The sequence below is a fragment of the Canis lupus genome, chromosome 11, assembly GCF_048164855.1.
Source record: "Canis lupus baileyi chromosome 11, mCanLup2.hap1, whole genome shotgun sequence".
Classification (NCBI taxonomy): Eukaryota; Metazoa; Chordata; class Mammalia; order Carnivora; family Canidae; genus Canis; species Canis lupus.
Genome location: NC_132848.1, coordinates 20,988,437 through 21,059,364, shown reverse-complemented (window position 1 = coordinate 21,059,364; position 70,928 = coordinate 20,988,437). Strand labels below are relative to the sequence as shown.

General features: G+C 54.0%; 2 long non-coding RNA genes across 6 annotated transcripts; one reads left to right on the top strand and one right to left on the bottom strand.

The window, feature by feature from the left end:
• Positions 1-34,868: 34,868 nt before the first annotated feature.
• On the bottom strand, positions 34,869-70,094 carry LOC140642637 (uncharacterized). 5 transcript variants are annotated; one of them, XR_012039057.1, is made up of 7 exons: positions 69,864-70,094; positions 58,028-58,086; positions 56,091-56,795; positions 53,014-55,470; positions 52,395-52,616; positions 50,087-50,162; positions 34,869-36,720 (listed from the first exon to the last, which is right to left on the bottom strand). It is a non-coding gene; the product is annotated as an uncharacterized lncRNA (long non-coding RNA). The 5 variants fall into 5 exon arrangements; XR_012039055.1 differs by having other exon boundaries at positions 52,395-54,805; positions 55,241-55,470; XR_012039054.1 differs by having other exon boundaries at positions 52,395-55,470.
• On the top strand, positions 54,696-60,104 carry LOC140642638 (uncharacterized). Its single transcript, XR_012039059.1, has 3 exons — positions 54,696-55,522; positions 57,026-57,170; positions 58,095-60,104. It is a non-coding gene; the product is annotated as an uncharacterized lncRNA (long non-coding RNA).
• Positions 70,095-70,928: the final 834 nt, after the last annotated feature.

Below are 70,928 nucleotides of genomic sequence, written 5' to 3'. Positions count from 1 at the left end.
AAACACCCAGCATGCCTGGAACATGCTGATTCCTATCTGTTATCCAGTCTTGATCCACAGTGTCTCTTTCAATCTTAAACACATTTAGATTTGAAGGATAAATATTTTCATCACCATTTATCTTGTTACCCTGTGACTTTCTTTTTTTTAAGATTTTATTTATTTATTCAGGAGAGATACACACAGAGAGAGAGAGAGAGAGAGAGAGAGAGAGAGAGGCAGAGACACAGGCAGAGGGAGAAGCAGGCTCCATGCAGGGAGCCCGACATGGGACTCAATCCCAGGACCAGGATCATGCCCTAAGCTGAAGGCAGACACTCAACCGCTGAGCCACCCAGACGTCCCGTGTCTCTGTGACTTTCTCATGATGGTCCTCCTACGGGGCTTCTCTTCCCTCTGTTTTTGTCCTGCTTACTCGTGTCCATCCTCATGACTTAATTAATGATAATATTTCATTTAATAAGTCTATCTTAGTATTCTTCTGTATTCCCATACCTTCCTAAAATATGTAGGTCACAATGAATATTGGGTCAAGTGGCCTGCTTGTGTATCCTCCCCCGAACTGGAGTCCTAGACTCCTGGGCCTGTCCTTGTGCCATCTGAGAGTGTGGCATGACGCCAACTCCTCCCTGGGTGCCCTGAAGAGTTTTGTTGAAATTATAGGAACAAAGCACTCTGTAGAAACAAACCTTAAAAGCAAGGTGTCTCTAGGATCCAAATGAATTCCAAGGAGGTATAAATCAAAGTAACAGGACTTCAGGTGCATGAGGAACCTCAAAGGACTTAAGAGCGATAATAGCTTTTTATCTAAATTAAACATAGCTGGTTTGAGGAGACTTTGCTTCCAGAGAGGAGACGGGGGACAAATTTGTCTCTAATTTTGGTTCCCGAAAAATAAATTAAGGCAATTACTACCTCAGGATTGCTATTCAGTATCCACCCATCTTCTTTAAATTCCACACTAATACTGCCTGCACTGAAGACAATTAAAAAGTCAGTACAGTCATCATGCTTGTTTTTTTCTTCATTAGGATGATATTTGATGCACATAACCTGAGATCAGAGTTCAAACCTCCCTGAAGGAACAGGTAGTCTACACCCACCTTATTGAGATGACACGCCCTGGGGATAAATGAGGACTCTTGTTACCAGAAGCCCAGCATCGTCCCAGCCCAGGGACCCCCTGACCACCTACCTGTGCCTGGACAGCAGGAGGAAGAAGAATAAGGCAGGCAAGTGGGTGGTAAATGGTGCATCTCATCAGCTGGGAGTCTGCGTCTTCAGCAAAGCACAGGAGCCACTTTTGTCTGGTGACTCCCCTCATGCATACACTGCATCAACAGACATTTATTGAGTGCCTATTAGTCACTCAGCTTAATTCAGCAAATTACCCTGCATTCTTGTAAACAGCAGACCTCTAAACAGCAACAGTGGAAGCTAGAAAAATTGGGTAATAATATCTTCAAAGTGCTAAGAAAAAATCACGGTTAGCCTATAATTCTGTGACCAGGAAAAGTACAAGGGGGAAATAAAAAGCTTTCAGGAGAAAAACATCAACCAATCCTCACCAAAAGAACTCCCAAAAGATGTGCTTTATATGGAAGGAAAATGGTCCCAGAATAAAAATACGAGACACAAAAAGAAATGTTGATCACACTGATGCAATAGGGATGAACCGGAACAAATAACAATATGAGATCTGTGAGATTTAATAATAATACATCACTTATGAGATTTTAAAATATTAATACATGACCTACACAACTGGAAAAAAACAACTTTCAGATTGAGTTGTGGTTAGAGCTAGCAAATGTCTTCATTATTCAGAAAGGATCAAGTTATTGATTATCTTAAACATTTACAATGATTGTTAGACCCATTAGAATTTTTAGTGTAAATTCCAACAATGTAAATGGGAAATTATGGAAGGGGGAAAACTAAGCCCATCTAAGAGAAAATAAGACAAGAGAGAAACTAAGAAACAGAAAATTTGGTAAATAGGAAACACAAAATAAAATGGTAGCAATGGATCTCAGTTATCCCAACAAATGTAAATGGAGAAAATTAAATGTGTAAAATATGAACATTGCTAAAATTGTATAACAAATGAGATGATTACACACTTTAAACTAGATACACGATGGAAACAAAAGGAAACAGAACTGGCGGAGGTGAACAAGCAGGAAAAACACATTCCCAACAAACACCTGCTGAAGGAAATCAGGCAGCTAAACACAAAACACATACTGGGATGGCAACATAAGGTACACGGGAAGAAAATCAGCAAAATACGTACAGGACCTCGCGTGAGAAAAATCACACATCTTTATTGAAAAACAGAAACCTTTTGAAAGGTATTCCATGTTTATGAAGAGGAAGCTTCAACATCTAAAACTGTCAAATCTCACACCAAGTAAGGGATGCAGTGGAAATCCCAGTGCTGATTCTGTGGAAAATGCTAACATTCATGGAAAAACAGATGACCAGAAGCAGCAGAGATGCCCCCGAAGCCAACGTCCGGAGTCCTGAGTCCACGGTTACGGTCCATGCGGCTCGCTGACAGGGCATAAGGAAGACTGACAGAGCAGAACTCAGCATGTGGATAAAAATGAAAGGGGGAGCAGGGGGAAAAAAAGAAACTGCAACCCTAATTCATAATATTGAAAGCATCCATTATGGATTGTTTAAATAATTGAAAATAAGAAGCAAAACTATCCATATTTTAAAAGAAAATATTGGAGGAATCTGTGGATTGCTCAAACAAGACAAGAAAACACTAACAATAAAGCATCTTAGAAGTAAAAACTTGTTTATGAAATACCACCATTTAAAAAGCCACATAATGTGATAAAATCTTTATAATTTGTCTAATCTAGGGAAAATGAGTATCTGGAATAGCAAACTCCTATAAACATATAGGCACAGTCATGGCAACCAATGAAACAAGGAGATGGTAATAAAAACATGTGTCAGGAGTGGGTGCCTCAGTCGGTTAACCCTCTGCCTTGGCTCAGGTCGTGACCCTGGGGCGTCAGGATCAAGCTCTGTACCAGGCTCCCAGCTCAGCGGAGAGCCTGCTTCTTCCTCTCCTCAGCCCCTCCCCCAGCTCGTGTTCTCTGTCTCCCAAATAAATAAATAAAATCTTTAAAAAAACATGTTTCACAAAAAAGGATATATTAATAGCTAATAAACATTTTAAATAGTGATCAAACTCACTATGAATGAAGGAATTCAGATTAACATTATGTCAAGGTTGGTTTCATCCACCAGATTGATAAAAACTAAGAAGACAGACAAGAACAAGTGTTGGTGAGAATGGGGATAAAGAACACGGCTGCCCAATGCTGGCAGGAAGCACAACTTGACAAAAATCACAGTGGGAAACAGAATAAACAGTCTCTAAAAGTTGTGCTGCAGATGCATGTTCCCCATGATCCTGGAAGTGCCCCCCCGCAGTGTGACCCCAAGAGAAGTGCTCATCTATGAACACAGGTCCAGGGGGTGGGCAGGATGCGGGCCTACCATTCATCGTTACCTGACATGTGATGCCAAGAAGGGGATGCCGCCCAGCTAACCGTCAACAACACTGCTGTTGTTGCAGGGTGGTGGGCACATCCGTGGAAAGGAAGGCAAACGCGTGGATGAATCTCAAAACCAGCCCTGGATAAAAGGGAAACAACAGGGGAATATGGAGAAAAATGCTCCCCATGTAAATAAGCCCCAAATTGAAAACCTTACAACATATCCTTTAGGGATAACCACAAGTAGAGTAAAATAGAATGAAAACAGCTTCACCGTGGCATTTACTTTGGCAGATGTCCAGAGGGACACAATGCAGGAAGGTCCCATGGTGATGTTCAGTTTTTTCAATGGCAGACACATAGGTGTTTGCTTTATTACACTCTTACCAAGTATACTCTGTACGCACGTGCAGCAATCTTCCAATGTGGTGGATGCAATATTTTGTAATATTTTATATTTTGTTCTTACCCTCATAATGGAGGGAAGGAGTATTCTATTCCCATTTCACAGGTGAGGAAAGACCATGGAGGCTACAGGCCTTGACCTCTACATGGCCGTGTCCATCTAGAATGGAACAGGATGGTGCTAAAACCAGCAGGGCCAATGGACCCACTCCCGGAGGCAGTGACACTAGCCAGCCCTGTGCAAGGTGTCCCACACCCCTTCCTGCAGAAGCCGGAGGTGCCTTGGGGAAAAGCCGGGCGGGTGGCAACCCCGGTTCTGCCCTCAGACATCTGACGTGGTCTCACGGGGCGCAGTCGAGGTGTTTGGACAGCGCAGTGCTCCTCCTGCAGGCTCCAGGGCGGTGTCTGCCCCTTCGCCTTCTCCAGCTTCTGAGGCACCTTCGCCCCCGGCTGGCAGGCTCTCCCACTGTTTCCCAAGCCCACAAAGATGAAACCCTCGCCCCGGGACACTCTGCATCCTTCGTCTCCGCCTCCCACTTCTACTTTGGTGGAGCCTCGTGACTGCATGGGGCTCAGGAGACTCATCCAGGATAACCACCTTGTCTTAAGACAGCGGATTAGCAATCCTCAACATTTTAAATAGTGATCAAACCTCTGCTTCTTCAGCTTCCCTTTTGCTTATAAAGTCACCTGTTCATAGGTTCTGGGACTTGGACATGGACACGTGGGGGGGCACGAGGACTGGTCGTCACTCTGCCTACCTCCGGGTAAGCTGCATCCCCCTGCAGCTCTCTTGCCCATTTCCGAATTCCAGGATGTACCTCTTAGCCTAACTGTCCCTTCTGAGGGGCCTCTGGGTGGTGGCAGAGTGGGGACCTCTTGGGGAGAGCAGGGCTCAGCTATCACCACAAAGTGAGCCCACATGGCCTGTCAGGGATGCTTGGAAGTGTGGTAGGGGCACGTGTATGAGACCTCCTTCAACCCTGGGACGATGCCTCCTTCCATTCCTTGTTCTGGGGCTCGTGGAAGGGTGAGGTGTGGGGAGATGAGGGTCCCCGCCCCAAGGGACAGCAGGAGCAGGCCCTGCCCAGCCAGAGAGGGCACATCCAGGGAGGGGCATGAGTGTGAAGAGAAGGTGGTCCCACACCAGGGCCAGGTGCGTGGGTGCTGTGAGGCACGTGTGTAGGGCAAACAAGACCCTTCTTCTAAACACACTGCATTCAAGGGATCCCTGGGTGGCTCAGCGGTTTAGCACCTGCCTTTGGCCCAGGGTTCGATCCCGGAGTCCCGGGATCAAGTCCCACGTCAGGCTCCCTGCATGGAGCCTGCTTCTCCCTCCTCCTGTGTCTCTGCCTCTCTCTCTCTCTCTTTCTCTCTCTCTCTCTATCACAAATAAATAAATCTTTAAAAAAATAAAAAAATAAACACACTGTGTTCAGGAGCCCCAAGCCTCACTCCTCACATCCTGGTGTGGGTCACCTGAGACCTTCATCCTACAAACTGCCACCTCCCACCTCGCTATATAACCTCCTCATGATGAGGTATCAGTCTTGTGCCAGATGCCTCCCAGTGCCTCCCTCCCGGACGATGGCCCAGTGGCTATGTGATGGGTCATCCATGGGGAGTCGAGGGTATCTGGGCCAGCCCTGGGAAGGCCAATCAAGTCAACAACCTCCACGATACTTGAGTTCCATTCAGTGCTAATTGTCTCTATCATGCATTTCTCCGTAGGGGGTTCGTGAGTCTTCCAAACGGAATCATGATTCTTCAGGGGAGAATTGTGCTTCTTCCTTTGATTCCTGTACCCTCAGCCCAGAGGTACCATAGATGCGCCTGAAGATAACAGAACCTGAAGTGAAAAGAAAACTCTTCTGATCACAGGCCTCTCACTAGCTGGGGGTGTGATTATAGGACGGCCCGGGGCTTCTCTGTGTCTTATCTTCACAGTCTGCAAAGTGGGGCAGCTGGGCATGGCATCCTGCAGGACCTCCTGGCTCCAAAAGGCAGACCACGCATTTGGGTTGAGAGGCACCACGCCTGTGGGTGGACCAGGCGCTCGGTGAACCGCACATTTGTTGGACTGGTCGCCAACAAACAGCACTGCCTTGCTACCCAAGGTGAGATCTGAGGACCAGCAGTATCGGCATCATGTGGAAGCACGTAGTCATGCGAGATCTCAATCGCCAGATCTGCTGAATCAGGATCCACATGGTAACAACATCCCCAGGTGATCCATCTACACCGGGAGCTCTGCATCCCGTCCCTGAGATTGTGCCCCAAAGTCCATAAGCATCACACTAGGGCTTGTTGAACAAACGAGTCTGCCACGATGCTTCTGATTCGGAGAAGGGGCCTGTGTCAGTGTCCTGTGGCCACTAGCAGGGTGCCACGGTCGCTGTGGCTAAAACAACAAGACTGTACTGTCTCACAGTCCGGAGTCTGGAAGTCTGCGATCAAGGTGCCGGCAGATTGTTTCCTGTTGGGAGCTAGGCGGGAGAGTCTGCTCCGGGCCGGCCTGTCTCCTTGGCTTGCAGATGGCAGCCTGGACCTGTGTCTCTTCACATGACCTTCTTTCTAGGCATCTCTGTGTCCAAATCCTTCCTGTGTATAAAGACGACAGTCTATGGGGTTAACATGACTTCATCTTAATTCATTACATCGGCAAGGACTCTCTTTCCAAATAAAGTCCTCTTTTGAGGTCCTGGAGATGAGGGCATGGATTTGGGGAGCACGCGAGTCAGCCTGTAACCGGACCTATGAACGTGTCCCCCGAGGGTCTGAGGCCCAGGCAGGTCTGGGCCCTGCTGGCCGGGACCGTGAGGCCAAGAACACTGGACAGGGGAGGGCCGTGTGGGCGGAGAGGGCTGGTGTGCAAGGCTCGGATGTGCAGCTCCTTCCTCGGGGAGGGCAAGCGTGGGTGGCTGTTCAGTGCTGGCGGCCGTGACACATCATTTACATGGACAGCCCCGCTGGGGGCTGCTAAGTGCTTTTCTTCCCTTTCCTTCTCTACTGTTCTGTTCCTAGAATATAAAACGAGTTCCCCAGAGGGGTCCCGGGGGGCCTTTGTGTTTGTCGGTGCCTGTGTGGAAAGGCCCAGCACTGCACCCTGGATCCAGCTGGCAGCTAGCCAAAGGGTTACGTGGCCTCCTCCGGGAAGCGGCGGGCGGTGGCCGGGGCTCTGTATGTCCCAATGTGGGTCCTCACCCGGCGCTGCCCCTCGCCTGCCTTCTTATTCGGATCCTATCACGTGTGTGAAGCCATGAAACGCCTGGAAGCTCAGCTGACCCTCTACGTGGGAAGATCTCTGCTGCACCGAGAACCAGGCTCCGTGTGTCGCAGAAACAGCTGGCGCAGCGGGTGGGAGCCCTGTACCTGCTGTCCTGAGGCATCGGGCGCGCCCGGGTCAACCGATGCTGGTGAGAGGAGACGGGAGCTTGAAGGGCCCACAAGCCACCCAGAAGTCCCCGTGCACCAGCCGACATTCGCAGGAAATAAACGTGTTCCCCTCCCCCACCCCAAGTGAGCTCCCCCTGCCCCATCTCTCAGGCTCAATACTCAAATCTTGGATTGAGGGATCCCTGGGTGGCGCAGCGGTTTAGCGCCTGCCTTTGGCCCAGGGCGCGATCCTGGAGACGCAGGATCGAATCCCACGTCGGGCTCCCTGCATGGAGCCTGCTTCTCCCTCTGCCTGTGTCTCTGCCTCTCTCTCTCTCTCTCTCTTTCTCTCTCTGTGACTATCATAAATAAAAAAAATAAAAAAAAATCTTGGATTGATTTGCCTCCTGGACTCCTAACGTCATTGGTAGCCAAACCCAATCTCCTCTAAAACCAGAATATTCGGTCAGCCCTAGGGCGATCTTTATAGTTTCAAGATTCCAGAGCTGCGTGCACAGCACATCTGCAACCAAGCCCCGGGCCTCCGGGGTGAACAAGCCACGGCTCTGAGCCCCGTTTGTGCGAGCCTGTGGGGCTGCAGGCTGGTGCTGGACGGGGGCCGTGGCGGGCGAGCTGGGCGGAAGGAAGCTTTCAGGGCAGCCAATCGGCCGTGGGAAGAGGGCCTCCAGGAGAAGAGCTCCCTGACTGCGAAACAAGGCTTGAAAGTCGTTTTCCAGAACAAAGCATGTCAGGCCGCATCACAAGCACTCTCCTCCAGCAGGCAGCGGCTCTGCAGGCCTCCTGGTAACCGCCGGCCTCCCAGCGGTGGGCTCCGAGGGGGCCAGCCCTCGTTCCCGGAGTAACGGTCCCTCCCGTCGAGGCGTACGGACTGTCTGCACCTGGCTCCCTGCAGGACAGGGGTGTCCCGCACTGTGCTTCTGCAGGGGGGCAGGGGGTCGGGGCCCTGACCGGTGGGTGGGGGCCGGGGCCTCAGATCCACCCAAACCTCTCCTGACGCATCCTAAGCAGCTTCAGACGGCGAGGGCCTATTTCCCGGGCCTCCTCTGTGTCCACGGGGGAATATCTGGAGCAGCTGGCGGTCAGCTCGGGGCCTCGGGGCATGGGAAGGGGGACAGCCCTCTGCCCAGTGGCTGACGGTTTTCCTTAAGGACACAGCGTGTTTTCCAAGGAGGCTTCCATAGCTCAGGGGCAAGATGCAAACCGGGCTCTTCCCACAGCGTCCGGGCCCGTGATCCTCAGTTTCTCCACCTGCACTGTGCTGGCCAAGGAGCCACTAAGTGCGGGGTGATTTAGTGGCTGAATTAAGACCATAGTTCTTCTGCCCAGGAAATTCTGGAGCTCTCTCACAGTGACCCCCTGAGCTGGTGAAGGCCAGCCAGTGGGAGGAGGAGGGGTGCATGAACATGGAGGCCACGTGGCAGGATTGGCCCCCTTGGGCCACAGCCAAAGTAACGACAATCACCCAGTGGCAGGATTTCATTAGCATGTGACATGTATGTTATGGCCCCTGTGGTGAGACCTGCCCCTTTCCAGAGACGTGTGTCACGTGGGGAAGGGTCCATGGAGGGTGACCGAGAAGCGGACACTTCTGTGGGCATTTGGGACCACGGACGCCGTCAGCACAGCGTCACCAGGCCAGGTGGAAGCAAAGTCTAGGGCCCTGAGCCGCGTGGCTCCCGTTCTGAGCCTGCAAAGCAAGGTGTCGGTTCCTCTGCCAAAATCTATAGGGTGGGCCCATCTGTGTGCCAACTGACCGTCCTCCTGGGCCCTGGAGCCCCACTCCCCTGTGGAAGAAGGATTCACGTGTACCTGCACACTTTCAGAGCACAGTTGAAGGAGGGTCCACAAGAGGGAAGCAATATAAAAATGTGCGAGTAATCCTCCCTCACACCGTATACCAGGAAATAGGATAAATTGATCAGAAAGTTAATAAATTCTCCCACCGCAAATATGTGTCTATGTCAACTATTCTATATAAATTTTAAATTGTACATTCAACTGTCTCAGGCTTTAGAAACCAATGTGTGGCCATGATCCGTGGGAGAAGGAAAATGCAGTCATCCTTGGTTTACAAGACCAAAATCATTATTCTACTACAAAGACTCTTCATTTTGTGAGGTTGTTTTCGATAGGTGAGCTCCAATCAGCAGACTTTACCTAAGGGGGATTGTCCTGGAGAACCTGGGGGGAGCCTGGTCCAATCAGTGGAAAGGCCTCCAGAGCACAGTGGAGGGTTCTCTGAGGAAGAAGAAGAAATTCAGCTGGCCCCCAGGAGCTCCAGCCCGCCCTCCCCAAAGCCTGCCCTGTGGGTCTAGGACTTGCGGGGCCATGTAAGCCTACTGCGTGTCTAGAGCACATGCCTCACATGGCTGTTCCTCTGATTGGCCCTAAATGGATGTAAGAGCAAGACTCTGATCCTTTCTCCCCGCATCTACAGCCCCCCACCTCCGTACATGCTCGGGGCCCCAGACTTCACCCGGACGGATGGACAGATGCCTCCCCGCCCAGCCTGGCTGCCTCACTGATGACTGAACCCCTCTCCGTCAGGTTGTCCACCAGAAATGAGGGAGCTAAATGGCAGCAGCCCTCCCTGTGGACCAGATACTCCCAACCCCAGCCCCTCTGCAGCCCTGCTGCTCATTCTGATGCACACACCCTGGGTGATGCCCTCGTAGCCATGCAACCCTTCCAGGCTGGATCTGATCTAGCAGCTCTCCCCGTGGGGTCAGATCACGTGGGCAGAAACGAGAGGCTTCAAGGTGGCTGTGCCACACAGCCATGGCTTTGTTAGGCCGTGGGAACAATCTGAAACATCAGCACCTCCAAAAGTTGTGTGTTTCCCACTCCTGGCACTCGTCTTGCACAGAGTGGCATGGACTGTTTCTCTCAGGCCTGATGAGGTCTCCACGTGAACATTGCTCCCACAGTCTGAGAGGAAGAACAGGGAACCTAGAGAGTGGCTCCTACAGCGTCTGTGCAGAAGGACACGTGTCAGTGGCCGAAGCTGGATGCCACCATGTCAGGGACGTCTGCCTTCTCGGGGAGGGGCAGTGCCAATGTGCTGTCACTGGATGGGGCCTGCCCCTGAACACAGGGGAGCACAGCAGGGTCAGCTCGGCACTGTGAACCCCTGCGGAATCCCTGTGTAGGTCCACCCGGGTGACCTCTGCAGTGGATGAGCCAGGAGCGCTGGGTGGTGGAAGCCGAGTGTGGAAACAGTCATCCCAGGCCAGGCCACAACCACTCTGACCAGCTCGGCCTGGCCAAGGCCTTGGGAGGTTCAGGGTCAAAGGATGGGACCTAGAGAGGCATCTGGGTTCTGAGAAATGGTGATGTTTTTGAACCCGTAGACTTGAAAACACACAGGTTCCTTAAGAACCGTCCCATCCATCACAGACGTCACGTTCAGAGCAAACCAACCTCCCCTGCCACTGACCATGTAGATCCCATAGTTGAACAAGTAGGGCCCACTGTTCCTTGTAGAGCCCACTGTAGGGGCCACAGGGCCTCCATCAGTGGGCGCTCACGGGGACTTCCAGAGCAGGTGCCTTGGGAGAGGGTTGCAGGAAGCAGTTGTTACTCTAAATGACGCTTCGTCAGGAAGGAAGGGTAATCCTAGGATTGATATCTTTGCTCTAATTGAGATAGAAATCCCGGAAAAGTCCCCCGTTTCACTATTCTAAGAACCATTCTGTGGTTTTTAGTGAATTCCTAAGATCACGTGACCATCACCGCTGATTGCAAACGTTTTCACTGCCCCATCGCCATTAACAGCCCTTCCCAGCCACCCCCCCGCCCCCAAGACCCTGGCAACCACTTATCTACTTTCTGCCCCTGCCTTTTGCCTGTTCGGGACATTTCATATAAATGTCGTCACCCAATGTGTGGTCTTCCCGTCTAGCGCCTTTCCCTGAGCTTACTGTTCTCGAAGCTCATCTGGACTGTGGCGTGTGCCAGCACTTCATCCCCTAGTGGGCCGGGAGACGGTCTGCTGTTGGATGGGCCGTATCGTGCTGACTCACCCATACAACGAGGGACAGTTGGGTTGTTTCCACTCTTCGGCTGTTGTGAGCTTGTGGATGAGTTTTTGTGCAAATGTATGTGTCCACCTCTCCTGCTGCATCCCTGGGAGTGAACTGTGTGCTCACGTGGTCAGTCTACATCCAGGACGGAGCATCTCATCACACCGTGTCTCAGGAGGGCTGGCTAGACTGGAGCCTGGTGCTCTGGGACCGGTGTCAAGGGGCGCCTGTGCCCTGGGCTGCCCTAGCTGCCTTGTGTCTGCTTCGACATAACTTTGGCTTCTCTCCTTTTTGGTCTCACTCCTTTGTGGCCACTGTTTTTCCGGGAGGCTGTTTTGTGTCCAACAGGGAAATGTCACGTCCTTGCCATGAGCACCAGACCAGGACCTGGATGTCAGGCTGCTTCCCTCCTCCTCCTCTTCCATGCATGCTGTTGTCCTCCTCCCCCAGGTGACATCTCACATGTGAGATGCGTGTGAGCTGTGGTCTGGCTGCTGGACTCAGCCCACCCCTCCAGCCTGCTCTGCTTGAAGGATCTCCAGAGCTGCCTGGTGCTCCTGGATGTGCAGAGTCAGCGTCTGCCGCACAGACCCGCAACTCCTCCAGCAGCCCATCCCCTCTCACTGGGAAGCCTCTCCAGGGCCTGCATGCACTCACCTAATCTGCACTCTGAAATGCAAACACAAGCCAAGTCCAGTCTGGTCAGCGAACTCAAAGGTGCCCCTTTGTCCACAGAATAAATCCCAACTTAATCAGCAGATCTCCCCATTTTCTAGTCCTCGGAGGGGTAGCCTCAGATCCCAGGCCTCCCTCTTCATGTGCAGGGGTTTACAGCCTCATATGTGGTTGGCAGTCAGACCACTGGTGTAGACAACACCTGACAGCATCTGCGTGGACGAGGAAGGAGATGCAGTCTTGTCCATCTCAGGGTGGTTTCTGACTCACGAGTGTGGCTTATAGTCACTGAGTTTGCACAAGATGCTCTTTGGTGTCTGCAGAACATCCTTTGTTTCCCAAACTCCCTCCCTCCTAAGGGCACCTGGTTTGACCTCCCTCCTGTGGCCACAGGGTGCACTGAGGGAAGGGAACACCTCCCTCCTCTGAGCCAGGTTGTGCTACACCCTAAAGATGGTCCAGGCCAGTGTTGGGTGAGGTCTGGATCCATGAAGAAACAGCCCCACATGCCCAGAAGATGCTCACTGATGAGACAGGACACAGAAAAGCAGGAGATACAGAGGGCTGGAGACAGGAGGCCCCTGAGGCAGGCACCCACGGAGGGAGAGGGATCCAGGTGCCCACTGCTGTGCTTCCCTGCTCATGAGTGAAATTCCCAGTGGTACTTTGGCATAGGGGAGAGCGCCAGACTTCAGGGAACCTTATTGCCTCTGGAACCCCCTGTCCCCCCAGTGCTGGGCAGTCCTAGACCCGGGAATGCTCTAGCCTGGAGCTGCCATCCTCTGCGAAGGCTTCTGGGCCCCTGAGTGGGGACTGGATGTGAGGACTGGACATCACCCTAATAAACCAGGAGGAAGTATGGTCACTGAGCCAGGGTTGGAGCTTGGGAACACCTGATGGCCCACCTCAAGCTCTTCTGCTAACAGGGCATCTACGTCCTCTCTACACTTTGACCATGACTCTCATCCCACTGATGGGCCAGGAAAGGCAGCAACGTGGTCCGTGCAGGGACCATATCCAGGACTGCTCTGCAGGCTTCCCACATCTATGGGCTTTTTTGTTCTTGGAAAATTCACCCAAATGCAAATGTGGTGTATTAAACAGCTGAACAATCCTAAGTAAACAAGACCCATCCCCAAATGCTTAGCCAGGGCCAACTCTCCCTGCACAAGATCAAAGACCTGCAGATTTCTCACATGTCAAGAATGACATTTCAGGTGAGTTGTAAGAAGATAATAATAATAAAAAAAATACTAGGGAAATAAAACTCCCCCCTCAGCATGTTTACCTCTTCTAAACTAGGTAGAAACCATATGCAAACACAACAAACTATCACCTTCGGTTTCCTGTAAGACGGCTATCGAGCCTCACGTGGTGCTCACGCAGTGCAATCCCACACACTCTGTGCACCCACTATGAGCCCCCAGCAGCTTTGGGCCTTGAGGAAGATGATTTGTAAAAAGACAAAAATGCCCTGGGAATTCATGAAATGACAACAGCAGCCAGGACGGGCACGTTCAAATGAGCGTTGCCTTTCAAAGTCCTCCCTTGAGGAAGGCAGGATCCCTCCTTGCTTGTGGGTCAAGCCAGCATCTGCAGCTAATTCTGTTCAGTGCTCTTCGCCTTCCACATGGAGTCCAGAGCCACTGACCTGTGGGCTGATGCTGAAGGTCTTTCCAAAGAGAAGATCCTGGAGCCCCTTGGCCAACTCCTTCCCTCAGCCCTGGGGCAAGTGCGATAACACTCACCAATGCCTTGCGCAGATCCAGGAGAGCCTGCACTCCCCAGCCCCTGCAGCAAAGGGTACAAAGGGTCTGCCTTTGACTGATGGGCTGTACCTGGAGGTAACAGGTGCACTTACTGCAAATATGCTATTGTCTAAACTCACCCCCACCTCGTTCTGGTAGGGGAGACGACACTCTGCTTGGCCCAGCCCCAGAAAGATGGATTTTCCATCAGCCTGGGGCCCTGAGAGATGTTGTGGAGCAGAGTCCCTCCAAATCATGAGGAAAAACAGTCACCTGTGTGTGTGTGTGTGTGTGTGTTGTGTGTGTGAGAGAGACACTGGTTATTCCATGGTTAATTTGTTATTGCAAATAATAAATTTAACACATCCTAGCTGATCCATCCCCCAATACTCTCTACCTACATTTACTAAATGGAAATCCACCCTTCAGCTCTTGCCACATGCAGGGAGAGCTGAAACGTACCTGTAGGGGAATTGGGGCTGGTGGTCTAGTGAGGCTGGCTTGTTTTTAATTGAGTTTGTAGACGTTGTCCTAAGAAAGATGTGGAATAGGGCTAAGCCAGCTGTAGAAACATCCCTGTGTAGGGAGTCTGTGCCGCCTTGAGAGTACATGAAACACCATTGCCTCACACGGTCTGAACCGGACACACTCCCATGACATGGGAGACAAGGAGCAGTGGAGGACCATTCCAGATCCAAGGAGGGTAAAGGGTGTGACAGCTGCTGGATCCTGGGCTGAATTCTGAGCCAGAGAAAAATATCATAAAAGGCACGATCGAGACACGGGGTGAATTAGAATCTGGGCTGTCGTAGATTATTTAATCTGGACAAATTTCTGACTGTGATGTCAGCACTGTGATTATTTAAGGGAATATCCTCAATCTTGAGAAACACGCTGAAGTATAAAGGATGAGGGGCCCGGTGTGCATGGCGCGTGGAGTGCTCACCAGGTGTTCAGGCAACAACCGTGGGAATAGTAACGTATAGAGAGAGTGCAAAGCAGACCACACAAAATCCTCCAAGTGGGCGAGCCTGAGTAATGGAGGACCCGTCAGGGCTCATTACACTACCCTTTCCATGTTTCTAAGTGACATTATTTCCAAATAAATAAATAAATAAATAAATAATGTATAATATATAAACGAAATAAATAATTAAAAATAATAAAATAAATCATTTTTCTAAAAAAAGAGACACTGAAGGTAAGGACCCACCTGCTGCAGTCACTGTGGACTGGAGGTGTCTGGGATCGGGAGCCCTCAGCGTGCCCCAGGGTGACATCAGCCCCCAAGGGGGCCACGCTGGGTACGGGGAGGCTGGGCAGTGGGGACCTTGCATCGGAGCGTCGGAGCATCCGAGGGCAGGGCAAGTAGAGCTGGATGGGATTTTAGGAGCCCTTCACATGCAGGTGATGAAGTCCCAGGGATCCTGAAGAAGATGACAGATGGGTAGCACAGAAGGTGTGGTCTAGGTGCCCAGCAGAATCTTCCAACACCATCAGAAAAGACAAATACCTACATTTACATCGACGTGGAGGGACCTGGAGGGTATGATGCTGAGTGAAGTAAGTCCATCGGAGAAAGACAATCATGTGGTTTCACTCGTACGTGGACTATAAGGAACAGTGCAAGAGACCACAGGGAAGGGGGGGAAGGTAATGGGAAAAAAAACGAGAGAGGAAGATAAACTGTGAGAGACTCCCAATCACAGGAAACAAACTGAGGGTCCCTTCCCTGGAGAGGAGGGAGGGGGGCCGGGGCCCCTGGGTGACGGGCCCCGAGGAGGGCACGAGGTGGGATGAGCCCTGGGTGGGATACTGTATGTTGGCAAATTGAATTTAAATAAAAATTAATAAATAAATAAAAATGAAAAATAATTTTAAAAGAAACAAACTTTAAAAATTCCTGAAGAAGACGAACCCCGGGTCTGTCCTCGCTTCCGTTTTCTTTCTCAAGTGAGAAGCCGCGTGGTGGGGCGGCGGGGGGGGGACAAGGCGTGGATGGCAGAGCCGGTCTGAGGCTGGCTCTGGGCTCTCCCGTCTGCGCCTCCGTGACACGAGGGCGCTGACACCCCCCGGCCGCCGTGCTGGCTGGGGGACCCGCGGTGGCGCACCCGTGACCCCGACCGGCCCGTGTCACTCCCCCGCAGCCCCCGCGCAGGTCGGGGCCATGTCCTGAGAGGGTCGCGGTGACCTTGGCAGACGGAGAGCGGGTGGGTGCGGGACGGAAGCCTCCGTGGGGCAGGGAGGCCGCTGGCTTCTCCCAAGACCGAGCCTCTCATCATCGCAAGCTCTCCCAGGAAATGTGCTCATATTCACAAAATGCATCAAATAGAATAAAACTATCTAAACAAGCGTGACTCAAAAGCTCGCTCCTGACTTAGGCAAATGGATTTCGGTTTGCAGCCTGCAAATTCTTCCCTGGAGTTATATTTTGGAGTCACTTTGCACAGTCTTGCTCTTAGAATAGTTTTCAAAGAGAGAAAATGCCTAAAGCAAAAATTCTCAGTTCAACATCCTCTTCCCTTGCTCACCCTCAGCCTGGCTCCCACGGCGGGGAGGTGCTGCTCGGTGCTCTGCTCCCGTCTCCAGCCGGCTCTGCACGCGGAGGGACTGAGGGGCTCCCGCGGGGCAGCAGGACGCTCAAGCGACGGCCACCCAGGGGGCCCCGGCTGTGCACGCGGCCTGCACATATGGATGCCAGGGGCGCACGCGGCACGCGGCACACGGGATGCGGGATGCGGGACGCTGGCTGAGGACACGTGTTTGCTCCTTGTTTTAGGCACAGGTGCTTGACTGGTCCTGGCAGGGTCAGAGCGGCGGGGTGGCAGCGCCGAGTGCCTTACAAGCGCGGCCAGCGCCTCTGCCCACACCCGGCCTGCCCGTCCGGCCCCTTGTGGACTCTCGTGCTCTCAGAGTGAGGACCACCCCCGACACCACGGGCTTGGGGTTTTTGCACGAGTTTTGCACTGTCACCACCCCTGGTCCCGTGTGTTCGCATTCCCTGTTTGAGTTGACAGGTGCTTGCTGCAGGTTCAGGGCATGCACGTTACCCCCACGCTGGAGTGAGGCGGGAGGCATCGAGTGGGGTGCAGAGGGGGGTCTCCCACCAGCACGTGGTCCCACCACTATCCTGCCCCACTCCCAGCCGACACTGGACTCCATCCAGCTCCATCTCAAAATGCTCCTTCCTCTGCCTCCTGCGAGCTGTCCCTTTGTCCCTTCCATCCTCCCCTGGCCCCCCGAAGCGCGACCTCAAGCACGACCTCTGCTGACCCTCACCTGGACATCTCACCCCCTCCCCGGGTTCCCATCCCGGGCTCCCGTCTGCATCGGCGTCTTCCCTCCATCCCCTCCCTCCTTCCCGTCGCCCCGTATTCACAACCAACACCCCACATCTCCAAGGCTCCCTACGACCCTCACTCTCTACTTCTCAAAACCCACTTCTCCGCCATCCTCCCTCTTCTGCAAATGGGAGCTTCTTCTTTCAGCCTCCCGGCCCAAGTCCTGGGGACCCCACCCTTGACTGAATCACCTCCCGAGGGCCCGCTGCCTGAGACCGTCATGTCCGGAACATTCCACATGGATGGGGGGACGGGTGATGCAGCCACGCAGACCAGGGCTGGGACCCTTCAGGGATCTGCCCGGAATATCAGTTCTCATTTATAACAAGAGCTGCCTCTCCCCCAGGGACCCGAGCCCCCCCACCCCCCGCATTTGCACCCCGTGCTCGGAGGTACTCCCCGGAGGGATGCTGAACAGGTGCGAGGATGCCACGAGCAACTCCACGCCCCCTAACACCCAGACCTTGCCTCCCGCCCCCGCCACTCATGAGACGTTTGTTGAATGAATGCGTGAGGGCATGTGAGACGTGTGTCCCGAATGTTTCACGGAGACCCGTCGTGCACATGCGTTCTGAAGGGAGGGACGGGGGAGGATCAACGCAGGGGTCCCCCAGGGTGTTAGAATTTGGGGAAGGAAGCAAGAAAGGAGGGAGGGGGGATTTGCTCCCAAGAGACTGTCAACTCCACGGGAGCAAGGATGCGACCATCCCCTTCCTGCCGTGTTGGGCTGGCAGGCGGGACCGTATTCCCGGGGTGAGGGCCTAGCTGGGGGGAGGCTGCAGGGAGGATCCCCCTTCCCTGCTGCTCCTCCCCTGCCTCCCCCCATCATATGGAATCAGAGTCTGAGGACCCCAGCGATGGAAGGGACTTTCCTGAGTCCACGTTTGGCTTCAACCCCAGAACCATCTAAGTATTAACCTTCCCGAAGACGCCTCGGCCTCTCTCCGGGAGACATTGCCTCGGGCACATGGGTCCCTTGGGAATTACAGCCCTGGGTGCATGAATGTGTCTCCCCTTGGGAAATAGGCCAACACGGTGGTGGGGGAGGGTTGCTGCGGGGTGTCAGAGCTCAGCCCTGAAATATTCTCATTTAAAGCCCCCTGGCCACCGGCCATTGGAAGGTGTACCTCTTACCCCGGGGACGGTGAGCGCTTACCGTCCCCGCCATCAGGAGGGCGCATCAGGCAGGGCGAGCGGCGGGGACGGGGAGGGGGGGTCACAGTTTTCGGGTTGGCGGTTCAGGAATCGTGGATTTCACGCTGCTGCTGGGAGGGGTGCAACCAAAACCCCTGGAGCAAGGCGGTGAGGGGGCCCGTGCCCAGGTCCCCACCGGCCACCAACCCACAAAGCTGCCTCTGAGCCCACAGGGGTGAGCGGGGGGGCGGGGGGGGCAAGGCACCTTCCTGCATAACCAGCGAGTTCATTTGAAGTTGCATTAGATATGCAATAAATACGTGTATAAATAACCAAATAAAAAAAGAATAGATGATAGTATAAATGCAACCTACAGACACCAGCCCCGGCCCTTACTAGCCGTAGGATCGGGCAACTCTCTCCCTTCTGCAAGCCTCGGTGGGCCTCGCAGAATAATCTGGATTGGCTCCTGATGTTGCCCGGGGAATTCAGTGTTTGTCCTGTGAATACAGTTGTCCCTGCAAGCGACGGCAGACGTCTGCTCTGGAAGCACAGGCAGCGCAGGTAAGGGTGGGTTTGGGGAGATTGCCGGGGTTCACCCCAGAGCACACCCTCTGACTTGCCCAGAGCTGAGTGCAATGTGCGTCTGCGCCTCGATGCACCTGCTGCCGGGAAGGGAGGCTGGTGTTCCCTGAACGGAGGCTGGTGTCCCCTGATCAGAGGCTGGTGTCCTCTGAATGGAGGCTGGTGAGCCCTGATTGGAGGCTGGTGTCCCCTGATCGGAGGCTGAAGTCCTACGCCTTCGGGTCGAGGACGCCCTGCCGCAGCGCTGCCGGCCGGCCCCGCGCCACGACTTCCGCAATCAGGAGCTGGAAGTGTCTGGGCTTCGCATGGGCTATGACAGGGACGGACACCCAGCACCGGCGATCCTCGGCGCTCTGCCCGGGTTGCTTCACTGAAGGCAAACCTCTTACAATAAACAAGCCAGCTGAATCTACGAAGACGCTTTCCCACAGACCCCACTCCGTGGGTTTGCCGCTTTTCCCCCAGCAGCGAACCTTCCGGATTCTGCTCGGCCTGCGGGCCTGCGGCATCTTCCCATGACTGCGGCCGAGTCAGCACGGCGTCCGCCCGGGGCCCGCACATGGCCTGTGCCCACGACGGAGGCCGGGCCTCCCCTGGCTTCCTCCTCTTCGCTGCCCCACAGCAGCTGCCGGGGGACACCTGGACCCAGAAGCCCCCAGGCCCCTTGGGCCCAGCTTCTTGCTTCTGGCACCAGCTTGTCTTAACCCTGACGAGGCAGGGCCTCCCTGGAGCAGCTGGCCTTCTGGGGGGCGCCAGACAACACCAGGCTCCCTCTCCGGGGAGCCCAGGACACTGCTAAACTCAAGGGAGGGAGAAAAGAGAGATCTTATCCAACCTCAAGGGGCCTGGGCTGGCAGGCCGCAGCTCACTCTGTCTTAGGAACTGCAAATGTGGGGCCATATGTGAAATAACCCTGCCGGCCTGGCCCGAGGTCCACGTGGCACAAGGACCCCGGGATGACAGCTCGGCGGCTGCTCCTGCTGCTGCTAGAACGACGGACGGGCGTCAGCGACCTCAGCCAATACCCCTTTCCTTCGGGGCAGGGCCTGGGACAAGCGGGGACCACACGCAGACCGAGGGGCCAGCCGGGGTGAGGAGGGCGAAGGGAGCCCCGGAGCAAGGGCAAGCCTCACCGTCCAGCCTCCCCCAAGGCCGTCCGTGCAGACTGACCCTGGACAGGAAGGTCTTGGGTGATGGGATTAAAGAACACAGAAGCCTCGGGACCGTGGATGCTGGAATCTGACGCTGGGGAGCACAGCGAGGCAAATGTATGGTGTTAAGCTTTAAACCCTGAGCTGCTTCCCCGGGGGAGACAGGGTCCTGTGGCCAGCGAGGGGCAAGGCAGGTGTCGCCAATGCCCTCGCCTGGAGGATGAGCCGTGAGGTCCCAGAAGCACCAAGGACAAGCACCCCAGCCGGGTCCCCTCTGTGACTCTCCTTCTTCTCGGGGGGGTGGGGAGCAGATCTTAGGAGCTGCACCTCCTCCTGGCCTGTCCGGTGCCGCCACTGCTCCCGTGCAAATCACGGCCTCTCGGACCCTCTTGCTCCTTCTTTAGACCTGACCTGGATGAGGTGACCGCCGACGGCACCCAGCGCCCCACGCTTCTCCCCTCACCGAACGCGGGGATCCTCTCACGTATCGTTACATTAAACATCTGAGTAACCAGCTCGGGTCTGCGTGCGGTTGGTTAGGGTTCTCCCAGAACCACGGACGCCCACGTGTTCCAAACCCAACGTTTGCACAAATCTGACTCGTATGGGAGATGTTGTGTGCGCTGTTTCCATGGCAACCTCCTCCCCCACCCTACCGTCACCCGCCACTCCCTTGGTTTTAAGCTTAATTCTGTAAAAACATGCAATTCAGCTGGCAGGAGCTTTCAGATTTAAATATAGAGATTGGATTAAATGCGAGTTGAAGCTGTGTTTGAATCCATAGCGCACGGAAGGAATAAAATCCGATAATGTTATGGAATGTGGGGGGGAAAACTGAGATGGGGAGGTAGGGCCCCGTCAGACGTTTCTTCAATGTCAAATTATGCTTGATTTAGCTTTCCTTCTCGGTATCTCGTTAACATGTGTGCGAAGACATCTTTAAGGGGGAAATTTAGTTTGGGTTTTTTTTTTTCTTCTTTTAAGTGAGACTGCATCCTGTTTGCATAACTCGTTTTTTTCCGTTTCGGTGTGTGGTGGGACGCCCGAGTGAAGGCTGCAGCTCCCGCCGTCCTCGGCCCTGAAAGGTGAGTGAGTCGGCCTCGGGACACGCTGGCCGGGGGCAGAGCGGGACAGACGTGCAAACCTCGGCCTAGTGTCCTGAAGCCATGCAGGCTTCGGTTCTTACTTTGGGAAACCCGCGAGCACCCCCCGCATGTGAGTGAGCGCCCGCTCACCTCGGGCCAGGAGGGGACTGAGGCCCAGCTGGGCCGCAGTCCTGTGAGGAGACCCTCAACCGTCAGCCCACTGCAGATGCCTACATTAACCGGGAAGGCCCACGAGATGTGCCGAGCGGAGCCCAGCCCCCAAGCCCATGAGCTGCCCAAACGATTGATCTTCTGACATTGAGTTCTGCGACGTTTTGTGCAACAAAAGCTAGCCGCTACTCTGTCCAACAATAAAGCATTCGACTGTCTTGGTTGCATGGGAATAGATTTTTTTTTTAATCCCTGCTATTCCTGCTTTTTAATGTGGCGTGTTGAGTGGCTTCTTGGTGAAGAGGGAGCCTTGATCCTCACGCAACCCTGCGGCGTGCTGATCCTCTGATCCTCCACGCGCCGGCTTGCTCCATCCCAGCAGACATGTGGGGCCTCGAGCCAAGGCCTCCAGGGCCAAGCTACTCAGGGCTCCAGCTGCCGCCCAGCCCTTTTGCTGATCTCAACCTGAAGTGGAAATGGACCACAGGTCACATTTAGGAACATTTCTCCAGATCCTTTTGTACAGGCTGCTACAGTCATGGACCTGCTTGCACGGGGCTTTGGAAGCCACAAAATAGCAGCAAAATGACAATTGCAGGCACACGTGGCACTTCGTAGAGACCCGGCTGTGGGCACATGCTGGGCACAAGCAGAAGGAAGCTGGGGATCAGAAAGCATTCCAGGTCCCGGTCCTACTGCCCGTGACCGCCGGGGTGTGGGTCGGCCTCGGTGTCCGGGCACGTGCGTGATGGCCGACAGTCCCTGCACCGCCTGGGCACGTGGGGTCGTCATAAGCACTTTGCAAAAGTCACTCAGTGTGGGAGAGGCAGTTTTAAACACTAAAGACAGTTAGGATCCCTTCAGGAGTTTGACTTTTGCGAGCAGCCCCGGCATCTGCGCAGGATTACAAACGTTCCCATGGTGCGGTGTTCCCATCACACACTCGAGTTACACACGGCTCATCCACACCTCCGCTCCGCATCATATTTTATATTTTATGTCTTTCCCATGGAAATGAGCCACTCTGTGGGCAAGAAAGCAGGCAAACAGCCAGGACCTGCTCCTGCGGGCTGCTGCCTTTTAGAGACGCTCGGATGGACAATTTGGCTCCGGTATTAACCGTTTTTACTGTTCTGAGTACGGAGGGCATCAGACATTTCATATTTGTATGGATCCGCCCAACAACCCTGCGAGGCAGATGGCATTATCCTATTGTAAAGATTAAGACACGGAGGCTCAGAAAGGATGACGCCCTGCCAAGGTCACAAGGCAGGAGGGGGAGGAGGCGAGATGGGAACCCGGCAGGGGGAGCCCAGCCGCGTACCAGCAGTGCCCGGTCTGTGGGTCGGTTTGCTGCCGAGCCTGCCTCCTTTCCAGAGGAGCCTGACCCTCTGTGACATCCTTTCCAAAGTACCGAGGAGCCTCCAGCTCAGAGAGGACACATCCCGTTTGCATGTGTCTTGAAAAGCAGCCATTTGCGGTTGTGCAAAGAATTTAGGATCCAAACAGGCGTCTCAACATGATTTGGTAAAGCACATTCGTGACAATCCAAACTGCTTCCTCAGGATGGATGCGTTGGGCGAGTGTTCAGGGGCGACCATAGACCATCTGCCACGGGGGCGCCTGTGCCAGCTCGTATCCTTGACAGGCCCGTGAACGCCGCGGCAGGGAAATGTCCCAGCACAGTCCCGCAGCGTCTCCTTCCTGTACGTTGCACGTTCCTGCGCCGGCCACCAAAACGTCGAAATGTTTCTCTCACCAAATTCCAGGAAGGGATCCAGACTCACCAAAGCACGTTGGATTCACGTGGGCAACTCCCACATTCCGGTTATTTTTATAAGGCTAAGATATTATTACCAAGCGGCGGAACAGCCAGCGCTAATTATCCCCCGGCTGACTTGCCTGCCTTTGTCATTAAGGCAGGAGCGACATCTTGCTAATTCTATGTTTAATTCCAAGAAGCATCCCCATTGCACCTGCTCCCTCTCAGGAAGCCCGGCTCCGCGAAGAGGCGGGACGTCCTCCAACCTCACGTGGGCAACGGCAACGAGCCTACTGTGCGTGTGTCGCTGTGGGGCCGCCCGAAACCCTCGCCGCTTCCTCACCCTCTCGTGCGCGCACCCCAGGGAGGGCTGTCCTACCAGGTGACACGGAGACAAGCAACCCGAGGCGGGTGAGACTCCTTCAAGGGAGCATTCGGCGCAGCATGATGTCATAACCTCGTGGTGCATCATCGAGGCCTCGCACTAAGGGCAGGCGTGTGGGAGCTCGTGGTGATGATGCCCTGCACCCCGAACGAGGGACGGGGTAAACCAAGTGGAGGCACCCAGTCAGGCCTCCAGGTCACGGATGGGTCGTCCTCCCCCTCGGCCTCCCTCCCCCTCCTCCCTGCCTCTCCCACTCCTCACCAGGAGTGGCAGGCAGGCTGCAGAGCTGGCTGCCCCGGTTCCTCCCCTGCTGACACGCTCCTGGGCCCGTCAAGACATAGACCCTTCCTTGATTCCGGGCTGGCCTTCGTGACTTCGTCGCCCTCCCCGTCTGCCGCCGTCCGCAATGCCAGCAGGAGTCCCCTCCCCGGCTGCTGGTGTAGAGGCCCTGGGCCGTCCTGATGGAGGGCTGTCCTCAGGGGCTCCGTGTGCAGACGGGCAGGCGGTGGCCGGGCCCAGTGCTGGCCCCGTCACCCCCTGCTCTGACCCTTTGACCTCCCAGGACTCAGTTTCCCCCCTTACAGAACGGAGGCACTCATGGCTCAGGCTGAGGCAGCTCTGGTGGGGACTCCATGAGGGAAGTGAGGGTGGAAGACACGGCCTCCGCGATGGTGTTTGATGGGGCACGTGGGACCGAGGGGGCATGGGGACACTTTCCGTACTCAGGGGACGGCCGGGGGGTGGGCTGGGAGGGAGCTGCGGGACATAGGGCCTTGCCCATCCCATCTACACCCCACACGGGATGTGGATCTCCCGAGCAGGGAGACGAAACAGGCAACATTTCGTGCTCGGTGGCCCTCCAGGCGACATTTATTCTCCCCAGTCCTGCTTGTTTTCCTCCAACGGCCCAGCAGGTGGTGTGACCCAAGGGCCCCAGGACCCGTGCAGTTGACCCGGAATGGACCTGTGAACCCGTCCCCGCCTCCCGAGGGCCGGCCTGCTTCTAGCGGCTGGAGGGACACCCGCGCTCAGGACCGTCCTCGGGACACGCAGGGCGTGCACTGTCCAGGCCGTGGGCCGCCGCCGGGGACCCCAGGGCAAGGCCATGTCCCTCAAGGAACAGAGCGTAGTCTGAAGCACAGATATAAAAGTGGCACCTGCTGGCTCTTCTAGCTCTGCACGGAGTGCCCACCCATGGGGGCCTGACCACCGCAGGCGTCCCGGCCGCAGGCCCCAAGGTGCCTGGACGTGGCCTTTCTGATGGAGCTAGAACCTGTCCATTCTTCACTCAAAGGGGGAACAAGAGTCGAGCCAAAGGGAGGCCCTGGGAGCAGGTGACAAGCAGAGCCCAGAGCATCCTGCATGCAGCACAGTGGGGTTGCCAGAAATGCCAAAAATGCAAGCGTGCCTGCCCCGGGCGGGACGCTGTAAGCCGGGAGTTGTGGCTGACATGTGTATGCTCTGGGTAATAGCAGAACTTTATACTTGTCGAACACTCAAGTGGGTTTGAGTATTGTCATAAAGTGCAGGGAAATAAAGGAATACTTGATTCTTCATTAAATCCTAGAATGGTCTGACTCTGGGGTAAGTGATTTTAGGACAAATAAAATCAACCATCCAACCAACAAATATTTTCTATGTAGAGATGAGGAAAGTGGGCAATTGGGTGAATTCAACCCAATTAAGCAATTATATCCAAAGGCGTAGATGTGTAAATTGAGCTCAGACCTACTGTAGAATGAATCCTAATAACACCGTCCGAGGTTTTGCCTAATAAATGCCCTTTGCATGAGCAGAGAAGTAAACGGACAGGGAGCTGATGGCCAGTAGAGAAGGGGATGCGTGGTGCACGCCGGTCGGGTGTGCAGGGGAGGGAGCACGCACGCATCACGGGATGAGCCAATGAGAACCAGGCCACCTCAGGAGCAGGGACCTTTGGAGGAGCTGACATTGAGGTGGAGTGGATGTAAAGATTGAAGCTTGAGGGGATCCCTGGGTGGCTCAGCGGTTTAGCACCCCCTTCTGCCCAGGGCGCAATCCTGGAGTCCCGGGATCGAGTCCCGCGTCGGGCTCCCTGCATGGAGCCTGCTTCTCCCTCCTCCTGTGTCTCTGCCTCTCTCTCTCTGTGTCTATCATAAATAAATAAATAAATCTTTTTTTAAAAAAAAAGATTGAAGCTCAGGTCTGCACACGGTTAGAGCTTGCCTGCGATATGACGGGGCACTGGACGCCTTTCCGGCGTCAGGGGCCCGGGAGGCATCCGTGGCTGCAGATGCAGTGGGAGCCGGCGGTGCGGCCACACGGACACGCACACACACGTGCACCAGGGGCCCGGGTGAGCGCCGCTCCTGCCTGCACGGGTGAATGTCGGTGGACACCGCGTCTCTCCTTGTTTGCAAGGGGAATCCAGCGGGAGGAACTTCCACTCCCAGAAGGAATCTTTCTATTTCCAGCCGGAGCAGAGGCTGTCTTGCTCCACATCTCAAGGGAGGCAACCGTCTGAAGGAGGAAAACGCTCTTCTTGGTCTTGGAGACATCCACGCGGGAGGACGGGAGAGGAACAAGGCAGTCCACTGACATTTCAGGGGGGAACCACATCTGTGGCCTCTTTGTTTCGATTTCCGGCTGGAAGCGTGAAGCCGGCCTGCCCACGGCACAGGGTAAGGACATGTGTGTGGGCCGTGGTCACCACGAAGATTCGGCCCCAACGGGAGTGCACTAGTGTCTTGAGCCCAGGTGTTCCTCAGCACCGTCGGGGAGCCCACGCTGACATCTGCCGACGACACCCCGGGGTCACGGCAAAGGTGCCGCGAGGGCCAACGCCCCGTGCTAGTGTGGCGACCATGGGGCATCGCCGACACGCCACTGCTTTGGGACCTTCACAGATAACAGTTCCATAAACCTCAGACCCAGGAGAACGTAAGGGAGCCGAGATCCAGGCTTAGGTTTCCTGAATATAAAGCTTAATTCTTTTTTTTTTTTTTTAAGATTTTATTTATTCACTCATGAGAGACCCAGAGAGAGAGAGGCAGAGACACGGGCAGAGGGAGAAGCAGGCTCCATGCAGGGAGCCCGACGTGGGACTCGATCCTGGGTCTCCAGGATCACGCCCTGGGCTGAGGGCAGACGCTCAACCGCTGAGCCACCCAGGGATCCTCTTAAAGCTTAATTCTTGAGGAGGAGATGACTAATCCTCTGGGGAGCCAACTGGGATTGTTTCCCTCCCTCCATGTGCCCTTGGGGTGCCTCAGACACATTGTGTTGCCCTAGTTGGGCCGCAGGCGTGGGACAGGCAGGCGCAAGCTCTGAAGGGGACACTGGCGCTGGGGTGGCCGTGACCTGGCGGGGCCTGCCGCTCCCCTGACAAGGGGCGCCCCCACTGCTGTGACTCCTCAAGTCGGCCTCCCTCACGTCGTCAAACGTTTGCACTACTAACCCCACAGTTCTTACCCGTGATCACGCCGCCTACAGGTGGGAAGCGGGGGTCACTGCCCCGCAGTCGAGAACTGAAGGAGGCGGATGTGTGCCCGCGCCCATCTGGCTCCCAGACGGCACATTCCTTGTCCGCCTTCCACGCGGCCTCCCGACCCGCGGGCCAGGCTCCCTGGTGACCGCAGCGTGCTCCCACCGAGAGGAGCCGGACGCTCACCACCCCGCCACCCACCCACCGGTGGGGTGCCACGTGGAAGCTCCTGGAGGCCCTGGACCCGGAGGGGTGTGCAAGGCTCAGCCAACTCCAAACACAGACCTATCACGTGCGTTTCATCCATTTTCCTGCCCCCCACACAGTCCTTCTTTCAAAAGACTCAGCTGCGACTGTTTCCCGCGATCGTGACTGACCTTATTGCATCTCCGTGATGCCCCAAAGTGGAGCAGAGCCTCCCGGAACGACCTCCTTGCAAAACAGGCAAGTGATATTCCCCCATCTGACACGCAATTCCACGTGCGATCTGTGTCAGGACCGTGATAATAGTTGGCACCACCCTGGGAGGGGGCCCAGCAGCGCCGGGCGAGCCAGACCTGGCGGGTGTATGGGTGACGACCCCCCCGGCTGCTTGCTGGTAAAGGACTCACAAACGGGCAAATGCAATCTGGACGGGACCCAGGGGGGCGGGGGTGGGGGTCAGATCCTGTGAGGGTCGTTAGGGTCGCAGGGAGCCACGACGTCCCAACGCGGCCCTGTGCCGCCCACCCCGGGAGCATCCCCAGCTGCGGCTCCCTCGTCCTCACGGCCAAGCCATAGAAGAGCCTCTGCCCGGGGTGCCGGGCGCACAGCACGGTCACGATTGTCGGTCATGGTGGCCTTGTTCTTCTCTATTAATCTTGGTTGCAAGGATGACTGACTGTCCGGTCGGTAGGTCAGGCCCGACGGAGCTCTCTGCTGAAGTATCTGGCCTTCAGGACACCAAGGGCGCATCTCCTGTCACACGCTGGGCCAGGTGGCCACCCCTGCCGGCTTCCTCTCAACGCGCTCACCGGCGGGGAGCCGAGTCCACAAAGCGTCCCTGCCCGGCCCTGCGCCCACCCCACGGAGCCACAGTGCAGGGCCCCTCACAGAACCATTCCTGTCTCCCCAAAGGTCCTCGGACCTGGTCCTGGCCCCCAATACCCTGCCAAACGCATTCATCACGGGAATTAGAGACGAGGTGCTGCAGACGCCTTTTCGCTCACCGCTCACGCTCTGTTGAAAGCAGGACCCTGGGGGCAGGGGGAGCGTCACCCTGGCCTGGTGGCCAAAGGGGTGAGCGCAGGGGGGTGGGCAGAGAGAAAGGAGCCTGAGGGAGCCGTGGCTATGTCCCTTCCCTATTATTCAGGGCTCTCTGCGCAGAGAGGGGCCTGCTCAGGGCTTCAGGCAGAGCCGGGAGGGCGGGTTCCCGGAGTCCCGGGTCAGGTCCACGCCATATGGACCCGTTTCCACGAAGAAGCTTCCATCACATCCTGCAGCCTGCCCCTGAGCGTCTCCCCAAGGATGGCAGGTGGGGGCGTCCCCACGGGCAGTGCCCTCCAAGGGGCGGCTGAGGCCTCTGCTCAGGGCCTGTCTCCTCGTTCCCCCGAGGCTCCCACTAGGCAGGATTTCTCCTCCCTCCTAGCAAGGGTTCTGCTCACGGGGCAGGCTTTCCCCAACCCGGAAGGCTCTGCAGAAGCGTCCCTCAGGGTCCTCATCACTTTAGAATCCAACAGGGGCCCCCGGGGGGCTCAGCGGTAGAGCGTCTACCTTTGGCCCAGGCCTTGACCCTGGGGTCCTGGGATCGAGTCCTGCATCGGGCTCCCTGCAGGGAGCCTGCTTCTCCCTCTGCCTGTGTCTCTGCCTCTCTCTGTGTCTCTTATGAATAAATAAAATCTTTTTAAAAAATTTAAAAAATAGAACTCACCAAGAGAAAGAGGTGCAGGTGGGTATCACCCCCCAAACTCCAACACACAGCGTATTTCCTGCAAACACTTGGTCATGACACCTGACAAATAGCCTGAGTTTCGGAAACAAGAGTATCAAGGAGGCCGCACGACCTGTGGCACAGGCAGGGGGCAGGGAGCGCGTGTGGCGCTGGCTGGGAGGGACACGAGGCGGCTGCCCTAACCCTGCTCCTCCTGGCCTTGTTTGGAAAATTGTCAGGATCCAGAGACGGGGATGGGGCGGGGATGACGTCTTACCGCACAGACTCCTGAGGTGCCTCCTGCTGCACAGTCTCAAGGAGGCCCCGAGAGCCTGGCAAGTGCTCGACTGAGGGGCTGGGGGACCCCAGGAGGGGCCCTTGCATCCGGGATGTGGTTTGCTCTGGTCCAAAGCCCCGGCTGAGAGCCATCTACCCGCAGGCCAGCAGGCTGAGGGAGAGAGAACCTCGGAGGCAGGTGAGGACATGGCCGGGAGTCCAGGTGAGCAGGGGAAGGCTTCGGCCCTGGCGTCGGGCTCTGAGGGATGAGAGGGCCCCTCACCAGCAAAACTGGGCAGAACGAGGATGGAACGGCACAGGTCAATTCCCTTAAAGCTGGGGCGGGGAAGGGCTGTATCTTCACGGCACGTAGGACTGAAATAGTCTTCCCCCGTCGCAAGGAATCGACCTTATGGGAAAGCACCCCGGACACGGCATGGCCCAGAGCCACCCTCAGATGTTGGACATGCAGGACGATAGCCCGTGGCCTCCTGACAACAGGGGAAGGGGCTCCCGGGCACGCTGGCCACGCGGCTGGGCGGCAGGTGCAGCACGATCCCCGTGCACGGGCCGGGAGGGTGGGCGTGGGGGGCAGAAACACCCCAGAGGGGAGCCCTGCAGGCGGGGGCCACTGCGGGCGCGAGTGGGGTCTACAAAGGTGCTCTTAGGGCCCCGTGAGCAAAGGACAGGCAGCTGTGTGAACCCCGGGGGCTTGGGGCAGACCGGGCTCTGGGGGGCATGTCTGTCGATGCAGCAGAGCCAAGGGCAGAAGCCAGGGAACCCGCGGGAACAGGCTCAAGAGCAGGCGCAAAGGAAGAAGGCCTAGGACCCAACACCTTGGCCTCCGCAAGGGAGAGGACAAAGGGGATTTCACGGCAGGTCAAGGTGAGCAGCTCAGTTTCGTGGCTGAAGAACAGGAGCAAAGAGAGGCGGTGGGGCTGCCAGCAAAGATACCTGATCCGTTCCCTGGAGCCCAGCGACCGGGGGGCAGGGGGGGCGGATAGCAAGAGCTCGCCGAGGAGGGATGGAGCCCGGGGCCTCGGGGGCAGCGGCGAAGGTGGGGTGGGAGGCAGGGCCTCTGGGCAGAGACCAGCGTGGGACGCAGTGACAGCGGCCTGAGCGACTCCAGAGCATCAGCGACTGGTAGGCCACCCTGGGCCCGCAGCACGGCGGCCACGAGGAAGGAGGAGGCTGTCGGGCACCAGGAACTGGGAAGCTTCAGTTCAGGGGACCCACGGAGAGGCAGCTTACACAAGTGGAGGCTGAGAAGCTCACCTTGCGGATTTTTACCCAAGTGGACTCTGCTCTGTCCCTCCCCTCGGACAGGGTGACAGCTGTGATGTCACAGCCACCTTCCTGCAGGAAGGTCTATTCCAGCCACTCGGGCTCCCCACAGCTGGACGCCAGGGTCAGCACCCGTCGAGGCCGGGCCCGGAGCACGTTGCTCTGTCCTGTGTCCAGCCACCAGTGAGCCGCCTGGTCAGCCCCGCTGCGACTCTGCTTGGGACACCTGGTGATCTGCCTGGAGCTCCCCAGGTTCCAGGAGCGTGGGGTGGGCTCTCGCCGTGAGTGTGTCTCTCTCTGCTCATATTTCCACTTCTCAGGAGGACACCAGTCTTGGGGGGCAGGGCTCACCCAGTGGCCTCCTCTTAACTTACCCCCGATTCCAAATAAGGTCACGTCCCACCTAAGAACTTGGCACAGCTCAGCTGTGACGAGGACCCAGCCCAGGATGAAGGGGAGCCCTCAGCTGTGGAAGAGATGTCCCGGGTAAGAAGCCAGGACAGCCGAACCCTCCGCACACGAGCATCGCCCCCCCCTCCCCGGGGCCACCACCAGCGCAGGGAGCAGCAGACACCCCTCTGGATGAGGGACGCCCCTGGGACCTTCATGCCCACCCACAGCAAACCTTGTCCGCCCGCGCTTACAAGCCAAGACCGTGTGGACGCGGACGCTTCCCAGGCTATGCTCCCCTGGTCCCCCAAAGGCTGCTCCCAGGTTTTTAATTGAATGTTCTCAAATTTTGTACTCGAGACCGGAGGCACTGAGCTCTCAGAGGGCATGATTTTACAAATTGGAGAAAAAATAAAATAAAATAAACGGAAGGTCTTCTGTTCCCTCCCTGCCCCCGCTTACACCTTACGGCGAGTCCAGTGTGGGCAGGCCAAGCCCCAGAAGCCTGTGACCTGGTGTACGAGCCCAGAGGCGCCACGTGGGGCCTTGGCATCCCCACAGCATGCTCACTTCTCGTGCAGGCATCAGGGTGCCCGAGTGGGGCCAGGGACCCCCAGGACCCAGCATCCTGACCCCCGCCTTCCCCCTTCCCCGAGGCTGGGTGCGTTTGCCAGAGGCTGGGCTGACTTGCTTTAAGTGTGTGTGACTCATGCCCGAGGGCGGAAGGGCTGCCGTCAGCAGGCCGTGCCGAATCTGGGTGCCTGGCTCATGGTGTGGACGGCCAGGCTTCTGCCCAACACACGCACGGGACGAGGCTTTGGCGCACTCCCCTCTGCGAGCTGTCAGATCCGCCCCGCACTCACTCCCCAGCCCCCGAGGGCCCAACCAGACCCACCTGACACCTCTAGGGTCTCCCACCTGGGTCTCGCGGAGTTGCAAAGATGCAAAGGAAAGCTCGGACCTGCTTGCTGCCTCAGTGTCCCGCGTGGAGGAAGCCCGGCGCTGCCCACCCACCTCCTTCCCTGAAACGCTTGATGTGTAGCTTTCTCGGAGACCCAGGTCTCCAGCGGGGTGGGGACTCGCGGTGGGGATGCTGGACGTCAGCCAGTCACACATGCCAGTGGACAGAAGGTCGTAATGTCTTTAAGAGGACCCCCCTCCCCCGTTTGGACCACGGGCCTTGCTGTTTGCAGCTTGTGCCTTTAAGCCGAGCAAAGGACACACTCTGGTCCTGACCGCCTGTACCCCGGTGGTTTCTCCTTTATTAAAACCACAGGTGCGCCCGTATCTGGCGGTGCCCCCTTCCGCTCCATGCAGCCCGGTGGGAGTCTGTGCTCGCTGGAGTGGCCGAGTGCGTGGGTGGGGACCACGAGGCCCCTCCAGACTCTGAGAAAGTGGACCGGATCCCGAGTGAAGGGGTGACACGTGGCACCATTGTTCCCCTCTTTGACAAGTAAGAGATCCCGTGAGCCTGGGAGCTTTATTAGAATACAGGGAAGGAGTTAGCTCCATCCCACCTGTCAGGGCTGGTGAGGAGGCACCTCCTCTGGTCTCCTCTGTGAAGTCTTGCGATGAGGCCGCGTTTAACCACAGTCTCTCATAAGCGCGAGGCAAGAGCAAACGAGAATAGAAGTGACACAAGTCGGTGGGCGGGCAGGAAACCTACCTGCACATGGCACCTCGCAGCAAAGACAGGTCAAAGCCCTGCGGCGACCCTGGGCAAGTCCCTGGGGTCGGGGTCCTCATCCGCACTAGATGGAAACTTCAGACGAGGCCCTGGATTTAACAGACCCGCAGCCACAGAGGATGGACAAGGGGTCCGTGAGAACCACAGCCTTCTTCCCGAGCCTCACGGACACTCGTGTCCCTTGTGACGTTAAAGTGATACCCAAACTAAACCTGCACATGCATGCTTACGGCGACACCATTCTCCACATCCCAGAGGTGGACACAACCCAGAAGATGCTCAGATGATGAGTAGAGAAACAAAATAGGCGCTTGCCATGCAACAGAGCATGTGGCACCGACAAGGGCTACAATGAGGGGAACCTTGAAAACGTGGAGTTCGGTGAAAGGACCCAGTCACTAGAGACAGCGCGTCCCACGATTCCTCCGATAAGCGGTGTTCAGAGGTGGCAAATCCATGGACCCGGAGAGTGGGTTCATGTCCGCCAGAGGCTGGGGAGGCAGCGAATGGTTGCCAGAGTGTAGGTGCAGGTTTCTGTCTGGGGCGATGAAGTGTGGAAGCAGACAATGGTGATAGTCGTGTGACCTTGTGAATGCACCACCTGTCACTACTCGTACACATCCCATTGTGTGTATTTTACCACGACCAAAGTGACTCCTATACCCAAGCGTCCATGGATAGAAGAATGGGTGAATGGGTAAAGAAGATGTGCTGACCGCTCAGCCATAATGTAGAACGGGATCCTGCCGTTGACAGCCACAGGAATGGACCTCTAGGGCATTATGCTAAGTGAAATAAGTCAGACGAGAAGGAAAATACTGAATGATCTCACTTCCAAGAGGAATCCAAAAAAAAAAAAAAGCAAGTAGCAAAGTTCACAGACACAGCACAGACTAGTGATGCCGGGGGGGGAGGGGGGGGGAAGCAAAAGAGGCGAAAGAAGCGGCCAAAGGTATAAACTTCCAGTTATAAAATCACCAAGTCAGGAGGATAGGAGGGATGTGCAGCATGGCGACTGCGGCTAACACCGTGTCGTGTATTTGAAAGTTGCCAGGAGGTAAAGTCTTGAAAGTTGTCATCACAAGAAAAAAATGTCTGCAACTATGTAGGGTGACAGGTGTTAATTAGATTCACCATGGTGCTCATTGTGCAGTGTATACGAATATGAAGCATCCCGTTGTACCCCTAAGTAATGCAGCGTTAGATGCCAATCGTACCTCAATAAAAATAAATAAACAACAAATAAAAATGGAGACTAATATACGGGTGTTATTTGTCGAGTCTGTCCACACCGGGCGCTGTGCTGAATGCTGTTGTGCTTTCTCTTTTTATGTCCCTGAGATCCTATCCCTGTTTCATAAATGAAGATGCAGGGCAGTGAAGCTGTCTGCTTGGTAGGAAACAGACCCCGGATTCTAGCCCAGGTCTATGCAACACCCAAATCCAGTGTCACCCACTAGGTGATGTGTTTCAGTCCTGAACACAGAAGGGCTTCATGGTCAACTAATTTGGGGAAGCCTTCGTTACATGGGTTAGTTAGCCTGATGGACCCATTTTAGAGCCTTAGAAGTGCTAAGGAGCATTTCGAATCTCCAAGAGAAAGACCTAAGGCACTATTTTTGTTATTTCTCAGGCCACCTGTCACTACCTGAGGGGCGTTTGGCAAACACTGGTCTCAGCCCTGCTTTGCTTGATTGCACCACGGAAGGAGAGGACGGACCTGAGTCCAAGGTGACAACCAGTAGAAAGGAGCAGGTGCTTAGTCAGGAAGTGGATGTGGAGAGGACAGAGACAAAGGACCCCCTAGGGAGCCACATCAAGTTATTCAAGATCAAAAAGCTGCAGAAATAATGCAGTGAAGGAGGCAGATCTTAGCAGGCAGATTCCATCATTGAATGAAACCTTGGAGGCCATCTAGTCCAACAATATCCATCCACCTTCCCATGCACCCACTCACTTACCCACCTGTCTACCCACTCACCACTCATTCATTCATCCATCCACTTATCCATTCATCTAGCCTTCCTTTGATCCACCTGCCTACTTATCCATCATCCATCCATCTATTCGTCATCACCCACCTACTGATCCATCCATCCATTCACTCACCCACTCATTCATCCATCCATCTATCCATCGATCTATCCATCCATTCATCCACCAGCCTACTTATCCATCACCCATCCATCCACCCATCCACTCACCCAACCACCTAGCCATCAGTCCATCCATTGATTTATCCATCATCTATCCATATATGCATCCATCCACCTACCTGTCCATCTGTTCCTTCACAACATGTTATTTGAGGGCCTTCAATGCATGCATCATAGTTCGAGTAACTGGAGTTTTAGTAGTGAAAAAAGAAATTCTTTCCCTCTACAAGGAAAGAAAGACAAAAATAAAGACACACACGTGTATAATATATTGGAGGTATCCAAACTGTGAAGCAAAATAACCAGTGATAGGAACCAGAAAGTGATGATAAAACTCTTGCTTTTAATCAGTCATTCCCAGTGGAAATCCTTCTTAATTGAAAGTTGTCCTTTTTTTTAAGATTTTATTTATTAATTCATGAGAGACACAGAGAGAGGCAGAGACACAGGCAGAGGGAGAAGCAGGCTCTCTGCAAGGACTCCGATGCAGGACTCCATCCCAGGTCCATGGGATCACGCCCTGAGCTGAAGGCAGACACTCAACCGCTGAGCCACCCGGGTGTCCCGAAAGTCTTCCTTAATGGAACCGAAATCAATCTACTCTAGGTTTTCGCTCTTGGTGCAAACTTTGCTCTCTGAGATGCTCCTCTATCCTTTGCCAGGTATCCAGGAATCTGATTGGAACCTCAGTGAGCCTTCTCTGGCCTGCATGAGGTTCATGACCTCTGCTCTCCCTGACTGCTCACCACTCACTCAGTGTTCAATCTACGTTCACTGGATGACTCCTGGGACCAGATTCTGTGTGAAGGCTTCACTGTACAAAATTGAGTGAGGCAGAGACCTTGGTTTTGAATTGTTCAGAGTCACAGGAGGAAGAGAAATAATTACAACAAAATGTACAATGGACATATGTAGGCATGCTCTACCCAAGACTCCATTGCTGCATCAGCCTCCAATTAGCCTCCCAGACTCCAACTGGGCCTTCCCAAAGGCCCTGTCCAGTGGAGGATCCAGAAGGTTCTTTTTCGAACATGAGCCAATAGACAAGAGCACGTCAATGGTGTGTTTGTGGGAGGGTGGAGCAGAAAGTAAGTAAATTATGACAAATCTACTTGACGGGCTATTAGGCAGCATTTACAGTCATTGTGAAAAGTTCCATGTAATAAAACAAAAAGGGCTTTTCATATAACATTGAGTACAAACATAAATTGCCAAATTGAGTGTGTACAGTAGCATGACAGTGTAGGGTCTGTGTCTGTCTGTTTGTGGAAGGAGCTGGGGTTTGCTTACACTGAACGTGGCACATGAGAACAGGTCCAGAGTGCAGAGGCACCCCATGTCCGTGTTCAGGGGCCAGGAGCAACCTCCCATGTGCAGCATCTGAAGACACTAAGGAGATCCCGGGCACAGCATGAGTTCTCCAGTTGAAGAAGAAGTCACGTTTACCCCAAAGATAACCCCACTGCCCAAAGTCCATTGGGAACAGGCTGCCATTTGCAAACTCACCAAGTAAGGGCTGGGGCTGGGCTGGAGCTCCGTGCAGGAGCAGGTCTCTCATCCGAGGTCAGGAAGACTCATAGGGAGACACAGGTGCCTTCCAGGCTTCTGCTGTGCGGCATGGTCACTTCCTCCTTCAAGTGGGCTGGGGGTCCCGCTCAGTGTTGAGTCCTGTGGGCTGAGGCGACCACGTGCTCTGCAAGGGCAACCCTGGAGCATCTAAGTCACCGAGGTGCTGCTACTTCCCAGGGTCTAAACAGCACAGAGGAACTCTGGCCACAGGAACTGCTCCAATTGGGGGCTGCATGGAATAGAAATAAAGCCAAGCATGGGAGAAAGGACATGTATGCAGCTCTGGCTGGATCTTGAACGAAGCAGATGATTCCTTGTCTCTGAAGAGCTTTTGCCATGGATGGGATGGGGTTGAGGGCTCAAAGAAACAAGAGACAGCCTTCTGTCACCAACAAACGCACAGCCTAATGAGGATGGCAAGAATGACAGCAGCCAAGCCGGTCCCTCTGGGTGTTGACTGGCACCGGCCCCTGTGCTGTGGGCCCGAGGAAATGGCAGACTGGGGCAGGACCACCCCAGGAGGACCTCAGAGGAGCACCACGTGACTTGAATTCCAAGAGATCTTCATCAGCTGAGTGACAAGGCAGGTGCATCAAGGGCCGACTCTGAAAACCAAGGACAGGGAGCCTGCCCTGGGGAAGACAGTCACTGGGCCCTGGGCGCTGGAGGATGCTAGGAGGGGTGGATGAGGCGCCCAAGGGCAAGGACAGGGGTGTTAGGGGTAGGGTCTCAGGGTCAATGTGGGAGGCTTGCCGGTGAGAACACCAGCCTGGGCCTACACCTCCCTGGAGTGGCGGCTCTCCATTCTCCACTGAGACATGCAGTGCGATGGGAGCATGCACACGCACACGCACACACACATGTACACACTCATGCACACACAGCCACAGACACAGGTACACACATGCACAAACATGAACACATGTGCACACATAGTCACACACATACCCAGATGCATACACTTACTCATACACATGAATTCACATGTGTGTACAAATGTGCAAACACACACATAAACTCACACAAATGCATACACTTTTGTGCATGTGCACATGCGTGTGGATATATACATCCTCTTGTGTGTGCACATGCACATGGATGCTCAAACGTGTGTATGCACGTACATACTTTTGTGCTTACACATACTCGCAAATATGCACATGCACACATATGCTCACACACTCACACATATGTATACTCACATGCACACACACACACACACACTGAACCTCAGGCTGACGAGGAGAAGGGCACCTGCCCTGTTGGTGTGAGCCGTGGAAGCAGCCCGGCCTGGCAGCCCGCAGTCAGAGCTCAAGCCCCTGCACCTGGGTGTCACAGCATGAATCATCACCTATGTGACTGGCTGCCAGGGGACAGGCAGTGTCGGACACACGAGGACACTTTGGCATGCTCCCTTTTTGTAGTGAGCCTGACCGCAGAGAGCCGCTAGGGAAGCCTTCTGGTCTGGGAGGGAGAGGAAGGGGCAGCTGGGGGAGGGAGGAAGAGAAGGAGGGGAGCCTCTCCTCCCTGGCTCTGGCCCTAGCTCCTGCCCTCCAGCCCCTGGGCCTGGACACGGGGACCCCAGCGTCCTGCGCAGCCACTCACTCTCGATCAGTCCCATCAGCTACATGAGCGAAGCGACTCTCTCTCCTTAACAGCTGAGGCCCGGCACTGGGCGGGAATTGGGGGGTGGGCAGCTCACCAAAGGGGAGCAAAATGGAGCCCAAAGTGGAGCATGAGGGATCCCTGGGTGGCGCAGCGGTTTGGCGCCTGCCTTTGGCCCAGGGCGCGATCCTGGAGACCCGGGATCGAATCCCACGTCAGGCTCCCGGTGCATGGAGCCTGCTTCTCCCTCTGCCTGTGTCTCTGCCTCTCTCTCTCTCACTGTGTGCCTATCATGAATAAAAAAAAAAAAAAAAAAAAAAAAAACAACAAAGTGGAACATGAGATCATCTGGGATCCACCCCCAAGTTGGTCCTGGGAGGGAAGAAGTTTCTGGAATAGACCGCTGGGGGTTGCTGTGGACCAGGCCCGGCGGCTCGGTGGCAACTTCATCCCTGCCCGCAGAGAGCGGGGTGGGCAGGCCCCAGCTGGCTCCCTCTGAAAGCAGCTGCCCGATTCCCAGGCCAGCCTGGACACGGAGCTCCTTCTCCAGGGGCCTCCTGCCCAGGGCCGGGCGCCCAGGGATTATCCCGCTTGCAAAGGGCCTCACGGGTGTTGGCGGCTTTGGCAGTTACTGAAAAGGAAGCATGGTTACTATTCATGTCTTGTGTTGAGAAATCTCTATAAAGTTTTACAGCCGCAAATGTAAAAGGGGTTTTTATCAGCTCGACATCCTTCCCTACTTTCCTGCCCCCACCCAGAACCTCGCCTTTTGTCTCCAGCCGCCCGAGAGTGGGGGTCTTCAGACAGCTGCCGCTGTGCCCGGGGAGGTGTGGAAGCACCTGCAGGGAATGTGGAGCCGATCTGCGAATCCCACCCAGCAATCCCACCCGAACCTGTGTGGTCTTGTCCTTCATCCACTTCCAGCCCCACAAAGGAGGCCAGTGTCTCTGCCAGCTTCATTCCCAAGCTGGACAAGTGCACTTGGAAGGCCAGGTGCTCAGAACACAGATGTGAGCGTGGTGGACATTTATTTTCTGCGCGAAAATAGAAAGATGCAATAAGAAAGCAAATCAATGCACATACAGGGAGCGGGTCTGGCTCAAGAGGACCCCGTGCTGGGCTTCGTGCTCTGCGGTGCGGTCTTGAGATGTGTCATAAATGTGAACACGCTCTCTTCTTGCATGAGGCCTGACAGGGTGAGGAGCAGTGTGAGGGCTGGGGCGTCGGGCTGGGGAGGACAGCGGTACTCCCCGCAGGGTGGTGGGGAGGCAGCTCGAAGAGGGAGGTCCCTGCAGAGAGCCAGCATGCATGCACGGCAGGACCAGAGGAGCTTGCAGAGTTTGAGGAGAAGCAGAGAGGCCACATGGCTGGAACAGGGCCGTCCAGCGGGTGAGCCCACGGGGGCCCAGGAGGAAGGACCAGAGAGGCCCAGGACTCGCCAGCCAGGGCCAGGGCCCGGGGCTTTAGTTTAGGGATAGCGCAAGCTCCAGAGGTGTGGAGCAGGTGAACAGCAGTATCTGATCTTTTCTCTTACAGACCAGCCTGGCTGCAGAGCAGGAAACAGAGTGGGAGGGCGGGCGGGGCAGGGAGCTGTGCAGACGGCGGGCTCTGCAGGTTGGAGAGCGTGCAACTCTGAATGTGTGGGTGCAGAGCAGGAGGCATGAGGAGTGAGGGAAAGGAGCCCGCGGAGGCCTGCTCACAGCACTCAGATCAAAGTCACAGCTCTCGGCCCTCACGCCCACCCGCAGTCCACCTGCAGAGCCAGCGTGCCATCCTGACTCTTCCACTTCCCATCACACACGTTAGGTCACAGACAGACACAGCCAGGACAGGTCCTACAGCCTTGAACTAGGGCAAGCACGTGGCTCAGCTGAGGAATCCTGGGACAGAATTCTACCTACAGAAAGTCTCAGCACGAGGCCATATTCCAACCAGACCTTGCAATGCCATCCGCCTCTTGTGCTCATGGCGGCCTGTCTCCACTGTGCCATGGGGCCAGGAAGGAAGGAGGGTGGAAGGCAAGTCAGCAGCAAGGAACCTGGCGCCAGCGGTGAGCATCTCTCTCCCACTGGGGGGGGGCCGTAGTGAAGCACCTGCCAGGGTGCTGGGATCCCACTGGAAAAATACAGTTCATCTCCAGCATGAAAAGAGCTTAAGGATCGTCACTCCTATCTTCACAATATGAAAATACAATGAGCAAATTGAAAATCAACAACTTAGGTCTATCAGAGAATTGAGGCCCCACGGCACAGTGCCGCCCTGACAACCGAAGAGAGAGACAGGGAGGCAGAGAATCACAGCTGAGGCTGGCTTCCTGGGAGCAGGAGCTGCGGGCCAGGATCCGGTAGGACATTCATGCAAGGATGGATGCAAGTCTGGAGGCTGCCCCTGGAGGGCTGAAAACTGCTGGGGGCCCAGGTTTTGTGGCATTTCTCTCAGCTGGGTCTTAGGGTGAAAGTCCTAAGACGAGTGCACTAAGGAAGGACGGGGCAGGGGAGTGGGGGGAGTGGCCAGCTATGCCTGAGGGGTTCTGTTCTCCCTAACGAAGCCTGCCTGTCCTCAAGGGAAGCTACTTTCCCAGAGCCTGACCTGACTTCTAGCACTCTTATCTCAGTAAGGGGAGAATAAACAGATAAAAAGCACATCTGAAGGTCATAGCTCAAGAACTCAGGCCCACTAAGAAAAAAAAAATTAAACATGGGGTGCCTGGTGGCTTAGTCAGTGAAGCATCCACCTTCAGTTCAGGTCATGATCCCAGGGTCCTGGAATCGAGTCCCAGGTCAGGCTCCCTGCTCAACGAAGACTCTGCTTCTCCTCTCCCTCTACCTCTCTCCACCCCCACTCATTCTCTCTCTCTCTCTCATTCTCAAATAAATAAATAAATAAATAAATAAATAAAATCTTTAATTTTTTTTTAATTTAAAAGTCAAATGTAATCATAAAACCATGAAACACTTGCCTTCCTCAATACCTTATTACCAATCAGGCTCCAGTATGATGGTGGAGGGGGGAGGGTGGTTAAAGAAGAAGGAGCGTCAAGATACAGACTCTATTTAAGAAGGAAGTGTTAGGGAAACCCAGAAGCAATGGGGGCGGGGGGCGGCAAACGAACAAAGGAACTGGAGCCTCTGGCACATGAGCAACCACCAAACACAGTCCCACTCTCCGGCAGAACAACTTAAAACCTCACTCTAAAAGCCTGATTTCCTCAGTTCCTATTACCAGATATGCCATTTCCAGCTTTCAAGAAAAAATATTAAAAGGCATGCCAAAAGGCAGACAAAACCACAGTCTGAAGAAACAAAGCAGACTCAGACACTGCACAGATGCTGGAATTATCAACCTGGGAATTTAACACATCTATGATTAATATGCCAAGGGCTCAGTGGAAAGAAGACAACATTCAAGAACAGATGGGTAATTTAATGATAGAGATGAAAACTCAAAGAAAAAAAATCAAAGGGAAATTACATAAATCAAAAACAATTTAACAGAAATGAAGAAATGCCTTTGATAGGCTATCAAAGTAGACCAGACATGGCCAAAAAAATAAATAAATAAATCAGTGATCTTAAAGATACATCAATAAAAATTTGCAAAATGAGGGCAGCCCAGGTGGCTCAGTGGTTTAGCACCACCTTCAGCCTAGGGCCTGATCCTGGAGACCTGGGATCAAGTCCCATGTTGGGCTCCCTGCATGGAGCCTGCTTCTCCCTCTCACTGTGTCTCTGCCTCTCTCTCTGCCTCTATCTCTCTCTATGTCTCTCAGGAATGAAATATTTTTGAAATTAAAAAATAATAAAAATAAAATAAAATAAATAAAAATAAAAATTTGCAAAATGAAATAGAAATAAGAAAACAACGTGGAACAGAATACTCAAAAACTACAGAATAATTACAAAAGAAGTTGTATATGGGTAATGGAATACCAGAAAGATAAGAGAGAGGAAGGCCAGAGAATATGCAATATTTGAGGTAATCATGGCTAAGAATCTACCAAAATTAATCACAGAAACCAAACCACAGATTCCAGAAGCTCAGAAAACACCAAGCATAATAAGCAACCAAACTCTATCTATAGGCTTATTATATTCACACTGCAGGAAACCAAAGACAAAAAGAAACCTTGAAAGAAACAAACCAGAGGAAAAAGCTTACCCTTCATGCAACAAGGATAAGAATTACATTATTAGATTCCTCTCTAAAAACCATGAAAGTAAGAAGAGATTGGAGTCAAATATTTAAAGAGTTGAAAGCAAAATGCACCGATCTGGATGTCTGTATTCAGCACAGTTAGCCTTCAAAAGTGAAGAAGTACTTTCTCAGACAAATAAAAACTGAGGACACTTGCCGACAGAAGACCTGCTCTTCAAGAAATGATAAAAGACATTCTTCAGAGAAAAGGAAAATTATATAGATGAAAACTCAGATCTACAGAAAGAAATGAAGAGCACCAGAGAAAGAAGAAAAGTCTAATAAAATATTTTATTTTGCTTATTCTTAATTTAATAGATAACTGTTCAAAGTAATAATAACAATAAGGTACTAGGTGATTAGAATATATTAATGAGTGAAAGGAATGACAGCAATATTATAAGGAGTGGAGGGGGGAGATCCAGAATACTCTGCTATCCCTACACCACCTGCAACCTGACTACACGGTGTCATTTGAAGATAGATAAGTTGTGAATGCATATTGCAAAGGCTAGGGAGATATATACGTATAAATGTATACTAACAGAGGACAGAAATGGAATGATAAGATGCTCAATTAAAACTAGAGAAAGCAGAAAAAGAGAGGAATTTTTTTTAATGTCAATAACTGGCAAGTGTAATGAATAGAAAACAGTTAGAACCATGGTAAGTAGTGATCCACCTCTACCTATAATTACTTTAAAGGTGAATAGTCTGAATACACCCAAGGAAAGGCAGTTACTGTCAAAGTGGATGACAAAGAAACTATAGGTTATGTATAAGAAACCCTTTTTCAATTCAAAGACACAGATACATTGAATCAAGAGGTGGAGAAAGATATACCATGTCAATACCGATCAAAAGAAAACTTAGGGGACTTCATTAATTTCAGACAAAGCACCCTTCAAAATAGGGAAAATTATCAGGAATAAAGAGGAGCATTACATCATGATAAAAGGATCAATTACCCACAGATACATAAGAGTCTTTAACGTGAACTCACCTAACAAGTGTCAAAATATGTGGGGCAAATAACTGAGAGAAATACAAGGAGAAACAGACAAATCCACTATTGGAGTTGAAAACTTCAACACCCCCCATTAGTAATTGACAGATCCAGCAGACACGAAATCAGTAAGGACATAGTTGAACCGAACAGCACTATCAATCAACTGGATATAATTGACATTTATAGAATTCTTCACTCAACAACAGCAGAACACATGCTCTTCCTAAGCTCACATGGGACGTTAACCAAAATAGACATTCTTAGCCATAAAACACACCTTCACAAATTTAAAAGAATATAAATCATAGAAAGTATTCTTGCATACCACAACAGAATTAAACTTGAAATCAATAACAGAAAACAAGTTGGAAAATCTCAAAATGCTTGGAAAGTAAACTACACACTGCTAAATAACACATGGATCAAAAAATATCTCAAGAGAATTTTTAAGATATATTTAATTAAATGAAAATGAAAGCCCAATCTATCAAAATTTGTGAGATGCATCAAGAACAAGGCTTAGAGGGAAATTTATAGCATTGAGTGCATCTATCAGAAAAGAAGAAAGACAGAAAATCAATATTCTACCTTAAGAAACTCTTAAAAGAAGAGCAAATTAAAGTAAGTAGAATAAAATAAATAATAAAAATTGGAGCAGAAACAAAAATTGGCAATCAATTGAGATCAATGAAACTAAAAGCTGGTTCTTCAAAAAGATCAATAAATGTGATAAACTTCTAGCTGCACTAAGCAAGAACTAAGTATAGACACAAATTACTGATCAGAAATCAAAGCATGATCATCACTGATTCCATAGACATTAAAAAGATAATAAAGGAACTCATGAGCAACTCTGCCCACTACTATTTATCAGATGTAGTCTATCACCACTTCTATTCAAATCATCCTAGATGTCCTAGCTAATGCAATAAGACAAGAAAAAAAAAAGCTATACAGATACAGATAGGGAAAGAAGAAATAAAGTGGTTCTTGTTTACAGATGACATAATTGTCTTGCAGAAAATCCTAAAAAATACACACACACACACACACACACACACACACACCACCTTAGAAGTAATAAGTTATAAAGCAAGGTTGCAGGATACAGGGTCAGTATATAAAAGTCAATTGCTTTTATGAGCAACGAACAATTAGAATTTGAAATTAGAAACACAATATCACTTACGTTAGCAAAAAAAAGTAAATACTTACATATAAATCTAACTATATCTATACAAGATATACATGAGGAAACTAACAAAATTGATGAGAAGAATCAAAGAAGACCAAAATAAATGGAGACCTTTTCATCTTCATGGATTGTTAATATGTCAATTCCTTTCAACTGGATCTATAAAGCCAAGGCAACCACAAAATTCTACCGTGTTAGTTTGTGGATATGGAAAATCGATTCTAAATTTTATCTGAAAAAGCAAAGATCCATAATAACCAACCTAATATGAAGAAAAACAAAGTCAGAGGACTGATAATACTTGACTTCAAGATTTATTATAAAGCTTCAGTAATCAAGAAAATACTGTATTAGAAAGAAAAGAATAAAAAAAAATAGATTAGAGCACCTAGATGGCTCAGTTGGCTGAGTCTCTGACTCTTCATTTTGCTTCAGATAATGATCTTGGGATCATGGGATCAAGTCCCAAGTTGGGCTCTATGCTGGGTATAAAGCCTGCTTGGGATTCTCTCTCTCCCTCTGTCTCTGCCTCTCCCTACTGCCTTTTCTCTCTCTCTCTCTCTCTCTCTCAAAAAAATCAATAGAACAGAATATAAAGCCCAGAACAGAACTACACAAATATAAGCAATTGATCTTTTCAAATGAGCAAAGGCAATTTAAAGGAGAATAGTCTTTTCAAGAAATAATGTTGAACATTTGCACATCTATACACAAGAAAAATAAATTTAGACACAAATCTACTTCACACACACACACACCTAACTCAAAATGGATCATGAACCTAATTTTAAAATACAAAACTACAATTTTGTTTTTTTTAAAGATGTTATTTATTCATGAGAGACAGAGAGAGACAGAGGAGGCAGAGACAGAGATAGAGACAGAGACAGAGACAGAGACAGAGACAGAGGGAGAAACAGGCTCCATGCAGGGAACCCAATGTGAGACTTGATCCCGGGACTCCAGGACCATGTCCTGAGCAAAAGGCAGACACTCAACTACTGAGCCACCCAGGCGTTCCAAACTACAAAATTTCTAAAAGATAACATAGGAGAAAATCTAGGTTACAGGGTTTAGAGATGACTATTTAGATACTACATCAAAAGCATTATCCATGAAAAAATTGACAGGTTGGATTTCACTGAAATTAACATTTTCTACTCTGCCAAAGATACTGTTAAGAGAATGAGGACAAGCCACAGACTGAGAGATAGTTGTTGCAAACTACATATGTCATAAAGTACTCATATCTAAAATACACAAAGAAGTTGTTAACACTAAGTTTCTCAAACTTATTAAAACAACAGTAAGAAAACAACCAACCAAGTTTTTAAAAATGAAGAAAAGATCTGAACAGAAATCCCACCAAAGAAGATTTACAGATAGCAAATGAGCATTTTAAAATATATTCAACATTGTATGTCAGAAAATTGCTAACTAAATCAACAAGATACCACCAGACACCTATTAGAATGGCAAAATTCCAGGACACTGACATTCTGGTGAGGATGTGAAGCAACAAGAACTCTTATTCATGGATGGTGTGGGAATGCAGAATAGTACAGCCTCCGTTGGCAGTTGGGCAGTTTCTTACAAAACCAAACATACTCTTACCAAGAGATCAGTAATTGTGCTTTTAGGTATTTACCCAACTGATTGGAAAACATGTCTATAATAACAACAATGACAACAACAACAAAATCTAATAAATGTTTGATGTGATCTTATTCAGTTTCCAGTCCCCCCCCCCCAAAAAAAAAAAAAACAGAAGAAACTAAGATTTTCTTCAGTAGATGAAGGGATAAAAAAACTGTAATACAGCTGTATATCGTAATGCTATTCAGCAATTTAAAACAAATGAGTGATCAAGCCATGAAAAGACACTGAAGAACCCTAAATGGACATTGCTAAGTGAACATAGCCTCTCTGAAAAGGTCCCATAATATATTATTTCAATGATGTGGCATTATAAGAAAGGCAAAGCTATGGAGGCAGTAGGGAGAGATGTGTAGGTGAAGCACAGGTGATTTGCAGAGTGGAGGAAGTATTCTGAAGAAAAGTGTAATGGTGGGTGATGACATTATGCATTTGTTAAAACTCAGAGAACTTTACAACACAAAGAGTGAACCAAAGTGTAAACTATGGACTTTAGTTAATAATAATATATCAATATTGGTTCATTAATTGTAACAAATGTACCACACTAATGCAAGATGTTAATAATAGAGGAAAGTGTATGGAGATGGAGCCATATGGGAGCTCTATGTGCTATCTGTTCAATTTTTCTGTAAATCTAAAACTCTAAAAATTAAGTCTATTAATTAAAAATGTGTATACTGAGAGACTGTCAGGTTTATGAAGATGAAACAATTAAGCAGACACAGCCACCGCCTTTAACGACTCACTGTCTGGTGGAAGAGACAGCAACATAAGTCAGCAATTATGGAGTGTGGATGGATGCAAAACAGGAAATGTAGGAGATGGGGGGTACCAAGGATAAAACAATTAGGTCTGTGGAGAAAAAGAGGTCAATGAAAGGCTTCTATAAGCTATAAAGGGCTGTAAAATATAAATCTGTTATTATTGTGGTGGTTGTTATTAGTCTTATGGCATTTCATTTACTTTCTCAGACAAACAAAACAGAGAGAATTCATCACCTACAAACCTGCTCTGCAAGAAAGGTTTAAAAATGTATTTCAAGGAGAAGGTAAATGACATAGGTCAAAAACTTGGATCTACATTTAAAGAGGAAGAGTAACAGAGAAGAAAAAAATGAAGGTAAAAGTCTTTTTTTATTCTTAATGGATCTAAAAGATAATCAATTTCTTGAAATAATAACAATATATTGAGTGATAATAGCATATGGAGAGTTAAAATAAATGACAGCAGTGCCATAGTGATGGGAAGGAGAAAGTGATACCATAAGCACAATGTATGTAAAGCAGTATAGTATTACTGGAGATGGACCCCAAATATTCAACTTTATATTAGAAACTCCAGGACAACCACTAAAGAGTATAATCATTTACTAAGAAATGAGAGGAAATTCAATCATATAAAATGCCCAATTAAAACCATAATAGGCAGAAGAAAAAAGAGAAAAGAAATGAAAAACAAATGCAATAAATAGAAAATAATTACAAACATGGTAGAAACTAATCCGACTACACCAATAATCACTCTTAATGGGAATGGTCCAAATATACCAAAACCAGAATGTCATAGTAAATAAGAAAAAAGAGGGAGATCTAACTATAAGCAGTCTCCTAGAAACCCACTTTAAATATAAAGACACAGAGAGGCTAGAAGTAAAGGGATAAAGAAAGCTATATCAAACTAACAATAATAAAAATAAAGTTGGAATAACTACAAAATTTTAGATGCATCCAACTTCAGAACAAGGTAAAGGGGTCAATTCTCCACAAACATATAACATTCCTAAACATGTATGCACCTACCAACAGAACATCAAAATACACAAAGCAAAATCTGATAGAATCACAAGGATAAATAGACAAATCCACTATGACTGTTGGAGACTCCAACACTCTTCTGACCCAGCATATTAGTGGGGACATAGTTGAACTGAGAAGCACCACTGATCAACTTGATTTAATTGACATTCATAGAATATTTCATCCAACAATAGTTCAATGCATATTCTTCTCAAGTTTTCCTGAGACTCAGCAAGACAGACCACATTTTGGCCCATAAAACACAGCTTAACAAATTTTTTAAAATAGAAATCAGACAGAGTATGTTCCCAGACCACAACAAAGTTAAAAATAAAATGCAGAAAAGTAGCTGGAAAATCCCAAATGACTTTGAGATGGAATAACACACTTTTAAATAACACATGGGTTAAAGAAAAAGACTCCAGAAAAGTTAAAGCCAACTAAATGAAAATTAAAATACAACAAATTAAAGGACATCCCGTAAAAGACCTGATTAGTATTCTTCAAAACTGCCAAGGTCATTGAAAACAAGAAATGTCTGAAAAACCACCACATCCAACAGGAGCTAAATATAATGTGGGATCCTAGGACATTGGTTAACAACAGAGAAAATCTGAGTAAAGTACAGATTTTAGGTAACAATACTGTATCAACATGGGTTAGTTAGTAGTAATAAATGGACCACATTAATGTATATGGTTAAAAATAAAGGAATTGGGATGTGGGATATATGGGTCCTCTTTGTATCTGTGATTTTCCTGTAAAACTAAAACTGCCCTAAGATTTTAAAAGTTTATTTAATAAAAATGTACAATCAGAATCTGCGTTACACAGTGAATAAAGTGCTTTGAGGGAAATTTATAGCTATTAGTGTATATATTACAAAAGAAAAAAATCTAAATTCAGCAAGTTACTTTCAACCTTAGGAAACTGGAGAGAGCAGAGTAATTAAAACTCAAACAGGAAAAAAATAATAAAAATTAGAGCAGATCAATTAAGTCAAAGAGTAGAAATCAGCAGAGAAAAATCAATGAAACCAAAAATAGATTCTTTTAAAAAAATCAATAAAATTGAAAACCCTTAGCTAGTCTAACCAAGAAAATAAAGGAGAGGACATCAATTATTAATATCAGAAACAAAAGAGGATCCATCATCCCTGATCTCATGGATGTTAAAAAGAAAATAAAAGAATCCTACGAACAAGTTTATGCCCACAAATTTGATAACTTAAATTCAATAGACCAATTAATTCCTCGACAGACACAAACTACCAAAACATCCATAAGGAGAAATAGATCATCTGAATGGTTTATATCTATTGAGAAAATTGAATAAATAGTTAATTCATGTTACAAAAAAAAAAAAAGCAGGAAACAAAAAACACAGCACCAGTCCAATTGTTTCACTGGTAAATTCTGTCAAACATTTAAGAAAGAAATTATACTGGGGCCCCTGGGTGGCTCAGAGGTTGAGTGTCTGCCTTCGGCTCAGGGCGTGATCCTGGGGTCCTGGGATCGAGTCCCGCGTTGGGCTCCCTGCATGGAGCCTGCTTCTCCCTCTGCCTGTGTCTCTGCCTCTCTCTCTCTGTGTCTCTCATGAATAAATAAAATCTTTAAAAAAAATTGCCAATTCTTCACATCCCTACCAGAAATTAGAAGCAGAGGAAATATTTCCAACCCATTCCATGAGGTCCGCGTGACCTTGATATCAACACCAGCCAGACAGTATGAGAAAGGAAAGCTACAGACCAGTGTCTCTCACGAGTGTAGACGCGACCCTCCCCTGGACCTGGTCAATGCAACAGCACATCGCGCTCCAACCTTCAGCCTCCATTTCCCCGCCTCCCCGGCTGATGGAGCAGGGGACAGCCCACCTGGCATGGTGTTGCTGCCATCTGGCAGATGGGGCCTCCAGCAGACCCCGGGGCCCTTGTTGGAGCAGCGGCCTGGGACACGGGGAGCACATCTGCCCTCAAACAGCGGTCTCCGTCGCTGGCGTAGCTGAGCGTGGGCCTGGCTCTGGTGGTCACCCCAGGTGTCAGCTGTGGCTTCAGCACCCCAGCCGGGACGGGCTCCCCAGGAATGCCCGGGGCCCCAGCAGGACCTAGACGGGGCCTTCTGTGATCTGCTCTGCTCAGGCAGCATCAGCGGAGCCACCAAGTCTGGTCCCCATCATCCCTGTGCACCTGCTGGTACCTGTTCCCAGTCCCCAGCCCTGGACGTGCAGCCGGCAGCTTTGAGAGCCTCCACACCGTTTGCACGCTCCTGAGGACAAAGCATCTCCAGCTTACACGACACCCACTGGGAGGGATCGTCCTGGGCACCCGGTGTCGCCCCCACATTCCCCTCCTGGAGCCCCCCACCCCACGGCCCGGCGTTGGTGCTCCCTCTGCAGACACCGCACTTAGGGCTGATCTTGCTTGTGCACTTATTTACTAGCTTGTTGTCTGTGGTTAGACGCACACACCCACACACACACCACAGCACATATGGTGCACACAGCACACCACGCACGTGAACATAGGCTCCTGCTTGCAGGGGGCTTTGCTCATCTTGCACACTCGTGTTGACTCCACGCCCAGCTCAGCACCTGGACAAAGAAGGAATGAATGATGAGTGAGTGAATGAATGAGGTGGGAGGCACCCCTGTCTGCAGGGAGGGGTGTAGGGTTTGCAGCCAGCTGGACCTGTGTCCAAATCCTGGCTCCATAATTTAGCAGCTGCATTGACAGGGACAAGGCCGCCATCGGAGATTTGTGTGCGGAGCAGGGGGAGAGACACCTGCCACTCCTGTGACCCCGCGGGTGCAGATGCCATCAAGGCAAACCAGCCGCTCCGTCCGACTGTCATCACATGATGGAGGAAGTCCCCTGGTCTGTCCTAACCTGAAATGCCACCAAGAAATAAAGTGTTCCCCGCCACCTTGCTGACCACTGAGAGCGTTTGGAAAGACCCGGAATACCCAGCCATGGGGGGACGGGGCACCCAGGTCATAAACACGTTCACAAAGAGTTGAGCCCAAAGACACACTTCGTGTGCGGCCGCCCTTCTGTTGTGGGAAAGCGCTGGGCCAGGCAGTGACCAAGGCTCCGTCTGCGCAGTAGGGACCCCGGGCTCCTGTTCCTGCTCAGCCCGACTCCAGGGTGCTGGATCGCTGGGCAGCTCTCCCCCAGTAGGACTCCACGTGGTGGGGGTTCCACAGCTGCTGGAGGGAGCAGGGGACACGGTCTGTGGGGCACTCAGAATAGGGCCTGGCCCGCGGCCCCATCAGCTGTTCCAGTTTAGAGTTTGGAGACAAAGGAAAGGTCCAGAAGGAAACAGAAAAAAAAAAGGGGGGGAAGAAGAAAAAAGAAAAGAAAGAAAGAAAGAAAGAAAGAAAGAAAGAAAGAAAGAAAGAAAGAAAGAAAGAAAGAAAGAAAGAAAGAAAGAAAGAAAGAAAGAAAGAAAGGACAAAAAAAGAAACCTGGAAAAAAAAAGAAAAAGGTAGTAATAGCTTTTGCTTGAGTGACTGGATTAGGATTATTTTCTTTTCACTCTTCTCTGTTTTCTATAGTGTGCATGTAATGCTTTTGGAGGGAAAAATACCACTTAAATGGAAGTGAAGTGCCCCGGAGCTGGTGGCCGGCCGGGCGGGCGGGCGGGCGGGCAGGGGGTGCAGGCGCCTGCTGAGAACGCCGCCGAGCATCCTTCCTCTTGAGACAAATCCACTTGGAACCACTTCATCCCCGCGTAGAGCGGATTGCAGCTGAGACCAGCCGGAGGACGCGCCAGTTCCTGCAACACCTTTCTGGAACACGCCGCCCGCCCGGCGCTGCTCGGCAGCCTGGGGAAGACAGGCAAGCGGCTGGCTCGCTGGCTCAGGCTCTGAATCTCTTTGTTAGTTGAAGCCAAAAAAGATTGTCTTCCCCAGACATTGTTCTAATCAAGCTCCTGGAGGGTTGGGGGGGGGGCTCTCCAGGTGCAGAGCCTGGGACTCCCTCATGGGGGTCACCCAAGTCCACCCGGCATGTCCCTCCCGCGGCTCCACAGATGCACAGACGGGACCCCGACAGCCTCTCCAGTCGGAGAGCCAGGGCCCCGGGAGGGCAGAGGCGTCCTCTGGCCGCGAGCTGCTGGCCGGCCCGGGGGGCCTGTGCCCAAGGGGCTGCTGGGCAAGTGTTTTCAGTGCCCTATGCCTTCGGATGCAATTTTCTGACACTGAGTCACGAAAGATTCGGCGCCCTTCGTAGGTGCCAGCCTCGGAGAAAGACACCGTGGACTATTTTTAAATGTGCAAGACAGGGCCCTTCCTTTGAGGAGCTGGTGGTGGTCATCCACGGATGTGCGTGAGAAGCAAGGCACCGCCCCGTATCACGAAGGCCCCTCCATGGGCCGGCCTGAGGCTACCCCGGCCTGACCCCTCCGCTCAGCCCAGGAGCACTCGCTGGGTGCTTGTCTGCACCGGCTTTGGGCACAAAGCAGGCCACGAGTGTCCCCAGCCCCGCTGGCTAAGCATTTGGCACCCGTGCGAAGCCACAGAGCTAGTGAGTACGGAGACCCGAGGCGGGGAGGGCTGCCCGCCAGCAAGGAAGGGGTCGGAGCACCGTAGGACTTAGCTCGATGTCACAGAGGGGACAGTTGTAGTGGGCTGGACACGGTGCAGATGGGAGGTGAGTGGGCACAGCCCCAGCTGCCTCACGTCCTCCACGCCCTGCCCGACCCCGTCAGGATAGGCCTGATGTCCAGAGCCCTCAGGAGCCCACGCGCCACCCCCTGTCCCCCCGGAATCCAGGAAGGGACTTCTGGAGGCTGAAGCCCCTGAAGTGTCCCAGCGTGGACTCACCCGGGGAAGCCAGCGGGGCTCCTGCCGTCACCGCCGCACCCAGCACCTGCGGCCTCAGAGCGGGGCGCGTGCACTGCTGCCCAGGACTCGCTGAGCTGGGGAGCACAGGTCCACAGAGGGGACGGAGCACCATCGGGGCTTGCACACAGGGTGTCAGCGAAGTCACAAGCGGTCAGAGACACACGTGGATGGCATGATACGATTGGCGCTGACGTAGGGGACCTGGGGAGTGGCGGAGGCATGCCCGTGTACGTCAGCACGATGGGAGGGCTGAAGACCACCCCCGCTCAGGCTGCGGGGCCGGGCGAGGCCGGTGAGGGCGCAGGGCCAGCGTCCCTGGTTCTAACTATTTGCGTTTATTTTCACAAACAGGGACCCGAACTGCAAGACTAGCGACGGCGACCCCGTGTTAAAGCCACACAGTGTTGCCCGGCAGCTTATCGGCCATGGAGACTGGACATTTCCTACACCCCAGGCCAGAAGGTTCTGCAGGCTGCTCCTCGGGCTCCAGCAGACCCAGGGCAGGGCGCAGGTGCTGCGTGTGCCCCGGGCGTGCACTGCACGGATAGCGGGTAAGCCGGAAGTCTGTGACGCAGGGGCTGGACGGTGAGGGGCTCACGTGGCAGACGGGGACGCAGAGACGTCGGGGACCGCGGTTCCTCCTCACGAAGCACAGTTCCTCGGCAGGAAGGTGCTGGCTCTTGGCCCGAGGCTCTCGTGTGCATGACTCCACGGCAGAGCAGGGGCGGGCGGGGGTTCAAGAAAGCAGAGGCCGGGACGCGAGCTCCCGGGGCCCCCTGGCCCGACCTGCGGACGTGGGACACGGGAGTGGGACGTCGTGGCACAGCCACCCGGCCGCAGGCGTGGCAGAGGGACAAGTGCCTGGGAGGCAGACGGGGACAGCGCTGAAGCCCTCCTGACCCCGACGGGAGACAACGGTGCTGCGTCCCCATGAGCACACCTCCCTGGTCCGCACCGGGTCCGGCCGGCTTCGGGCTCCCGCCCCACAGGCCCCACACACAGGCCCCCGGCTCCGCCCCGAGGAGGGCCCCGCGCGTGCAGCCCTCACGGTCGCCCTGGAGGAGACCCTGCCCCCGCCCGGCCGAGCAGACACGGGGGGCGGCCGCAGGCCCGGGAGGAGGGACAGGTGTCCGAGTCCAGAAAGCACCTGCGGGCAGATCTGGGCGAGCACCGCCCAGGGCCTCGGAGTCCTGGCGCCCTCCTGAGTGGCCGGTCCCAATGCTGTGTCGTGGGTCAGGAGGTGGCGCCGGGGCCAGCGCAGGTGCGGCAAAGGGCGAGCGGCAAGGGCGTGAGCCCCGGGGGGTCCTTCCCTAGGAACCTGCCGACCACCTACCTCGGGGCCACACAGAATCGGGGCCAGCGCCCCACAGCTGCTGCCAGGAGCCCAGCATGAGGCACGTGCCTGGAACCCTCCCCGGTCACCCGGCCGAGCCCACGGAGAGGCCAGCTCCCTCCCTGACACCTCGTCTGCATCCTCCTCGAGCACCCGCGATGGCATTCAGAGCCTACAGCCACCCCCGTTCCTCTCCGTGTCTCCCTGTGTCCTCCCCGTATCTCTCTGTCTCTCTGTGTCCTCCCCGTATCTCTCAGTGTCCCCCTGTGTCTCTCTGTGTCTCCCCGTGTCTCCCTGTGTCTCTCAGTGTCTCCCTGTGTCTCTGTCTCTCCGTGTCCTCCCCATGTCCTCCCCATGTCTCCCTGTGTCTCCCCATATCTCTTAGTGTCTCCTCGTGTCTCTCTGTGTCTCTCCATGTCCTCCCCATGTCTCCCTGTGTGTCTCTGTGTTTGCCTGTGTCCTCCCCGTGTCTCCCCGTATCTCTCAGTGTCTCCCTGTGCCCAGCAGGGCCGCCGGATGGAGGCGAGTGGGGACAGGTCACAGACACAGGCCACGGCCAGGCCGCAGCCTAAAGGGAGTCGGAGCCGCACACCCCTCACCAGAGCAGCACACGGTCTCTGCCCCCCAGTTCTGAGAGCTTCCCGGTCCCCGTGGAAACAGAGGGACCCCCAGACGCGTGTTCATAGAGCGACACCCTCCTCCCGGGGTGTCCGCGTTAAACGGACGATCATTCTCGAGAAACTGAGAGACCGTCCTGCTGGTGGATTTCTGCAGCCACGGCGCAGGCAGCCCTTTTGTGGATACACGGTTAGGAACTGTTTTTCCATAAATTAGCACAAGAGAAAAACCCATAAAATTTGTCAGGAGGCTTCAGAATTGTGCTATTTTCACAGAGTACACATTGGGGCGTGCGGGGAGCCATATGGCATCTCAGGGCTGGGAAGGCGGGCGGCCCACAGACCCTGCCCTCAGCCCCGCGGCGCCGCCCGCAGAGGGACTGGCGGTCATCGCTCACCACGCGGTCCAGCATCGCTGGGGTCCCACCTGCTCCTCCCAGCTGTAGGGAACATTAGATAATGGAACAGACACCACAGCGCGAGTGTTAACTAGGTGCCAGGTGCCGGGCGAGGTCCCCACGCGTGTCCCCGGTGCAGGCAGCAGGTGCATCATGACCTCTTGGGCTGGACAAGCCCAGTGGGGGCAGCAGCTGGGAGTGTCCCTGACAGTCAGGGGACAGACACCAATGGGATCAGTGCCAGTGGTGACCTGCGCCCCCGACCTCCCCCGACCGCTTCTCTCTGCAGCCATGAAGGGTAGGCACGTGCCCATCTGGGGCTGGTAAGCCACGCACAGAGGAGTGGGACCCGGTGCTCGCGGGACACCTGCTCCATCCCGGACGGCCAGCTTGACTCCCAGGCAGACCCCTGAGGTTGGGAACATCATTCCCACGTTCCGCACAATTGAGTGCTAAAGCTCAGAGAGGTTAGGTCACCTGCCCAGGGTCACATGGCTCGTGGGTGGCAGAGTGGATCCACAGCCACTGCGTCCCAGCAGGCCGGCTGGGTTGCACGGTCCACTCGATTCCTCGCTGGCCTGCAGGCTGCGGCCTCCTACGAGGGCAGGCTTCTCCAGGGTCCCCGGCTCATGGAACAGACTCTCAGCGGAGGGATGAAGGACGACAGAGGGAAGGCCACTCGCCGTGTTGTGCTGGGTTCCCAAGGACTGTGCCAGACAACAGGGGCTCCAGTGACCCCACCCTCAGTCCAGGATGAAGGTTGGAGGGGATAGGAGGAGGGGAGAGGAGAGGGGAGGGCAGCAGGGGTGGGGAGGAGGGAGAGGAGGGAGAAGAGGGAGAGGGAGGAGGGGAGGAGGGGAGGGAGGAGGGAGGGAAGAGTAGGGGAGAAAGTTGGAAGGAGGGGGAAGAGAAGGAGGAAGAAAGGCAGAGGGGGGAGGAGGGGGAAAGGAGGAGGGTGAAGGGAGGAGGGAGGGTGCAGGGAGGAGGGAGGGAGGGGGCAAGGGGGAAGGGGTAGGAGGAGGGAGGTGACAGAGAGAGGAGGGAAGACAGAGGAGGAGGGAGGAGAAGGAAGGAGAGAGGGGAGGAGGGGAGAGGAGGGAAGGACGGGAGGAGGGAGGGAGGGGAGGAGGAAGAAAGAGGAGGAGGGAAGGGGTGTTTCCAGAGGACCCGTTCCCATACATGTAGCTTCCCGGGCCCCTTCTGGAGCGTGATCTCCAGCCCCGCAGCTGACGGCGCGCAGGGTCCCCGAGCCCCCGGAGCCCCTGAGCCCCCCAAGCCCCCCTAGCACAAAGGCTCTGCCCCCCCACCCCGCAACCTCGCTCCTCACCTGTGCACGTCCAGGGGCTCGCGGCCATCGGGCCCACCCCACCCGGCCGCCGCGGCCGCCCCTCCATCCAGGCCCGGGCCCCTCGGCCCACGGGAGGGAGTGCGCCGCCAGCGAGCACAGGAGCTGGCGGGTGTCGGCCCGGCCGGCCTCCGCCCGCCCCTGGGTGTCTGCTGGAGGAATGAGCAATCCCGGATGAGAACTTGACAGTGGAATTTGAAATGATGTTTCCTCACAAATGAATTCTAAAATAAACACTGGAGCCGGCGTACATTTCCTGCGCCCCGCTTCTCCGCAGCCCAGATTCACTGACGGTCTTGTCGGTTATAAATTGCAGCCTGCATTCCTCATATCAAAATGCACAGCTAGTGATATTTAACTCTAAAGAAATATATCCTCCGGCAATGAATACAGTCAGAAATTACTCACTGAATTTAACCAAGGGGAGAACGATGCCGTCGAGATGTACTGCATAAATTCAGAAATGTGGGACAATGGCCGTCATTTATTAACATTTTATCTCCTCCTGGGAATGTTTGACCTTGCTTCAGCAGTTTTATTGGGAGCAAAAGCTCTGGAAGCTCCCATGTCCCCTTTTCGGAAAGCAACCTGTGCCGTTCAAAGTAGTGGAAACCACCCAAGTTGTCTTGTTCATTCCTGATGTTTTCGTTAACCTGGAAGTGGTGGGGGGGAGCAAAGCCCTCTCCCCTAAAAAAAAAAAAAAAAAAAAAAAAAAGCGGCCTTTGGATGCACCGTGTGGAAATTCAGGTCCTTTAAACATGCTTCAGTTCATAAAGGGAAATGAAAGCAATTTAATTGTGATAGGCAGGGTTTGTGGCAAGAGCCGGGCCCCCCCGAGGATGGCCGGTTGGAGGCAGAGAGTGGGGGGCCGTGCACCAGGCGGGCACGGCCAGATTGAAGCTGGTCGTTCCTGCCAGGGCCGCACGCGAACACGGGTGCTGCGAGGTGCCAAGGGCAGCGCACCAGGCTCTCAGACACGTGGAGGGACGGCGGTGGCTCCTGGCCTCTGCTGCCAGCTGTCTAGGGCAGAGGCAATGTAGGTGGGCAGCCGGTGGCCAGGAGGTAAGCATCACATTTCAGGGGGTGTGCAAGGTGCCAAGATGGGGACCACGGCGGTGCCCCGGGCACTCAGTCCATCCTTCGCCCACCCCCTGCTTCACACACACACCTGCCCGGAGGTCCTCTCAGCCCACCTCCTCCCTAGTGTGCACAAGTGCACGGGGCATGGGGAGGCAGCCCAAGGGGTTGGGGACCTGATGGGGACCACAGGGCCCTTCATCCCCATAATTTGCTGAGGTGAAGATGGGGGACGCACTCGGCCACTGTAGACTTTCACCCCACATCCCAACATCCTGAACACGGCGGACGAGAGTTCATCAGGCAGGTGCTGAGTGCCCAGCAGGTCCCGCGATGGCTTGAGGTGCTGCGCCCACCACCCAGACCCCCTGCCCCAGACACACTGCAGGGAGGGGCAAATGCAGCTCCTCTGTTTCTACATCGAGTGACCACACAGGTTTTGCAAATGTAATATTCGCTTATGGTAAAGAACTAGAGCTACTCCAAACGTATGAAGAAGAAAGCACACGGGGGCACCTGGGTGGCTCAGTGGTTGAGCGTCTGCCTTCGACTCAGGTCATGATCCCGGGGTCCTGGGATCAAGTCCCACATCGAGCTCCCTGCAGGGAGCCTGCTTCTCCCTCGGCCTGTGTCTCTGCCTCTCTGTGTGTCTCTCATGAATAAATAAATGAAATCTTAAAAAAAAAAAAAAAGAAGAAGAAGAAAGCAACCAATCACTGCAAACCCTTTCACCCAGAAACACCAGGCGGGGATAAAAACTCCAGATGGCTCTTGATAGAGAGACAGGAGATGCAGAGACGGAGACGAGCAGACAGGCAGCTATGGGATGGAAATAACCATACCTCCCAAGATGAGGGTCCTGATGGCATCGGCAGCAAGATCGTGATTTTCCTTTACTTCCCTTAAAAGGATAAGAGAGAAGAGAAGAGGGATTGAAGAAACCGCTGAACTTAGCTGTTCCTTGACCACCGGCATTATTATCCTGTTACCTCCAAGAAGAAGGAAAACAAGCACATTGAAACCTTAGGTGGACCTTGTTCCTTTTCCCTCTGCACATTTTCGTTTGCACATTTTCACTTCATGCTGTACCCATGGCCCCTCACAGGGGGCCACCCTGTCCTCACCTCCAGCTCCCCTGACGTTTCTTCAACCCTGCCTTTCATTCTTGCAGAGGTCGATGTTGTTCCAAGACAATAGTTCATGCAGTAGTTTTTGTTTCGTGATAATTTTTAAAGGGCTGTGTGTTCACTTCCTGTCCCTGGACCTCCCCCCACTTCCTGCCCACTCCCACCCCCACCCTGCCACCCCCGTCTCCAGAACCATGTTATTCAACTGGACTCTCTAGCAGGTGTTTTATCCATGTCTCCTTCCAGGGCTCCCGTGTTGGGGAGGTCATGGAGGGATTGGACACAGGGAGACAATTTAGCTGGGTATAATAGTTCCGCTCGATGCATCTTCCCCCGGGGATGACTGATTCATGTCTGTGGGCCCCTCCCCTGGGCTCTCAGGGAGGCTATCCTTGAATGTTAATGGATCAGCAAAACTTCAGTGCACGGGCTCCCCTTCTGCCCCGAGTCCACGTTGTACATCTGCTTCGTTAAACAAAAATATGTGAAAAGGAGCATTCTGAATGCAAGATAAAGAAGGAACCAATGTCCTTGGTTCCCATGAGATTAAAGTCATGCAATCCTGCATATCCTACAAACTTAAAGGCCTGCAACCTTCTAATAATCTGTAACTTTTTATGTAAAAACTGTGCATGACCTTCACCAGACGCCCCCTTCCCAGAGCAGTCTTCTTCACGAAGACTCTGTATCCAGACAGCCATCCTGACTTGGGCTGGAATAAAATGCTTCCCTTGTTTCAGGAATTCTGAAAGCTCTGTTCATTTTGTGTCCAAATAACTGACATCCGTTCTCCTGGGTTGGTAGACCCTGAGTTGAATTGGGTGTCTTCATTTTCCTTCTTTTGATTTGCCCAAATTATGTATTTTTTTCTGATTATATATATTTTTTTCAAGAAGCCGTCCTTGGTCACCTGTTCCCTGTGTTCATTCGTGCTTGAGCACAGCTGACTCTCATATTTCTATTTCAAAGAAAAACATAAATATAAAATTCTGTATGTAAATGATAACACGCTCAGGTCACAGTGAGTCCCCTGGAGATGCCACAGGCACGCAGATCCCAGTGTCTGACTCCCTGAAGGCAGAGACCTGGGTTCTGCGCTTCACCCACCGTGCTGGGGCCTGGTACTTGTGTCTGGTAGGTGACAGCGCTGTTCCGTTCCTGCCGGCACATCCAGAGAATTATCTTGTCATGTCTCTAAAGCCCAATAACCTAATCGAGATTCATCTCGAGCTGTTTCTGTGTCAGATTTTCGGATAACGCTGTCCACTCACTCAGCCCTGGGGGGCTTCATCTCCCTGGCGTTCCATGCCAGTGCCCGGTGCGCTTGCCTCAGCCTCTGTTCCAGGGCCCCCGGTTCATCAGATGTCTTCCGTGGCTAGCACCGATGGCCTCATTATCCTGCCTGCATCTTCCCCACGTGCTGCTCTGATGATCTGGAGCTCTGCCTTATGCCGGTAATTCCAGGGAAGCCAGCCTCGCCCGTCCTTGTCACTTCTGATTTATCTCCTGGGTCTCTGTGAGTGTTGTGTTCCTCGCCATGCCCTCGGCCTTCCCTCCTGGATGCAGCTTCCCTGTTTGCTCTCATTGTTCTTAGGAATCTTTTCCCAAATGATCACGAAATGCACCCCGTGCTTAGGACGCCCGGATGGCTCAGCTGTTGAGCATCTGCCTTGGGCTCAAGTCGTGATCCCAGGATCCCGGGATCAAGTCCCACATCGGGCTTCCAGCAGGGAGTCTGCTTCTCCCTCTGCCTGTGTCTCTCCCTCTCTCTGTGTCTCCATGAATAAGTAAATAAAGTCTTAAAAAATAAAATAAAATAATTCTGCCCCATGCTAAGGTTCTCTATGGAGCGGAGCTGCAGAACTGTCCCTGGCTGCAGATCTAGCTCCCCTGCAGGGTCTCCACATGCTCTTCCTTGCTGCTCCCGCTCTTGCTCAGGAGGGGAGGGACACCTGTCCACCGCCCTTTACACCTTAAGAGCAAGTGCCTTCCCTTGAGCTCCACCTGAGGCCTGCGGCTGCCGGGCCCACTCCATCAGAGCTGGGCTGTGGTTTTGTAAGACCTGGTGGTCCTCTGGGATGGTCTGCTCTTAATGGTGCTTCTCACCAGGCACTGTGTCCCATCCAGGCCTGGGGATGCCCTCAGGCTAAGGTCACTCTGTCCATCCAGACAATCAAGGTCCCAATGTTCGCTTCCCAACAACAGCTTATAAACAAAACATTAAGGTAAAAAGAGCCACTCGGATGACCCATTAGAGAGCCCCTCCCTGCCACGGCCACACCGTGAGGACTCCTTCCAGCCTCCTCTCTCGGGCCTCCTCACCCCATGGACTTTGCTCCACAGACCATCACACCACACAACACCCTACATCTGAATTTGGTCAGTTATGGTCTCCTCGATCCCAGCTGCAACCTGCAGGCAGTAGCTTTTGTCTCCATGGGCTGCTCTGTGCCCGTCCCCGGGGGCTGCAGCTATCTGAGCCACAGGTGGGATATCTCAGCTGGGACCCATAGAAAGTCCTTCCCAAAGGGGCTCCTAGTGGCTGTGCATCCACAGCCACCCCACCACTGGTTGCCTGCTGAGATGCTGTGCAGGTGTCTCCCCAAGGCCCAGGCTGTGGATGGAATCACTGCAAGGAGGCTGGCACCGTCACTACCTGCAGGTCCCCTCAGGGGCCCTGACCCCAGGCTGCTACCCTGTCCAGGTGTGTCTCAGCTGACCGGGAAACTGTCCCTTGAAACCAGCAGGCATCAAGGCAGCACATGAGCCCCTGCAGACCCGGAGGCTGGCCTCTGGTGTCTCCCGAGGGTCCGATCTGGCCCTTGGCATGCTGTCTTGCAGGCTTTGCACCCTGGTCCTCCGAGACTTCCCAGACCCCCTTTACTGAGAGATCTAGCACTCGGGTCATTCATCTAACCAGCCACTCAAAGCCTGAACCCACACTTCTGACGTGTGGGAGGAACATTCCAGGCGATGAAGCAACAATCTTGCAGGCTTGGGGCCTTGTGATAGCCCGAGGTCCTGTCCTCCCGGGGAGGGAACAGGTGACCCACATCACTAGGCCACCTTCCCTGGGGAGGGGGTGTGCAGTCTGCTCTGCCTGGAGACGGTGACCAGTCCCCCTCCCCTTGCCCCACACCTACCAAGGTTAGGATTGTCTTGGGTAAGATGGTGTAATGGGCTGATTTCTTCAGCATCCCTGAGGCAGCTCATAAGTTCTGCAGAAGATGCAACAGCTTTGAAATTGGAGCAGAGCAACAGGGGAAGGGGGGGACATGAAGGCACAGAGATCTCTGTGGACACGCTGAGGATGCAAATTGGCACCTCCTGATTTAATAAAACATGAACATATAGGGCCAGGATCCAGGGCAGCGCATGGTGACCCTTCATCCCCTGGGTCAGTGGGGACAAAGGAGCCCAGCCTCGGTCTCCACGCCACCCTGCCCCCAGCAGTCCAGTCCAGCCCTCTCGTCCCCAAACCCCCAGAAGACCCTGGCAGATGGGCCATGCGCCTGAGTGCTATGGCCACACAGGGAACCCAGATTGTCCCCTCCAGGGGCAGCACCCGAGACGCAGATGCTGGATTTGAACGACAGGTTGTGGGGTTGGGGGCGGGCTGACAAGCCAGCCTGGGATGCCCCCCCGCCGCCCGGGCTCAGGGTGTCCACCTGAAGCCTGTGCTCTGTTCCTGGGTGTCTGGACAGAATGCACCTGCCCAGGGGGTGTGCCCATGGCACAGGGGGAGGACGCCCAGCTCTGGGTGCGGGTTGTGGGTGGGGGTCCCCTCAGTGGGTGGTGGGAAGAGGCCTGAGCTGGCCAGTCACATCGTCTTCCTTGTGAAAAAGGGTCAGGAAGGTGAGCCACAGGGTGACCCTGAAGCATGCCTGCTGCTGCCCCCAACAATTATCCAGAAAATAAAAACTCAATGGAAGGGTTTCCAGCAGATGGGCCACGCTGACGCACCGAGCAGCAAAGTGCTCATCCTGGAAGCTTTGTGGCCCCCTCTCTGCCCGGGCCCCATGGGCTCCAGAAGGTCAGTATATGTGGTGTGGGGGGGTGTGGTTACAGCAGAGAGACAAATGACCCGCTGCTCCTGCCCGACCTCCCACCACCCACCTGCCTCCCACGCGGCACCCCCGTCGGCCCCCTAACCACGGCCACTCCTCCCCCTGGACTATGGTCACGCGGCTCCACCCAGGACACCCCCTCTCAACATCCACGGCCCTTATCCTGCCCCCATGAGAGGGAAGGAGCCCCTCAGAAGCTGGGTCTGAGCACTGGCTCCACTGCTCATCACCCACAGTCTGGGGCAGGACACAGCCTTCCTGGGCCTTGGGGACCCGGTCTCTGGGGCTCAGAGGAAATCCCCGAGGTCCTTGCCCACTTCGTGGAACACGGTACACGCCCTCTGTGAGCTCCTCCCAGTTCCCCCATGTGCATCCTCCCTGAAACGCCTCACCCTCCGCATCCCCACATGCCCCCACGTCGGATCACGCACACGGCGGAAGCTGGGTATTTTCACGGGATTATTAGACAAACGCACATGGTGATTTGTATGCAGTTGTGAGTAGAGACCCTGCAAAGTCCTCTGCTTATGCACAGTTCGTGGCTCTTGGTCCCGCAGCCATGTGTGGGCTCCATGACGTGTTCAACAGATGGGTGAGCAGATGAGCACGAGGGAATGAAGGAACGAGTGAATGAGCTGCTTTCTTCTGCAGATAAAACAAGAGAAAATGAGTGTGTCCAGCAGCCGGGCACAGCTGCCGGGAGGGAGGAAGGAAAGAAGGAAGGAGAAAGTAAGGAAAGAGGGGGAGAAGGGGGAGATGCCCTCTCTGGCTCCCGCCGTCCTGGGTGGAAAAGAACAAGCGGCAAAGGCCGACAAGCCTCCCCGAGCAGGTGCAGCGCGACGGGGCGTCCCAGGTCCCCAGGGCCCCAGAGGCAGAGAGGAGAGGCCGCTGCACCCGCAGAGCAGCCAGGGTGTCCTTGCCGCGCCCCGCCCGCGAACCCCCTCCATCCGCAGCCTGCTGCCCGGTAATGGCCCGTGAAGCCAACTAAACAACGCGACGTGAAGCTAATGACAAAATCTGGAGGAAAATCCACCTTCCTGGTCTCCATCGAGGCGGGCGCCGTACGTGGGAGCAGATGGGAGGATGAAGCGCTTGTGGATTCTAACCACCATCTGGCCGCAAGCGACGGCCCATCTGACAGCAGGTCAGCATTGTTTCCCCAGTGTCATTAGAGGTGTGTTATTTATGTCCACGCGCCACCTCTGGGCCACACTCGGGACCTCCGGAGAGCCCACGGCGCTCTCTCCGGGCTCCGAGAATTCACCAGCGTCCTCTGTCCTGGCGGCGGTGTCCTGAGGTCCCTCTGGCCACCCTCGCCCTCTGCCAGGGGACAGATGAGTGGCGCTCTCCCTCTCCTGGGCTCCGCGGCCTTGGCTCGTGCGCGGAAGGCACTTGCTCACCGAAGGTTCTTTGTCGCCCGCCGCGCTGAGCTCCCAGAACCTCCGGAAGATTCCAGTCCTCGTGTTACTCTTGACGGTGTTTCAGCCCGATTAATCCCCGTCTTCTTTACTTTCAAGTTTTCTCAGAACGTTTTTTAATCTAGTCTGCTCTCTCCGGGCCCGGGGCTCAGACCGCGCCTGGGCGATGCCACACATCGTGTCCTGGCTTCTGCTAAGCAGGTGCGCAGAGGCAGGGGGCTGCAGACTTGGGAGCGTGTGTCACTGGGGACAAGGCACTTGTGTGATTGATTCCCGTCTGCTGGAAGCCATGAACGCCGAGCTCGCAGGGGAGGGAAAGGGAGCCCGTTCTCCTTAAGAAACCATTTAAGTATAAAAGCTGCGCTTAGTTCCCCAATCACCTCTGAGAACACACTTTCAGGCGGTGGGGATTTCACAGAAAGAATCTCTCTCTCTCTGCGCTCAGCCGTTGAGCGTCTGCCTTTGACCCAGGGCGTGACCCCGGGTCCTGAGATCGAGTCCCGCTTCGGGCTCCCCGCAGGGAGCCTGCTTCTCCTTCTGCCTGTGTCTCTGCCTCTGTCTCTGTGTCTCTCATGAATAAATAAATACAATCTTTTAAAAAAAATTCTCTCTCTCAGTCATGTGATTTTAAGAATGGATGTGGCGTGTGTGTGGCGTGTGGCACAGGGTGGTGTCTGTGGCATGTGTGGGGCTCCCGGCCTGAGCCGCGTCAAGCAGAAGGGAAGCATCCCTTGGTGGGGATGGCTCCACACAGACCCAGCTCTGCTCGATCCAGAGGCTGGAGGAAGTAGCGGGGGCAGGGACCCCGGCTAAGCGTGGGGCCAGGGCCCGGGTGCATGGGGAGAGTATTGCCTTGTTGTGCGTGTGGTAAAATATAAAAAGTTACATTTGACCACTTTACATGAGCCGCTCAGGGGCATTGGGAACACTCACCCCGCTGTGTGACCATCATCACCACCATCTGTGGCCAGGACTTCTTCATCCTTCAGATCTGAGACCCTGTCCCCGTTAGACGCCTGCCCCACCCCCAGCGTGGGGTCCCCATCCACTCTGTCTCCACGGGCCTCACTTCACTGCTCTGTGTGCTTCGTGCAAATGGCACCGCACGGTGTTTGGGTTCTTTTTTATTTTCTTTTCTTTTTTTTTTTTTTTGGTGTTTGGGTTCTTCACTTGGCACCTGTCCTTCAGCTCCACGCATGGTGTGGCCTGGGTCAGAGTCCCCTCCTCGCTAAGGCTGAGGCAGCCCCCATTACCCAGATGGACCTCATTTTGTCTGTCCTTTCATCCGTGGATGGACACTTGGGTTCCTTCTCCCTCCTGGCTACTGTGAATAGTTCTGCTGCAAACGTGGGTGTGCAAATGTCTCGCAGTCCCTGATGTTCAGAGTGAATCCGCAGGAGTGCAAAGCCTGGATCTCAGGTGACCCTGCGAGGAGCTACCATCCCATTTGCCACCACCACCACTGCCGCCACACCAGCTATAGTTGCACGGGCTGTAGTTGCACCGACTATAGTTGTACCAGCTGTTGAATGAGCTGTAGTTGCACCAGCTGTAGTTGCATGAGCTGTACTTGTGCCAGCTGTAGTTGTACCGACTGTAGTTGCACCGGCTGTAGTTGCACCGACTGTAGTTGCGCCAGCTGTTGCATGAGCTGTACTTCTGCCAGCTGTAGTTGCACTAGCTATGCTATACCAGCTGTAGTTGCACCAGCAATGCACAAGCGTTCCCAGTTCCCATCTCCCCAGTATGTGTTATTCTGTGACTCAGTTGAGCAACTCCCAGGAGCCGAGTGGGAATCCAGCACAAGCCACACCAGGAGGTGCAAAGCCACCAGAGCAGCACGTCACAGGGGCGTTGGGAAGAGCACGGAGAGGGGCCCCCAGACCAAATGGGCATGCTGCCAGCTGTGGACGCAGCACCGGGTGTTAGGGAGAGCCCTGCACCTTCTCAAGTCCACACCCTGCGGGTCTGCTCTGAGTCCTGCTCTGCAACAGGGGACACCCTCTGCCCTGTTCACTCCTCACTCCACAGATCTCTGGGCTTGTGTGGAGACCAGGCCCATCCCAACTCCAGAACTCGCTCCCCTTTGCTGGGTCCCCACCACTGCCCTGGAGCCTGGCTGCAGAAAGTGCGCTTCCTGAGCTCACATGCCCAGGGTCACCCCAACTCTGCCAGCAGAGTGGATTCAGCAGCCCTGCTGGCTGGCCACAGCTTGCCCCCCAGGACCGCTAAGGGGAGGCTCAGCGTGGGTCACCTGTGGGGGTCTCCAAAGGGTCTGCTCGCTTGGAGCAGATGTGATGCCCAGCAGGCTGACCGGGTTTGTCCTATTTTCTGGTACATTCATCCCCTGTGCCCACAGCCAGCAGCTTCTGGTGTCCTGTGGGTTGTAGTTCATGGAGTAATTGGCAGGAGCAAACAGGGCCAGAGAATGGGACCACCGGAGGCCAGAGACCACTCCAGCCTCCATGAACCCCACATCCTACCCCCTCTGCCAGCCCCGTGGAGCCCGTATCCTGGCAGCTTCCGTATTGCCCTGGCGCTACATGGCCGGGCAGCCAGCTTCCCCTGCAAACCTGTGGGGGCACGCAGCAGGCACGCCGCCCTTGGAAGGGAAGCGAGGCAGGTGGCCTGGGCAGCAAGGTGGCGGGAGGCAGGCTGCCAGTAGACCAGGTCCCGGGAGGGCCCTCGTCCCTCCTCCCTCATGAGAACCAAGGGAGGCCAGGGTCGAGCCAGCACGTGGCGCCCCAGGCAGGCATCGTCCTGCAGAACCGGGTACCGGGAAGGGAGGGGCCCAGGGCTGGAGGCCGACCTACTCTCTGCCAGGAGCCTGGATCCGGCTCTAATCAGAGCTTATTGATGATCCAAGTGGGCTTCTACCAGCAGCCAATTGGGCAGGACAAGGAGAATCCGTGCCCAGCCTGTGGCAGCGGGACAGAATGAGACAGCTGCCACCTGCCGCCGCTCACCTGAGCGCTGCCCCGGGAGGGGGAGCAGCCAGCCCCTCGGGGCAGCCCTGGAGCGTGGAGGTCCATGGGAGCGGCCTGTCGCGTCAGGCCTTGATGGCCGTGCTGAGGGGTGTTCCCAGGGGAGCAGGAGTGGGTGCCGGGGAGCAGTGGGTGGAGGAATGTGGGTGGCTCTGGCGGGAGCAGGGCCTCAAACCATGTGCGGCCCATGACCCAGGCTCTCCCTGCGGCGAGGGCACCCAGCGCCCAGTGCATGGATGGCGAGCGGGGGGTGCACAGGCCCCCCACCCTGCCCAGCCCACCAGGTGAGAGGGCCCCCGACACAGAAGACGGCACCCGCAGGTCAGCAGGGGCTCCCGCCGGGGAAGCCTACTTGCCGCCCTGCCATGGTTCCAGGGCATCCTGGTGGATCAAAGTTCCAACAGGCTGGTGCCTGGGGCACAAGACTAGGAGCGAGGCAGGGGGATGGGGCCCGGGCTGGTGAGGGCGTGACGGTTAACTCTATGTGTCAACCCGGAGGGGCCGTGGCGCCCGGATGTTTGGTCAAATCTTATTCTGGATGTTTCTATGACATGTTTCTTTTGGATGGGATTAACATTGAAATTGGGGGCTTGGGACGCCTGGATGGCTCAGCAGTTGAGCCTGAGCAGCTCAGGGCATGACCCTGGGGTCCTGGGATCGAGTCCCACATCGGGCTCCCTGAGTGGAGCCTGCTTCTCCCTCTGCCTGGGTCTCTGCTCCTCTTTTTGTGTCTCTCATGAATAAATAAATAAAATCTTTTTTTAAATTTTTATTTATTTATGATAGTCACAGAGAGAGAGAGAGAGGCAGAGACACAGGCAGAGGGAGAAGCAGGCTCCATGCACCGGGAGCCCGACGTGGGATTCGATCCCGAGTCTCCAGGATCGCACCCTGGGCCAAAGGCAGGTGCTAAATCGCTGCGCCACCCAGGGATCCCAATAAAATCTTTAAAAAAGAAATCGAGGGACTTCCAGGCAGCAAACCAGCCACCCAGGTGTGGGTGGGCTGCCTCTCACCAGCTGAGGGCCCCAAGAGAAAGAGCACCGGCCTCCCCAAGCGAGGAGGAACTCAGCCAGCGGACGGCCCTCAGACCCAACAGCAGCCTGTGCTTCCCGGGCGCCCCTGCCCCTGTGCCCGCGCCCCTGCAGACTTCAGACCCGTGGCCTCCAGAATCTCGGGAGGCGATTGTGTATGTGTGCGTGTATGTGTGGTTCGGTGTGAGTGTTGTGGGGCGTGCGTATGCATAGGTGTGTAGTGCAGTGAGGGCGCGTGCACCAGTGTGCGTCTAGTGCAGCATGTGTGTAGTACAGTATGCACGTGTGTGTATAGCGTGCTGTCTGTGTGTAGTACGGTGAGCGTATATGCATGGGGCTATGCAAATAGTGTGGTGTGTGTGCACGGGCGTGTGTGTAGCACAGTGAGTGCGTGTGCACAGGTGTGGAGTGCGCAGGCTGCGTGGTCGCCCAGGTCTGCAGGGCTTCCCTTGGGGGTGGCGGGCGGTGGCCATGACCCCGTGGCTACAGACGCAGGACACGGGCATACCGAGTGGTCAGTCCCCAGCACCGGGGGCAAAGTTAGGGGGAGGGCAGCAGGTCATATGGGTGGGAACCGCCCCCCTCCGGCCCCCCTCCTCCCTTTCTCCCCCCCCAGCTCACGCTCTGCTCCTCTGGGGTCACCTGACGCTAGGCCTGGGCCCTGCGCTCCTGCTTCCACCCAGTCTCGGCTCCTCCGCGGCGACTGCCCTGCACCCCCAGTGATCGCGTGGCAGAGCTCAGGGACATGATAGCTGTGCCCTCTGCGTGTCAGACAACCGTGTTTGTGAATCAGCCTCAAGAGATCACTTCAGAGGGCGAGCGGGAAAAGAGATTTCTTTCCTCGCTCTGGTCGAGCTGAGCACCTTCCTGCCTCCATCCTGCGGCCGGGCTGCACCCCCGACGGCGCCCGTGTCCCAGGAGAGGGACTTGGTGAGGGAGCGCTGGGCGAGAGGACAGAGGGAAGCCCAAGGGCAGAAGGCAGAGCACGCGGAACATGCTGGAAGCCGGGGCCCTCTGCTTCCCTCCCCACGGAGCACGTGAGCCTGGCTCCTGGCCGGACGGTCATGGCTTCTGCCTGGAGCCCCTCTGGAGGGACCCGGCGACGACCCGAGCCACGCGCCTGTCCAGGCAGGTGTCCTGCAGCGGGGACCCCAGCTTCCAGGGCTCTGCAGCCCCCTCCCGCCCTGCCCTGCCCGCAGCTGGAGAGCTGGGGATCCCTCCGTCCCAGGAGGGCACATGTGCTCGGGTGAGTGAGGCCGGGTGTCAGGCCCCCTACGCTTCACCGCACCTGCTTTCCTTCCTTTGCTCACCCTGTGCTCACGCTTTCCCCACTGAACAGTCCCTGGATGACCTGGGGTCACGTGGGGCTCCTTCTTCTTTAAAAAATTGTGATAAGGGGGATCCCTGGGCGGTTCAGCGGTTTGGCGCCTGCCTTTGGCCCAGGGTGCGATCCTGGAGACCCGGGATCGAGTCCCACGTCGGGCTCCCGGTGCATGGAGCCTGCTTCTCCCTCTGCCTGTGTCTCTGCCTCTCTCTCTCTCTGTGACTATCATAAATAAATAATTTTTTTTTTTTTAAATTGTGATAAGGGCACTTGGGAGGCTCAGCGGGTGAAGCGTCTGCCTTGGGCTCAGGCCGTGATCTCCGGGTCCTGGGATCGAGTCCCTCATCGGGGCCCCCGCTCAGCAGGGAGTCTGCTTCTCCCTCTATCCCTCCCCCCTGCTCCTGCTCGCTCTCTCCCTCCCGCTCTCTCACGCTCTCTCATGCTCTCTGTTTCTCATGCTCTCTTTCTCAAACAAATAAAACCTTTTTTAAAAATTGTGATAAAACAACACATATAAAACTCCCCATCTTAACCGTTTCTAGGCATCCAGCTCAGTAACACTTAGTGCAGTCACCCTGCTGTGCACCCGCCACCCCCATCCATACCCAGGACTTTTTCATGTCCTCACATGGAACCTGTCCCAGTGAAGCACTCGCCCCCACCCCTCTGCCACCACCGTCTCCGTGGACCTGGCTCCGCCGAGACCCCAGATACGTGCACTCACCAGGTCCTCGTCCTTCTGTGGCTGGCTTACTCCAGGGAGCACAGCGTCCTCTGGGCCCGTCCGCGCTGCAGCAGGTGTCACAGGTCGCCCTCTTGGTGAGGCTGAAGCCATCATACCCCCTTGTGTGAATGGAGCACATTTTGCTTATCCGGTCACCCATTGATGGGCACTCGGGCTGTTTCCACCTTGGGCTGTCGTGAATCATGTTGCTATGAATGTGGGCGTAGGAATATCTGATGCGTCCCTGCTTTCAGCTCCGTCAGGGATTCACCAGGCGTGAGGGTGGCTCGGCTCCGTCTTTTGGCCCAGTCGCCATGCCCGCCCCGCCCCGCAGCCCCGGGGAGGCTCCTCTGGCCCCAGGTCAGCACGGATGCCTCACCCGGGAGCCCGTGCACGGCCTCTGAGCTTGTCTCCATCTCGCCGGCCTGTGAGCATCCACTGCTCTGCTCGAGCCCCGGAAGAAGGCCTGCGGGGCCTCTGGGCCCTCAGATCCCCGGGTCCAAGACCCAGAGCGCGGCAGGAGCCTGCAGCATCTGCTGAGCTGAGCAAGCGTCCATCACGTCCTCCTCTGCCCCCCTGGGCAAGCCCGGTGCCTGCAGCAGAGTGCAGCAAGGACAGAGGTCCCCCCGCAGACCACACCCCGCCCTCGGCATCGCCGGGTGCCCCCCGCCCAGGCCTCTCCCGAAAGAGCCCTCCGGTAGCCGGCCCTTCGGTTTTGGGTGGCCGGGGGTTCTTATGTCAGGGGCTGGAGGCCGTGTCTTCCAGGCCGACATCAGGCTCTGAGTCAAACAGACCTGGATTCAAAGCTGAACCCCCCACAAGTAGCCTTTTTGGGGCTCTTGAGCGTGGTCTCTATCTATAGAATGAGGGTCAGTGGGCACCCACCTCGTGGGGCTATTTCGAGGCCACTGCCAGTAGCCCAGTAAATGCCTGGTAAATTGTCCCTTCATCAGTCGCGGCAGGAGTGACAAGCTCGGCAGGCAGAAGGTGCCCGGAGGACCTGAGATGAAGTCGTGGATCGTGGTCCTCCAGCTGGGAAGAAGCGCTGGGGGGCCAGTCTGCTCC